The sequence below is a fragment of the Arvicanthis niloticus genome, chromosome 10, assembly GCF_011762505.2.
Source record: "Arvicanthis niloticus isolate mArvNil1 chromosome 10, mArvNil1.pat.X, whole genome shotgun sequence".
Lineage (NCBI taxonomy): Eukaryota > Metazoa > Chordata > Mammalia > Rodentia > Muridae > Arvicanthis > Arvicanthis niloticus.
The window spans coordinates 54,371,007-54,443,095 of NC_047667.1; the positions used below are offsets into that span (position 1 = coordinate 54,371,007).

At 40.2% G+C, this 72,089-nt stretch overlaps 1 long non-coding RNA gene across 1 annotated transcript; it reads right to left on the bottom strand.

Annotated features, from left to right (window-relative positions):
• Nucleotides 1-32,661: 32,661 nt before the first annotated feature.
• Nucleotides 32,662-58,133, bottom strand: LOC143443723 (uncharacterized). The gene is made up of 3 exons (XR_013112940.1): nucleotides 57,978-58,133; nucleotides 42,033-42,233; nucleotides 32,662-38,189 (listed from the first exon to the last, which is right to left on the bottom strand). It is a non-coding gene; the product is annotated as an uncharacterized LOC143443723 (long non-coding RNA).
• Nucleotides 58,134-72,089: the final 13,956 nt, after the last annotated feature.

A 72,089-nucleotide genomic window follows, 5' to 3' on the forward strand; every position in this document is an offset into this window, starting at 1 on the left:
AGCAAGGAAGAACAGAATGTAAAGGGCATAGGGTGGTTAAGAGGTATTTAAGGTGCAAGCAATTGATGCAATTCCTCAAGAAATCCACTGGATGGCGCAAGAATCTCGTGCAAATATGTCGAGGATGGCTATTGGAGAATTCCATTTTTTCTCCCTCATTAAATCAAAAGTGATGCAAATTGCTGTAAAAGGTGTGCATCTCCTCTCCATCCTCACAAGGGATTGTATTTCTCTCTCTCTCTCTCTCTCTCTCTCTCTCTCTCTCTCTCTCTCTCTCTCTCTCTCTCTCTTTTTAACCTGTGTGTTGGCAAGGCACTAGTCTCCTGTATTCACATTCAGAGCCGGCCTCTGTGTCTGCCTTCCCTAAGGTTCAATTTCTAGCCTGCAGGCACGGCCAGTTGCATGGGGAAAACGACTGCTTTAGCTTTGGTAAAAATCTGAGAAGCAGGATTTGAAGAATCAGACCATGGACTCCACACCGTGTTGAAGTTTACCATATCAGCCTTGCCAGCTCTGGGACAAACAGCATTGTCTTTTACCCAACGTAAAAGGCCGCATTAATAGTAACGTGGAGAAAAAGCCAAGCAAGAGAGACTGCTTTGATACTTTTATCCATTTGTCTATCAGAGCAAAACTGTTTTATGTATGTGTATATGTGTTTGGTCGTGTGTGTGTGTGTGTGTGTGTGTGTTGTGTTGTGTGCATGTGGAGGCCGGGGGTTAATTTCCAGTATCTTCCTCAGTTACTCTCTTTGGTATCTTTTTTTTTTTTTTTTTTTTTTTTTTTTTTTTATGATGAATAATGGCGTCCTGGGTTTAATTCCTGGCACCTCTAACTACAAATCTATCTTTGAGGCTGGAAAGAAAGTGGCTAAGATTGTATCCTGCTCTTTCAGAGGACCCAAGTTCAGTTCCCAGCAGCTCACTGGGTGGCTAGCTAATGACCATCTGTAACCCCAGCTCCAGGAATCTAGTGCCCTCATCTGGCCTCTGTGAGCACCTGCGCTCATAGGAACATACTGACACACATAATTAAAATACACCTTTGTTTTTAAATAAAGAATTATCAGCAGGATTTAAATGGGTTCCAGGGAAGCTGGATTTCATTTAAGTGCTCCCAGATTTGCTGGCAATATCCAAAAGATCAGAATCAGGAGTCAGATGGATATGTGCAGTCTTCTCTCCCCCAGCCTGATTGATTTGGTCATTCCGACAAAGAATTTCTTCCCAGCCTGTTTGCCCTGGGGCTTATTGGCCTTGGCACCCATGATGAACAAAGTGTGTCATTGTTCTTGTCCTCTTCATGGCTGACTTGGTGGTCAGGAGAAACTGGATGATGGCATAGTGGTTGCGTTTGTTTTTCCTGGATGCACACTCTTACCAAGGGCGTTTGGGCCACATCCAGTATGGCCGTGCCTTGGACTGCCAGAAAGTGGGTGACCTCTCTCTCTCTCTCTCTCTCTCTCTCTCTCTCTCTCTCTCTCTCTCTCTCTCTCCTGGGAAAGGCTTTGGCTTAGGAACCTTTTGTCTTCACTTTCGTTGCTATATTAGCCTCCACCTTATTTTTTGAGGCAGGGTCTCCCGCTAAGCCTGCCAATTCAGCTACACTGGCAAGATAGCAAGCCCCAGGGACTCCTCATGCCTGATGCCTCTGCTTTGCCATCCCTAACTTTGTGTGGTTCTGAGGATTGAACTCTGGTCTTGATGCCTTTATGGCAAGCACTTTAGCAACTGGGCCATCTCCCAGCCTGGAAAAGTTATTTTACTTTATTTTGTTTTATTTTATTTTATTTTATTTTATTTTATTTTATTTTATTTTATTTTATTTTATTATTCAAGGCATCTTCCAGATCTTAACATGCTGTAAACACCTCAGCCTGCAGAGGCCCGGCAAGGAGCCCTCTTCAACAGTGATTGAAATCTCTTTGTGTGTGTGTGTGTCACACAGCTCCTTGCCTAGGTTTCTATCCACGTTTATAAGTGTGAAGTGAGTGCCCAGCAAAGTTTCTGAGGTTGATTGGAAGAAATGAAGGTTGTGTAAAAAGCACAGAGTCAGAGCATAATGGGAAGCAATGTGGGAAGAAGCTATAGGTCAAGGTCCTGGATTCCTCGGGGTTGGGGAGGTAGAGAGGCACAGGGCAGAGTCAAAACACTTGGGAACTTTGGGTCTCCATTCATAACCATGAGGACCACTCATTTTAGTGAAGGCTGAAATGTTAACAATACAAACAAATACCCAAATTTGTTTTTATCTTATTTTTTAATTTTGTCTGTTGTGGTGCTTTACACTGCACACACTGCTTAAAGTTAGTTGAGTGCACGATTACAAGTATGTGCAGGAGCTGTGTATTTATTATGCATGGTTCAAGCCTCCTTTGCTCAAGGAAGGTAAATTCATAGTCTAAAACCATCAGCCCCTGCTGTTCCCCAAGAACTGTACCAGCCTCATTCCAAAGGTTTACCTGTTTTAGATAAAGGAAGTAGCCAAAGAACCCTCACCCACAGAAGCAGGAGACCAGAGGGTATCAGCAGCTTACACAGACATAGAACACCACTAACTGTCTTCCTCATCCTTTCCTTTCTACCAGGCTAGGATCTGCCCAGTGAGCTCATGGTTGAAACCAGCTTGAAATTGACTGGCTTTTGTAATGTTTCTGCACTTTGTTGTAGCTTTGATGTCTTTATCTCCAAGGAGCATTTGACAACGTCTGGGGACACTCTGACACACATTTGTCAATAATGAAATGAGTGGGACACTGTTGGCATTGAGTGGGTCAAGTCCATGGGTGCTGCTTCAGAGGCCATAAGCGAAACAGCCCTGAAACAAGAAAATACTAAGAGGTTGGAGAGATGGTTCAGCTGTCAAGAGCACTGACTGTTCTTCCAGAGGTCCTGAGTTCAGTTCCCAGCACCCACATGGTGGCTCACAACCTTCTAAAATGTGATCCAATGCTCTCTTCTGGCACATAGGTATGCATGCAGATAGAGCACTCATGCATAAAATGAATAAATAAATAAATCTTTAAAAAGGGTGTGGGGACTAAAGAAATGGCTCGGTGGTTAAAAGCACACTGTCTGCTCTTTCTGAGTTCAATTTCCAGCAACCACATGGTGGTTCACAACCATTGGTAATGGAATCCAATGCGCTCTTCCAGTGTGTCTGAAGACAGCTTCAGGGTACTGATATACATAAAATAAATAGATAAATCCTTTGGAAAACAAAGAAAAGAAAATACTAGGCTCAGATGTCAAGCCAGGAACATTAGAAGCCCCCGCTTGACTGGAACAAGATCAGGTTTGTTTCTGTACTGTCTCTGGCTTCTACAATATGCCATGACAATGATAATAAGCAGCGAAGACCAAAATACTCTGGTCCCCAAATCCTGACATACTTCCTGCCTGCCCCTATCTGACAGAAGTGCTAGAGTCCCTGAGTCCTAAAACGTTTCTGTCTGTCCCAAGAAAATGTTTCTGATTTGAATCTAGAGCATCCTTTAAGAACTTCACACACACACACACACAAAAAGAACTTCACAAAACAAGAAAAAGATTATTCTGAAAATGTGTCTCGCTATATCAAATATCCTTCAACTACTCTTTGTTTCCACCACGTCTGGTGGGATTTTAATTCCATGTCTTCCCATTACCTCTCCATTGTATCTTTTTTTATTATAAAGCCTCTTCCAGGCACTGAGCTAAGCCTGCTGCCATTAAAAGGCTGTGTGTTTCCTGCTCCTTGGGGGGCCTGTAGCCCAGAGGGGGAGGCGGATATTAATTAAACCATCACCCTAATGAATGTATGATGACAAACCGTGATCAGAACTTAGAGGCGGGAGACAGCTCTGATGACAGTTGACTGGGGCTCGGGGCATATGGAAGTTAAGTAGACTAAGACTGTGTGAATGTGTGTGTGTGTGTGGGGGGGGTGAGTTTAAGGAAGGGGTGGCTCTGTGAGTCCGACAACCTGGAGGAGAGTGGAACACTGGCGGTTGGAAGACCCAGCAATGTGCTAGTGGGAAGTTGGTGAGGACCCAACAGAACCATTCAAGCCAGATGGTGTGCTGAGTCCTACCCTAAGAACGTCAGAGCAGAGAGAAGCCACTGAAGGATCTGGGAGGAGACTTGATCGGATTTGCATATGAAGCTCCTAGATTGTCAGACAAGGGAGAAAAAGTTGAGCTCATTAAAAACTGAGCTACGTAACTGATTGATTAACTTTTAAAAACCCAATTAAGCTTCTGTGTCATCGTTCCCCACCTTTATACCTGACAGAGACTGCGAAGGGGCTGCCTTCAAATATGATCTTCTTTCTTTTCAAAGAAGCAGGTTTCCAAGTGTAGGTGCAGCTGGAATTTACCCTACTGTGATTTCTAAGGTCATATTTCTTTTGAAGATCAATTGAATATTTATGTGTGTGTGTAGAGCGGATGGTTTTTGATGTTGATAACATTTCCAATTCTCACGGTGAATTCAAACTTCTCTAGGACTTCTAAACTGTGCTCACCAAAGAATCAGAATCAATAGCTCACCAAATAAATTCTCTGTGATGTCGACCGTTTTTCCTGTGCAAATTGTGCTTTTTAAAAAAAAAAAAAAAAAATTTAATTTTCCTTTTCTCTCCTCTACATAGCTGATCATAGCTATTGCATTATGTTTTATTACTGTCTGGAACTTGTCTATTATTTATCAGTAAGGCCTTTGGAGATTCCAGCTCCAAACCTTCTTTGTGAATAAACTCAGCCACATACTCCACCGTGTGGGTTGTTAATTGGTGTTTGTTGCTTTGAACTTGTGGTCTTCCTTTCTCAAACAAGTATTTCGATCCTCTCGATGTTCTCAAAGCCCAGTGCAACTGACAACCTGGGTTGTACATAATGTTGCAGTGGTCCTCAACCTTCCGAATGCTGTGACCCACTTAATACAGTTAGTCATGTTGTAGTGACTCCTCAACCCTAAAAATTATTTTTATTGCTACTTCATAACTGTAATTCTGCTATTGTTATGAATCGGAATGTAAATATCTGATATGCAAATGTTCTTAGGCCACCCCTGTGAAAGGGTCATTTGATCTCCAGAGGGCTCCTGACCCACAAGTTGAGAACTATTGTTTCAAGGGACTGTAGTAATACTTACTTGTATATACAGTGTCATGCTAGAGTGAGGAAAGTGACTAGTTGCCACAGTGACCAGATAGGTACAAGCTTAAAATATTCACCATACAGCTCTTTATAGGAAAAACTTGTAAGCCCCATTCTAAAGAAAGTTTGTGAAGTTATTCCCCTGTTCCTCTTATGTATCTAGTAGTAGATTTAGTGGACGCCATGTACAGAGTGAGCGCCCTTGTCTTGCTCCTGAAGACTCTGTATTTTCCTGCAGGTTAGATAAGACTGTGGCGAAAGGACCCACTCTCCGCAGCAAGACTTCACTAAGCATTTCATCTGCATTGTCTCTCATAATCCTTATCACAGCCCTGTAAATTAGATATTATTATCGACACTTCGTAAATGAATACATTTACAAGCTAAATAACTCAAAGAACTCTAGACAGCAGAAACGAGAACTTGATTCAACTTCTATCTTTGTCTCTGGGCTCTGAGTGGCACAATTGTGGTGAATTGGTTAACAAAGGGGGAGCAGGAAGGAGGCTTCGGAAAGAGATCCTTGTTTTCTGTAACGGATGTAAAGCTATTAGCCCTGTAGATGGAGGCATGAAGTGGGTGCTAAGCTGTTCAGAAGCCACTGGTGGCTTACATGGTACCAGACATCCATCCTGGGATCCTTTTCTGGAGAGGTTTTAGTTACATCCCGAAGGACACGTAAGACAGAACTGAGTCTAGAAAACCTTTTGTCCTGAATAGAGTTCTAACGTGTACCATATTCAAGTCCCTTCTTCGCTGGCTGCCAGAACATTCCATGGGAATGCAGAATATTAAAGAAACCACTCCTTCCCAGCCCCATCTGTCAACACTGGAATGTTTGCACTTCATAAGCAGCCTGTGCTGTCCATGAGGACATTGCTGCTGACATCACAGGGCTGCCAGCACAACCACCCAGCCCTGAGATGCTGGGGCCTTCTTCCTTGACATTCTGTGGCATTGCCTGCAGCAAAGCTAAACCCTTGATCAGCTAGTCAAGCCGACTTGACTGCTGTGGAATTCACTGGATGGACCTTTCTGAACCCAAGTTCCACTTGTTCCCAGGTGCACAAACTGATGTGTGCAAACAAATTCATGTCGACTCTCAGCGGCCCAACTCCAACAGGTGCTTTTCAAAAGAATTTGGTATTTGATGTAATTGATTTTTTTCTTTTCCCTTGAAGTGATTTGTTTGAAAAAATAATATATTTTTTAAGACTCTTCAGAAAATGGAATAAAATTACTTTTTTACTCTGGGGTTTTCTTTGCTCTGTGATAAATGAAGTATTAGCTGTGATAGCTATTAGCATCTCTGGTCTACAGACAGGTCACTGAAGTTGACTAAGTTAAAAAAAATAGAAAATTTAAAGTCCCCAACTATAAAATGAATTGCCCAACAGATGCAGCAGGCTCCGAAGGAATCATTGAGAGCTATTTAGCTAAATAATATCCGTGCTAACAAGTCCCACAAAACAGATTTCTGTGACAATGTTCATTCTACAATGGCCCTAAACACACATCACACCATAAGGATTCTATCAGCTAATTAATACAGGGTGAGAGCTTTAAACAGAGAAATTAACTCAACAGGAACCTCATAACTGATAGCACAGCACAGTACAAGGAGAAGCCTCAAGTCACCACTTGACTTCTCTCTGTCTCTTGTCCTTTGAGCTGCAAATGTGCTTAGAAAGGATGGATTGTTCCTGTCTGAAAGAACTGCAGGGATGGAAATGGAAAGAATCCTGAGGAAAAGAAGATCCATCGACATGCCCAAAGTGGGATCCAGCTCAAGGGGAGGCTCCAAGACCTGACACTATTACTGAGGCTATGGAGCACTCACAAAAAGGGGCCTATCATGACTGCCCTTCCAGAAGACCCAACAGGCAGCTCAAAGAGTCCGATGCAGATATTTGCACCCAACTAATGGACAGAAGCTGCTGACCCCTGTGGTTGAACTAGGGAAAAGCTAGAAGAATCTGAGAAGGATGGCAACCCTGTAGAAGGACCAGCAGTCTCGATTAACCTGGACCCCCAAGATCTCTCAGATACTGGAACACCAACCATGCAGCATACACCAGCTGATATGAGGTCCCCAACACATATACAGCAGAAGACTTATGGGTCTGGGTTTAGTCAAAAAAGATGCATCTAACCCTCAAGAGAGTGGAGGCCCGAGGGAGTTTAGAGGTCAGTGGAGTGGGGTTGGTGAGTGGGGACATCCTCGTGGAGACAGAGGGGCTGGGAGGAGTATGGGATGTGGAATAGTCAGAGGGTGGACAGGCAGGGGACTAAAATCTGGAGTTTTAAATAAATAAATATTTAAAAAAGAAAGTCAATTTTTGTTCATTACTGTACTACCCATTGCATCAAAGACATACTTGTTCTTCTTAGATGGACATTACTTACCCATTTATCTGTTGAGTACTGAAAAAACATTTTTCAACCATTTATTGACTTACTCTTTCTGTATAGTTAGGTGACTCATCAGTATGGTAAATGGAATCTGGACATACACTGTTCTTAGTGTATGAGAACAAGATGTCTTTGAGCAAAACGTTGCTTAAAATGAGTTGCCAACTATTGACTTGTAGGCTAACAGATAGAATGGGACAGAATTAAGATGCCAACAGGAGAACTGCATGCTGGGCATTGCAATAACCTTGTTTTCTAAGGAGCAGAAGACTAGAGAATGAGAGAGGGTGTAGTATATGCCCAACTCTTAGACCATGGCTGTCTGATGGAAATACCACACCAACAATATATGTAATATAATAAAGTAGCTACACTGAAAGCTAAAGTGATGGGGTTAATCATATCAACATTTCACTTAGCCCTTTAACAGTATTTTTTAAATCTGATGATTTTTAGAGTATGGTAGATTCAGGACCTGATAATTCCATTGTACGTTAAAAAGCATTTGATTACCAGCTATGGTAGACACCATAGCTCTTTGATGCAGTACATGATAGAATATCAGCACTTTTCCTTTATGATCACTTGGCTGAATGTGAAGACCTTTGTCAATGTGCAGTTCTGGGAGAGGCTGTGTGTAGCATATCACTGGTTTGGGATAGTCTCTATAAGATGTTCACTCAATTTATTGTGCATTTATTATATGTTATAAATTTATGGTGGATTATTGCATTTAATCCTCATAATGCAATTATGTCATACATGATGTTGGTAGTCCTTTTGCTTTTTATCCTCCTCCTTCTTGTTTTCCCCTTTCTCTTCTTCTTCCTCCTCCTCTTCCATGCTTATCATTTTTTTTCCTCCTTCCTTTTCCTGTTAAAGTAGCCAGATTTTCAAAAGTTATTGGCCCAATTTATGTGACTGTGAGTGGAAGCAGGGACATAATGCAAGTCCAGCCCACGACTGTTATGCATTCTACCAAAAAGGGTCTTTTGTCAGCGAACAACATCTTTATCATACATGACATTGGTTCTGCTTATTCAAATTTAATTCAGGAGACCTTCCCACAAACAAAATATAAGACAGATTCAAATGACAAATATTGAGTGTTCTAGTATTCTGTAATAATGACAGAAACAGGCATGATGAGTTGAAAACTATTTAATACATCCATGAAGAGTGGGACTGAAGGTCCACAAGAAAAGGAACATATGGTTATTTCAACCAGAGGAGACTGAGGAAGGCTTGGTACCTAAGGTACCTGGAGTTGCATCCAGAAGATGATTCCCTGCCTCCATTAGATGCCAGTGGATGTCTTCATTTAACCAAATGACACATCTACCCAACAGATATACATGAAGAAATGGAACCTATGAGGTCATCTGTCTTTCTTCCTATAAGTGTCTTCATCCTCTGGTATAGTACTTTGTTTAAGTGCAGAATTAATTAGATGAATCAAGGCAGGATTTTGGTTTTTTTTCCCCATTGTTCTGATAAAATGCTCTAACAAAAGTATCTTAAGGAAGAAGGGATTCAATCTGGCTCAGTTTGAAGCTACAGACCATCATGCCCAGGAAGTCACTGCAGCAGGAACTTGAGGCAGCTGGTCACATTACATCCGCAATCAAGAAGCATGGAGCAATTAATTATTGTGATTGTCTTATTTTCTTATATGGTTTATAATTTTGGCTGAGGGAATGGTGCCACCCATAGTGGATAGGTCTTCTCACTACTTAACCTAATCAAAATAATAACCTAATCCCACAGGCATGCTCCAAAGGCCCATCTCCTAGGTGACTCTAAATCTCATCAAGTTGGCAATTAAGATTAACTAGTACAGACAGCATTTACCTTAATAAAATAAATGGAAACAGTAAAGGACTGACTGTAGGTATCAGCTATGTCTGGTCTGAAAGTTCCTATATTCCTGATTGCCAGATGGGTTTTGCTTGTTTGTTTGTTTTTAAATAAAGTTAAGCAAGTTATTCAATATTGGTTCTATATATTTTGTACCAAATTAAAAATAAGTGTTATTTCATAATAAATTTACTTTAATGTGCATGTGTATGTATGATATAAAATGTCTTCAATTCTACAGGCCAGGTCTTGAAAGTCTGAAAGTCTGTGCTGCTGTAAGTGTGTGAGGGCTAGAGAGGGATCTCTGCATCCTACCTGATTCTGGATGGTTATGTCTCGTCTCTTATATCTTACTATATCTTAGCTTTGTTCCTGTTGCTGTGATTAAAAAATACCCTGACAAAAGCAACTTAATGGAGAAAAGGTCTGTTTGGGTCATGGTTCCAAAGTGACAGTTTGTGACTTCCATGAAGTCAAAGTGGCAGGGACTTGTGATAACCAACCCCATCACATTCAGTCAACAGCAGAGAGAAATGACGTCATGTATGTGGGCCAGAGCCCAGCTTGATCCTTATCGTTACCTTCAGCATCTAACTCCTGCATCGGTGTGGGGTATGGCTTAGACTCAGGGTGGATCTTCCATTTTATTTAACCTAATTAAAAATATTCCTTACAGACATGCCCACAGATCAACTTAATCTAAAGAACTCCTCATTGAGACCTCCTTCCTAGGCTTCTACATGTGTCAAATGGACACTAAAAAAACTGGCCATCATATGGGCTACAGGCTGCTTTTCATATGGTGTTAAAAAAAAACCACCACCCCCCAAAGTCAAACAACTTCTGGGTATCACCTAAGTGCTGTAGTGCTCGGCTTTAATCTCAGAATTTAGGAGGCAGAGGCAGATAGACTTCAGGGTCAGCCTGGTTTACATAGTGAATTCTAGGGCAGCCAGAGGTACATACATATTGGGACCTTGTCTCAAATCCAAACTCAAACCAAACCAAACTGATCCAATCCAAAAGTAAACAAACAAAACTTCCTGGGCATCATTTTATCAATACCAAACATGTGAAGCCTGTTAAGAGCCCGGGAGTGAGGGTGGGGTGGCTGCGGGCTGACCATATTTCCTTCATTGTCCCACCCAGTCTCCCAGCTCTTTCTCTTAAGACTAGAAAATTCACCTTCTCCTCCAACCCCCAATACTAAGAATTGATTTTTGCATGGTAGGCAAGTACTCCACCACTTAGTACATCTCTGGCCCTCTTTTGACTTTTTGAGATAGGATTTTCCTAATTTTTCTCAGACTGGCCTTAAACGCACTCAGTAGCCCAAGCAGGCCTTGAACGTGGCATCTTCCTGAGTCATCCTCCCAAGCAGGCAGGATTGCAGTCTGTTCCATGAGGGCCAGCTACATTTATAATTCTTGACTGAAGAGCTGAGTATCTTGAAGATACTAAAACTTTGACTCTCCCTAGTCCATAAGGAAAGCAGCCCGGATATTAAAACCTTCACCCTGGTCTCATTCACTAGCCACTGCATTTAATAGTTGTGACTTACTCTTCTCACACAGACACTTCCTTCTCTAACAAGCTCTACAGCAACTGCCATGCCATGTTTCAGGGGTCTCATGGGAACATACTTGTCTGGAATTCATAGACTTTCTGACAGCTGGATCTATTTTGCAAGCCCGAATATCCATCATGGAATCATACCCAAGATATTAGGCAGGGTAGGCCACCCAGGCAGTCTGTGTGTGTGTGTGTGTGTGTGTCTGTGTGTGTGTGTGTGTGTGTGTGTGTGGTGTTTTCTATCACACACCATTTGCTTCTGATTGTGACATTTCATTCCATGTGGAAAAGCTCAACAGAAATAGGCAGGACAAATCCTTTCCATTTTGAGTTGTGAGTTGACCATCTGCCTCTGCACTGTTTCACTGACAAGAAGTTACTATTGAAGTGCACAGTGTTATACACACAACACAGGAACACACACACACACACACACACACACACACACACACACACACACCACTTCCCAGAAAATAACATTAACCATCTACATATTATTTATACTAGTGTTTTTCAAATGATTCATGTATTAGAAGCATTTCTGGAGCTTGATAAAATTTAAATTCTTGGGCCTTAGTCCAGGGAATTTGGTTCTAGAAGCCTGAGCAAGACCTAGAAATATGAACTATAATAAACATTCGAGCAGTCTCAGAATCCTGTTGCAATTTTATGATCATCCTTTGCAAAACAGTGCTGTATTTACTTAAGGCATTTTGACAATGCCCACCATGATACCTGCAAGTCTCTCTCTCTCTCTCTCTCTCTCTCTCTCTCTCTCTCTCTCTCTCTCTCTCCCTGTCTCTGTCTCTCTGTCTCTCTCTCTATTTCTCTCTCTCCATGTCTCTGTCTCTCTGTCTCTCTCTCTGTTTCTCTCTCTCCGTTTCTCTTTCTTTGTCTCTCTCTGTCTCTCTCTGTCTCTCTCTGTCTCTCTCTCTCTCTCTCTCTCTCTCTCTCTCTCTCTCTCTCTCTCTCTCTCTCTCTCTCTCTCTGTCTCTCTCTGTAGTTCATAGTCCTCCTATCACCACAAAGCCCATCTAGAAAAATCAAACTGCCTCCCACCTCCAGGAACTATTGCTGAGACAGTAGGTGTCCAGAAAGTATTTTCCACGCGTTCTTGAAGTTGCCACCACTCTGGTTGGGGATGGCAATAAGACCTGTGGGGGAGGGTTTCTCATCTCTCACCCATTGTTGTATGTCTTCTTTAACTTACTGGAGTATTTCACTCTTACAGAGAGATCTCCCATCTTGTGAAGGCTCCCAGAATGAGTCCTTGAGTGAACCTTGGTGACCAGCACCAGACCTAGTCTGTGTCCAGAGAGGACAATGGATGCCAACAACCCTGACACATAGTAAGGAATAGGCAAGTGCTAGTCTAGCCCTCTGTTCTTTGGCGCATCATTAGCAGATGATCAGTTTTGGATAAATTAGACTTGAAAATGGTTAAGACTCTATCACATTCTGGAGAGCTGAATTTGTAGATAGATATTGTTTAAATTTGACTTTATTGTGGAATATCTTCTCTCCATTTACTGTGATTGAAAGTTTTACTGGGTATAGTAATCTGGGATGGTTTGCAATCTCTTGTGGTTTGCAGCTCATCTTTTCAAACACTTCTGGCTTTTGGTCAGGTGTAATTCTAATAGATCTGCCTTTGTATTTGGCCATTTTTCTTTGCAACTTTTAATATTTCTTCTTGGTTCTCTGTGTTTACTGTTTTGATTATTATGTGATTAGGGGATTTTTCTTTTCCAATCTGTTGGTGTTCTGTTGGCTTCTTGTACCTTTATGGGCATAACTTGTGTTAGGTTAAGGAAATTTTCTTCTATGATTTTGTTGAAAATAATTTCTGTGCCTTTGACCTGGTTTTTTTCTCCTTCCTCTATTCTTATTATTCATACATTTGGGCTTTTCAAGTGTCTCAGATTTCCTGAATGTTTTGTGTCAGAAGTTTTTAGATTTAACATTTTTTTAACCAATGTATCCATTTCTTCTATTGTATCTTCAGTGCCTGAGATTCTCTCTTTCATCTCTTGTATCCTGTTGGTGAAGCTTACCTTTGAAATTCCTGTTCAAATTCCTAAACTTTTTATTTCCAGAAGTCCTTTGGTTTGTGTTTTTCTTATTGCTTCTATTTCCATTTTCAGGTCTTGAATGATTTTATTCATTTTCTTCAACTGCTTGTTTTTCCCTGGTGTTCTTTAAAGGATTTATTCATTTTCTTCAATTGTTTATTTGTGTTTTTCTGAATTTCATTAAGGGGTTTATTTATTTTCTCTTTAAGGACTTCTATCATCTTCATATAAGTATTTTTAAAATCTTTTTCTTATGTTTCAGCTATGTTGGAATATTCAGGGCCTGCTATGGTAGGATAACTGGGATCTAGTGGAGACATACTATCCTGACTGTTATTGTATTTTTATGCTGGCATCTAGGAATCTGGGTTTGGTGCTGGTTTATGAGAGGTCAGTAGGGGATGGTTGGTGGGATCCACAGAAGACATAAAGATGAAGGAAGGGAGCCTGCAACTGATGTTCTGTTGCACCACTAGGGTCTAGCATGAGGGATTGGGTCAGCAAAAAAAATGGAGCAGAGAATTCTTTACAGACATAAGAAGGACAATTCTCAACTTTATATAGAAAAACAAAAAGATCCAGGATAGCTAAAGCAATCTTGAAGAGTAAAAGAACTGTCAGTGCCATCACCATTCCTGATTTCAAGTTGTACTACAGAGATATAGTAATAAAAACCTCATGGTATTGGTATAAAAACAGATACACTGATAAATAGGAAAAAACTGAAGACCAAGACATAAATCCACAAACCTATGGACATCTGATTTTTCATGAAGAAGCTAAAAATACACACTGGACAAAAGACAGCATCTTCAACAAATGGTGCTGGTCAAACTGAATATCTCATGTACAAGAATGCAAATGGATCCATACTTATCATCCTACACAAAACTCAAGTCCAAGTGGATTAAACACCTCAACACAAAACCAGATACACTGAACCTGATAAAAGAGAAAATGGGGACCAGCCTTGAACACATTGGCACAGGAGACGACTTTCTCAACAGAACAACTTTTTAATAGGACATTCTGGGTTTTCAAGTTGCATGGTTGCTCTTTTTTGAGGTTGTGCTTGATTCCAGACTGGATTCCTAAACATCATTTTTATGTAAATGCTAACAGGAACTAAACCAGTCAGCAAGGTTCTATCACACGGGTTTTCCTCTTGTTCCTTAAACATCCTTTGGATACTCTTTCTTCAAGACTTTTGCATGGGATGGACCTGGGTGATCCTTTTCTCTAACAGGTGACTTAGGATCATTCTCTTAGGATGTCCATCTTCTACCCCCAAATACTTCCTTTACAAGCATCATTTAAAAGCCTCAATCCCAACTGTGTATCTCTCCCTCTAAGGCACTCTCACTCAATCTTTATCCTCATTACTTTTCAAGATTCCATTTATTGGTCTCTTCCTTGGATAGAATGTAAGTTCTTGGGGGACAGGGAGTTTGTTCTGCTTTGAATACTAAAGTGTTTCTGGTGAACACATCCCGGCACTTAAAAATAGTTTGGGAATTAATAAAAATGTCCTTGAGGATAAAAATCTCTGTTTACCCAATCTCTGTATCTACTCCAGCATTAAGAGAACACACACGAGGACTTAATAAATTTTCATTAAGCTCTAATTGTATTTTATTACTAGTTTCATAATGACCTACGGTTGTGAAGCAGTATAAATTCATGTTCGTTTTCACACCAAGAGACAGCATTGCAGGAGGCAGCACCATAAACCCATGTGCACGTGCTGACCATGGCTTGTCCTCCCCTCAGTTCTGGCTGTGTCGTCTGCCAGCCTTTGCATCTTATCATGTGTCCGCATGCTAGTTATTCCGCAGGTGCTTTATGTTGAGGTAATGAAATACATTGGTAGGGTTGCTCTCCTTGCTCTCAAAGCTGAAAAGGTTTTGCTGTTGCTGTACTATGCAAGAACTGCCTTGAATGAGTTGATCTATACAGAGTGATCCTTATGTTTCTAGCCTAGGACCTCACTAATCTGACACAGTTGTGAGAAGAACGCAAATGGGCAGCATCAGTGTATCAATCTAGGATCTTTCTCTCCCCTTGAGCCAGAGCTCAGTCAGAGCATATGGTGTGAACTTGGAGACGCACAGTCTCCTCAGTGTCGGAAAACACTCTTCATTCAGCTGCTGGACGCTGGAACTCCCTGTAGACCAGGGTGGGTATCTTAGCAGCCTCTTAGGCCTCCACTAATACTGACCATATGACTTACCTTAACACTGAGTATTATAACTCACATCAAGAGCCTATAAGAAATGGCTCTTTTTAGCTGTGCCCAGGACCCATGGAAACTGTTGAACTCTCCCCATCTGTATCCTGTGCATCAATGCAAGAACACAATTCAGACAATCTCTGGAATAAAAGATACACAAGGATGTGACCACTCTTGAATAAGGCACTATGAGACAGTGTCTGGGCTTCATAAAATATTAACACAAGGCAGAACATACATGTTATGTTCTTGTCACAAATACATGACATCTATAGGAGCTTCATGAACGGAACATGGCTTGAAGATCCATTTTGAGGTATACTGGAAGACAATCAGTGGTCAATGTCTGACTGGAAGACCATGTCTGCTCCTCATATTCTTTTATTCAAAAAAGATTTGATGGGAGGGAGCACAGAGTCGTGATTTAGAGTAAATGCTTTCAAAGAAGACTGGATGGATCCCATCTCTGCTGTTTTGTTGGCTAAAGCACAGCAGGGAAGTGACTAAACATCTTTATGCCTCAGTTTTCTTCCCTGTTAGCTGGATACATGTGCCCACCTCATAGGTGAGGTATGAAGACTCACTCAGTGAACAACAGTATTTCTGAAGTGATTCACGTAGAGATTTACAGATGTTAGCATTCCCTAATTGGTGCGCTGGCTGAAAGGGTGGCTGTAATGGCTGCAATATGTTTACATCTGCAGATCTCTCCAAGTGCCTGGAACAACACGATCTAGGGAAATGGCAGAGGCTCCCCGAGTGACATTCTGAATGAAAAAATGATGCGGCTACATCATCATAACTGCACAGAGAGACTAAATTTACCTGTGTCTGTGTCTACAATTCTCCATGAAAAGAGATCGTTTGGGGGGGGGGCTGGGGAGCAGGCATTTACACTGGATATTTGATGCTGTGCAGATATGTCCCCCAAAGTGTTACTTAGACTTAATAGTGAATGCAATTTAATTAATTGTGACAGCAGGGACATATTCCAAGTCACCCTCATGCAAACAATTACAATAGTTAATTCCCAGCTCTCTAGAAAGGAAGAGGAAAGCCTAGCAGAGTAAGTAGTCTGGTTCAAAATATAGTCCTACCTGTATACCTGTTACCCAAATAGACCCCATTCTACAGAGCAGTGGGGAATATTCCCAAATTAATGCTGCCCTTGGCAATAGAAATGTAGTGATTTTTGCATAGAGGGTTTCTTCTGTTCTTATTTAAGCACTGGTTGGGAAATAGCATCTTGATCTCAGCAAGCTCTGAAGATGTAGGAATTTACAGCTATAAGCAGGGAAGGATCCATTTTCTTCGACAAATTTGGTAGAGGCAGAAAAACACGCAGTAAATTAAACCTGATTTGCATGACACTGAGCATGCATGCAGTCCTTCCTGTGAGACAGGGAATGTTCTTTGATTGAATTTTTCTATTTCTCTATGCTCATGTGGTATTCTGGGAACAATTGAGGAGTCCTCTGTTGGCTAATTAACACCTGTAAATTCACATAGCCTAGTGTCTTCTTTATATTGCAGAGGTAATGAGTCCAAGTCCTGGTAGGGTTGTATTTTTATTAAAATTTCTTCGTATCTTTTTCTTTTCATGTCAAACAGATTGCTACATATTTAACCCTTTTGTGCTTTTTTATGATCTGTCTTTATCCTGGGAAATAAAGCAGAAGCAAGAGAACTATCATTGAGCTGCTAAAAGGGAGAAATCACATACCCAGGAAGGAAGTGAATGGTGAAATACAGGTTCTAACTCTATATGTTGTGACATACTAATTGGGGATTGAAATTCCAACTAACTTGTCTGTTGTTCAGTCTATATGGCGTAAAGGGTGGTTATGATGATGATTTCATTAACAACCATTTCTTGCATGACCGATGATGGTGAGGACTGAGTGGTTTGCAAGAGAAAGGACACAACCACCATCCTCTAGGCATGACCTAGTGACAAAGGTAACAAAAAATGAAGGCAAAACTGACTAATGCATAGAAATATGGCCATGGAAGCATGGAAAACAAGAGAGAAGCTAGCCCATTGTGAAGGATCATAGACTTCTCATAATAGATAAAACTTGACCTGAATATTAGAAGATGCAAAGAATCAGTATTCTGGGGAAGGATATGAATATGCACAAGTGCTTTGCTAACGGATAATGCAGGCACTCACATGTGCATGGATCTAGGATGACTTTTAAATTCTTGTATAAGTTAACCAGCTAGTTTGGTTAATGGAGCTGAAAAGTCCCACTGACATAGTCATCCCTACCCCACAGGGGAGTGGGTTCCATCCATGATGAGTTATTAAACTTCTATAGCATCAGGGCGGGTGACCAACTTTGTTCTACATTATCTTACTTCCAAACCCCTGGAATCAGCTTTACTATCTGAATAAACCTCAGCTCATGAGTCATAGAGAAATCAACCTACTCCCTTCAGATGGCACATGCTTGGGGCACTTTGGGGTGAGGGTAGTAGGCTCCTTCTGCTGGCCCATTTCAAAGATACACCTTTCTGAACAGATATGGTCAATAGACTCCTTATACTTGAGAAATTAATGGTGGCAAATATTCTGCTTTAAAAAGTTCAAGGAAATAGTCATAGAGTGAGGTTAATCTCATTGATTGCTGTATTATTTATGGTGAGACACTATACAAAGAAAGTTTTCCCAAATGTATAAAGGATCTGGAACAGGACAAATATGTATTCTTTGTGTGTAGCTGTGTCAAGTAGGGTAACAGAGTTGCTGGAATGATCTTTATCCATTCAATTATTTTTGGATCTAGGCTTATAAAAATGTACTATTTTCAAATTGTGGCTATTAAAATAACACCAGGGATGTCTGTGTGCATGTTATCAATAGGGAAAATGACATGGCAGGCAAGATAAGGAAGAATTTTATAGGACTGGCCTGGAGTGGACATATAACTTCTATCCACATTCCTTCAGCTAGAACTTATCATGCAGCCATACTTAAATTGCAAGGGTGGTATTGACTCAGGAAGAAAAGTGTGGATTTTGCGTGCAGCTAGTTGTCCATTATACCTTTATACCATGCCACCTCCTGACATTACATTGTACTTGAATGTTTTTATGAATATGACTCAGTAGTTGCCATGAACATTGGGACCTAAGCTCATCACTGCAGTTGCGTGCTAGCCATGTGACCATGTGTTCCACACTAACCACTGCTAGCCATCGAGAAGCGTTGACCCATGGATGAAGGCCAAGACCATAAAAGTAGGAGTTGGAAAAACTTTCTCTGTGATCTCATGCCTGGAGGCCCATGTTGTTTTAAGATGATAGAATCTGAAGTTCTTGTCTGTTTTATTTGTTCATAGTTCTGAGGAACATTATAATCAAACAGAGAGTTCTGAATAAACACAGAGCTTTGAAAACAACTGAGATAGATTTCTAAATTAATGACCTCAGAATTTATTAGGAATTGTTAGCCAGTCATGAAAGATATTTGGAATTCCACCTCAAAGGATATGAAGTAGATGAATAGAAGTTGTGGTTCTGACCAACTTGAAGGTCTTCAGACTTACTGGGAATTTTATTTGTGTTTTTAAAATTTTTATTTAATTTCTGGCAATTTCACACAGTGTATTGGTCAGCTTTGTGTCAATTTGGCACAAGTTTGATGGAGATATTTGGGAAGACGAAACCTCAATTGATAAAATTGGTAATCCTTACCAGATTAGTCTATGGGCAAGTTTGTAGTACATTTTCTTAATTGATGATGAGTGTGTGTGTGTGGGGGGGGGGGGCAGCTCACTGTAGGTGGTGCCACCCCTAGGTTGGTGATCTTGGGTGTTATAAGAAAGCAGGCTGAGCAAGCCATGTGGAGAAATTCAATAAGCAGCACTTCTCCATGATTCCTGCCCTAGTTCCTGCCTCTAGGTTCCTGCTCTGACTCTTCTGGAAGAAGAACATATAAGCTATATACGGAAATACATACTTTCCTTCCCAAGTTGCTTTTGGTCATTGTGTTTTATTATAACAATAGACAACCTAAGGTATATAGATAAAATTTATTTTGCATATATACTCCCCAGTCCCCACTCCAAATCTTTTTAGACCCAGTATGTATCTCCTCCCAAATTCATGGTACCCTTCCTCTTCCCACTGTGTCGAGAACTGAGCTGGCCCAAGTTCGGGGGGCCAAAAATGTTGGGGCCTAGGCTGGCCCACTTTGGGCGGCCTAAAATGTTGAGGCCCTCTCCACTCTGTGCTTGGCGGCCACTGTATCCCGGCCCAAGCTGCCGCTCTGGTCCGAGGGTCGGGGTTCAGCAAGAGAGAGAGAGTGAGGACGGACTCGAAGAATGGAGACCAGACAGAGTGTGATTCAATCCCATTTATTCTTCAGTCTCTCTTCCTAGTCCAAGTCCCAAGTCTAGCTGTACTCTCTAAAGAGTCTCCCTAAAGAGTATATATCTCTGCTGTCTGCCTCTGCCTTTTATATGTCTCACTTCTAAGCCATGCCTCTAAGTTACATGCCCTTAGGTCTTGTCTCTAAATCTGATCTCTAGGTCACACTCTTAAGTCACACACCTTTAATCTCACACACCTTTAATCTCACACACCTTTAATCTCACACACCCAAGGAAAGTCCTGGGTATCCAAAGCAAGATGTTATCAGAGTGTGCTCAGCTGTTGTAGGCTATTGTAATACAAGTCGCATGTCAGGGTATATGACTCAAGATGGCTGCAAAGCTGATAGCCTCTTTCTGCTAAAAGTCAGCCCCCAACACCACTGCCCCCCCCCCCCCTTTTGTAACTCACCAGTGAGCGATCCTCATATGCATCCACTGGAGGTGAGTGGCCTGGGACTTTGCGTAGCCCACTGTTATATCATTTGGCTTCCATTTGGTGTGAATGCATCATCTGCTATTACCTTCATTTCTGTTCTTTTCTCATTAGTGGGCACCATTAAAGCAGTACTGTTTGGTGACCACAAAATTGCTAACAAAACAGGAGCACTGACTTCTTGTGGCAGTGCTTAGATATAAGGGAACCATTTTGATGACCCAGACTATTCCTGTAATAAGGCTTTCAGATTGTCAAGAGGTGAAATTGAATTTAAAACTGTGAAAGGTCATTGACTTTCATAGGCTTCTTCTTTGAAATGTGTGTAATATGGTGGAAAAAACTTGAGCTTCAAAGGACTGTCAGGTTCAAATGCTAGCTTTCCCTACCATGTTCTCCGGTTTCTTTTTCTTCATTTTCAAAGCAAGGATAACAGTACCAATCATATAGAATTTAAGTGAGATCAGAGATGGCATGAACAGATTTTTGAGTGAATGGATAACAATGGCTGTGTGAGAAATGAGCTCTCTCTCTCTCTCTCTCTCTCTCTCTCTCTCTCCCCTCCCCCCTGTATGTGTGTGTGTATGTGAGACAGACTGAGCTATCTGTATTTGTATGTGTGTGAGAGAGAGTTATTTGTGTGTGTATGTATGTGTATGTGTGTGTGTGTGTGTGTGTGTGTGTGAGAGAGAGAGAGAGAGAGAGAGAGAGAGAGAGAGAGAGAACTCCATCAGACATAAAGGAGAAATTACAAGGAACAATGAGCTTTCCAAATGTTCTTTGTGGTGTGCCAGCTAAGGTGAGGGCATGGGCTAGCATTTGGTGGAGCTTGGATCTCTATTCTTCGTCAACTAAAGCAAATTTGTTTCATATACATGCTTTGTGTGCAGAATTTCCACTTAATATAGTATTTTCTAAAGTGAGTTTTGCTACAATGTAAACAATGGTAACCCCCAATAGTCAAACCTTATATGCTAGACATCATTAACATCCATATTATAATTAGTAAGAACTTAAAAAGATACATTTTATATATAGATACAAGATTCTGTGTTTGAGTATGTATGCATATGAGTTCATGCATCCACATAAAACACATATATACATTTTGCCTACTATAATGCTTTTGAATGAAAAACGTTCTTGTCACTGCTATAACACCTTAGACTATTTCTCAGTTTTGGAGACCTTCATGAACACACCTTCCAGGTCTGAATTTCAAATGTAATTTTTTAAAACACTAAGTGAAATAATTTTCTCACCTTTTGGAAATACTAACCTATAGCTATGCATAGCCAACAGCTATAGATTCACGCCTCTCACTACAGCCCCTTAATGAGTCAGCATCCTTCATTGCTTTCCTATTAAAATGAAGAAGCATGAAACCAGTTTCAGGCAAGTCGAGAAAAAAATAAGACTGCTTCTGAATTTTTCACTGTAATTTCATCCCAGGGGCCTTGGAAATGCAGACACATGCATGCTCACCAGCCAACACACACACACACACACACACACACACACACACACACACTCACAGAGAAAGGGCTTATAATTGTTATGTAAATGTATCTGTTAACTAAAGATTAGGATAGCAATTGTCTAAGGAATTTATATAATTGTAAGTCTGGGGAAAACTGAGTGATGGCAAGAGAGAGAAAAGGCACTAGAAAAATCTCTTAGAAAATGATCTGGGCTAGCTCTGTCCGACTTTGGAATTTCAGATTTCTCGTTGTCATCTTACGTAGATTTCCTTTTAGCCAGTGGTGCAAAACTCATTTCACCCTAGAAAATTGTCGCTTTTTTTTAAAAAAGCAAAGAGTACTTTTCTTTTACACTGTAACAGCCTGGTGTTGATGGGAATATGCAATGTTGTGGCTCAAACTCTCAGGCACACAGGAGCATTTGATGCTTTTCCTTCCCTCTGGCTCTTGGCACAAGGGGCGTACAGTCATAGGACGTTGTGCTTGAAGACTTTCCTAAACGACCGCACACGACCTCTGAATGGACTTTTTTTCCCCTTCAAGGGAGTCATTATTTCCTCAATCTTAAACAGTTTAGTTGATTGAATCAACCATATCATTATTTTAATAGGTCATTAAAATAAATGAAAAAATTCAAATGATTATAAAACCTGTGTTTTCTGCAATACCATCACAGTCAGAAGCCCTACATCTATAAGTGAAGGCTGTGTGGCACAACTGCCATGCAGTGCCATTCAAACGCTCTCAGAAGCCAAGACGCACGTAAATAAATTAGACCAAAGAGAAATGTCTAGCTGGCATAGTCAAGGGTTGAGACCACGCTGTGAAAGAAAGTCATTAAACTAAGATTTTTATTAGTCTTTGCTCCTCATTAGCTCAATGGGTAGCAGTAGAAGAGAAGCTCAGACGGAATCATAGTCTCTTCCTGCGCAGAGAGAAAGAGCATGGCATTACTTCCGGTAAGTATGTAATGTGCTAGTAGGCATGGCACAGGTTAGTAATTATTAGTAACAATTCAAAATATGTTTCTGGTTCTCTCTTTTTTTGGTACGTGACAGAGCTACATTCTGCTTGCTTGATCAATAAGACACTGTCATAGCAAGTGCTGTGGCCAGTGAATTATGAGTAGAAGCATCATATGTTGCTTTCAAGTCGAAGCTGGAATAAACCTGGATTGGTTTGCACTCATTCTTCTCATTGTAGTAGTGGTTGTGGACACTCAAGCTGAGCTAGATCTTGGGTTTTGTGACTTGAGTCCCTAAGTCACCACAATGCATTAAGAGGGTCCCCTGCTAACCTATGACGGTCATAAAGTATATGCAATACTTTTCATTACTTCGAACTTTGAGACTTTTGGAGCTGGTTATCACTACAGCATAACCTAGCATATCCTGACTGATGCAGTGTATGTGAGCACTTTGAAATGTATTGAGCTTTATTTATATTAAGAATGAAGAAAAGGCTAGTTTTGAAAGGTTAAAAAACATTTCTGTTCTATTTAGATTATTAAAGCTGTCCTTTGAAAAAAAAAATCATGCCATATTATCTCTTTAGGGAAAAATCTCAGGGACCTCATCCCTTGATAAAAAGTGACATGCAATTAACAACCGTGGAGAGAGGAGGAATTAGTCTTTCCCAGGAATAGCTTCCTGATTGGTTATCCAAAACCAAGTGGTCAGCCCTAAAATCATATACAAACAAGCAACACTAAGTGGACTTAGCAAGTTGTATTAATATATAACGTACATGTAATACAATATTTATATTACTATATAATTAATGTTATATACTAATTATATATTAATCATATAATAAATATATACTATAGATCACAATAATACATAAAAAAGGCCATGGATTTGGGATAGGGTCATGAGAGAAGGGGTTGGAGGGATATCTTTTAGCTAGTGAAAAACAGGATTGAAGGTGGATAGTAGGGACCTCATATAAAGAAGTGCAGATAAAGTATTCATGGGAAGGCTAGCAGCAATGTGCAACAATGCCCTTGATGAACAAAAAATAAATGATGATTCCTCCTTCTCCCTGTCCCCCTTCCTGTTCCTTCCCCTATTCCCCATCCTCCCTTCCTCTTCTCTCTTCCTCCCCTCATCCCCCTCCTCCTGTTCTTGTCTTTGCTCATTCCGTCTTCTTTTGGTTGGCTGGACATTTTTTTTTTAAAGTATTGGTTTTTAACTGCCGAGGAGAAATGTAGACCTGACGTGTAAGAGAAACTACTGTCTAATCCAATTGCCAGAGAATGTATGGTAGAGTCTTCCACATAGGTATTGCTTGGTCAGCACAACATACGTTCTTCCTCTTTAATTGTAAAACTCTCTGCAGAGGTGAGCATTGCTGTCCTGTAGAGCAACACACACTCCCCGTGTGCCCTGCACTCCCACACACACAGCTGTTATCTGTCTAGACCAGGTTGTTGTTTAGATTTTGCAATCCCTTCACTGTAACATACAGACTTGAGGGAGAGATGACAGTTGACGGCGGTAACTAAAAACCAATGCATCTGTGTAAAAGTTATTAAAAGCACACATGTAGCCAATGAGAATGCTGATAAGAGCATAGCACTCTAACGGTGCAGGCAATGTGGGAAGAACCTAGAACCTGGGCTCCCTCGAAGCTGTTAACATTTTTTCCCAATAATTCTGAAGGAAAATTTAAGAGCCTAGCAATGGCAAAAGCTTAAGTCTGTATTGGGTTTGTAGAGAAAACAAATGACTTAAATATTTAAAAAAAAAAACACTTCCCTTAATTCTTGGCATTGTCTCATATTTTATAAAATTAGAGATTGATATAAATCAGCAGGATCTACCGTGTGGTTGCTGAGAATTGAACTCAGGACCTCTGGAAGAGCACTCAGTGCTCTTAACCCCTGAGCCATGTCTCCAGCCCGACTCTTTGTTTTTGATGGTAACCAGTAGTCTATACTTTGAAAAGCATGCATCATAGATATTGTTTTGTAAGTCTGCTTCAGTAAGAGTACTGAAGGGGGCTGAATCAGTGGCTCACCTGTTAAGAGCATGGACTTGTCTTCCATAGGACCTAGGTTAGATTTCCAGTGTCCACATGGTGGCTCACAACACTGTGTTCATCAGTCCCAGAAGATCTCTGAGAATCACAGGTGGTACACAGACACATGAAGGCAGAATTTCCATACACATAAAATACAAATAAAGGGAAAAGTTACCTTTAAAGGAGTACTTGCATATATGTACGTGTGTATGTATAAATATGCATATACATATATATTTCTAGATATAATCAGATCAGGCTGTATAATATTACATGTAAGTTTACGTTTTCAGGGCTGACCATTTGGTATTGGATAACTAGTTGATTTGCTCTTCCTTGGAGTGGGGGAGAACTCAGCATTCCTTAGTTGCCTGTAGTCGTTTGTGTAAGGTTGAGGCTTCGTGGTCTTTCCTATGTCCACTTTAGCATGTATATTGATGTCATGCTTGATCAGCTCGTGTTTAGGCAGTCACGTTAGTGAGACTTTATGAATATAGCTTCTGATGTTACTAGGAGATGCAATCTCACAGCAAACTCCCCCACCCTCTGGCTTGTACAACCCCCCTTTGCGACCCCCTGTTCTCCAATGTTTCCTGAGCCTTAGCTATGGGAGTTATTAGATGTAGCCATCGGTGCTGGACTCCAACTCTATTTTGATTGGTTTCAGTTTTCTGTAATGGTCTCCATCTGTTACAAAGTTACACAGAGAATTGTTGTAACTTTAAGTGTTTCAAAACATTTTTAATGATGGTTCTTAATTAAATGCTTTAACCTCTCTTTTAGCCCACCACGTGGAAAGAAAGGATATGGGAGAAATGGAACTGTTTAGAAAGGTTCTTTGGGGCACCTGTCTGCGTTGTCTGGAAACCGGCAATTCAGTTCACAAGTCAGCAGGAAGCAGCAGCTTGTTACACTTGCAAACACTTCATGGATACACCAGCATTCCAGTTCAGTAGAGTCAGGCTAGCAAACATGAGTCAGCAGCAGTGGCACTGCCTAGCAGAGACAGCCAGGCCTCAGCCTCAGTACAAGTAGGCAGGAGGGACCAACAGGAACACCAGGAGAAGTTTTCCGCTTTGCCTCTCTCAAGAAAGCAAAGATCAATGAAGAACTCGAGACCCTCAAGTGTTGCACGACTAGCTCTGTAAGTAAGCCAAGCTCAGCTTCCTTCACTGTCCCTCAAGTCCTATTGATAATCCCTCCAATCATCATGTGTCTTCCATGTGTCTGGCCTCAGCACGTGCGTCTGTCTCAGCTGACATCACTCTGCTAATCAGCCCACATCCACAGAAGCAGCAAGAAACTGCAGCATACCACCAGAAGTTTTTTTGGTGCACTTCTCTCATGGAGTTCCGACAAATGCAGCTCAACTACTCGGTGTAAGGTGGACCAATACACGTGTGTTGTTAGCAAAGAACCCTTCAGTGTGTGTCCTTTCATGTGCTTGCTTTAGCAGAGCATCCTGTGTCTGCTTCAGAGCAACGTTCCTTCATGAGTCTACTTTAGTCTCCTACCTGTGTCCACTTCAGCTAACCATCTCTTCATGTGTTTGCCCCAGAAAAACACCATCCAACCTATTTGCCAAAGAACCCTTAAGTTTCCACTTCAAAGTTTCCTAGATATGCGTGTAACAATTTTTTTTTTTTAAAGAGAGGCCATGAATTGAAAGAGAGCAAAGCCGGATACATGGGAGGGCTTGGATGGAGACAAAGGGAAGGGGAAATTATGCAATTCTATTATAATCTCAAAATATAAAAAGAAGTAATTTTTTAAAAAAGAGTACTGGAAAGGCATTTGGCCAAGTTCTCTGGTTGAGTACCTTCTAGAATCCATACCAGAATAAGCCCCGATGAAGAGCTCTGTGCTCAGGAGATAGTTCCTCCATGAACAGACTGGGTCCCGGGTGGAGCCACAGGTAAGTTCAAAGTCATTATTTTAAAGATCCAACTTACAGAACAGACACAGTCCATCAACACATCTTGCAGTCTGAGTTTTCATAGCACATCTCAAATGTGGCCTTCTGGGTCCTGCTGGTGCTTGCCTGGATCAGCTAATGGGGGCTCCTCTGTTGTTCAACAACTATCTACTTTCCACACTAATAGCATATGACCCTTTAATACCTCAGTCATGTGGACTTTCTCTGTTCCAAACCTGCTAGGGTTTTCTTACCTGTTAAAGTCATAGCCATGTTTTTCTTCATGCTCAGAGGCCCTACATACTCTGACTCTGGCTGCCATCTTGCCTTCTGCCCACCCTACACACCATGTTCCTTCTGCATTAGCTGATCTGTCCCCCTGAAGCACTCCAGGGCCACACTGTTGCTGTCTTCTGGAATACTTTCCCCTCAGACATTGCTTAGGGCAGTCCCCCCACCCCCGCAGCTGTCCACATCTTTGCTCCAATACTTCAATATTACCTCTTTAAAGGATTATTGCTATCATACTTCTTCCCCATGATGATTAATTTTGTCAATTTGATTAGATCAAGTTGTGCCTGGGACACCAATAAAGCACACTATTGGGTGTGTCTGTGAGAGTGTTTCCAGAAAGGGTTAATTGAAGGGGCATCCCCAAGCCATGGGGAAGCCTGTCCTTTTGGAGTCTGTGGGAACATGTACTGGTCAAGCTAGATGTGAATCCCTTATCTGGGAAGTCAAGGTAATTCCAAAAGAGAGTAGAACAGAATAAGGACATGATTATGAAGTGACTAGTTCCAGATGAGAAGCCAGAAGAGGATGCCAGATTCCATGGAACTAGAATTATAGACAGTTATGAGCTTTCATGTGGAAGGTGGGAATCAAATACGGGACCTCTCCAAGAATAGCAAGTTGTCTTAACCGCTGAGCCATCTCTCCAGCCCTACATGACACATGACACATTTTTTCTGTATGTATCCCCTCCTCAGGCAGAGAATGTAGAAAGTCTCACAGGTGCAGTGGATGTGGGGTGAACCCCCTCTTTCACAGAAGGCTGTCTTCTATCATTCTTGAGCTTCAGGGAAAAGGAAGGAGGGAGAAGCCCCCAGACAGTTAAGATGAAAGACTTTAATTTTTAGTAGATTTTATTTTTATAGAATGTACAGAGGAGGCAGACTCCTCCTCCAGCTAAAAATGCAGATAATCTATGTTTAAGAACTTTGGGAATGCCACTTTGGGAGGTGGTGGCAGTAGATGGGGAGATAGGACAGTTGAAGAGATGGTTAGAGGTAAGAAGATGAATCCTTATAAATGGAGAGTGTCTCATCACAGAGGGGAGACCTTTCTTTGGAAGCCTCTGGCTCTCAGGGTAGAAGCTACTCAGAAGGGACTTTTCCCCTGTGGACAAGAATCTGAGTTTCTACTTCCATGACAGTCTGGATCAGGCATGTAGAAGCTGTCACTTCTGCAGAATCTTTTGAGAGAGAGAGAGAGAGAGAGAGAGAGAGAGAGAGAGAGAGAGAGAGAGATCTAGATCTAGTAGTTAGTGTGATTATATGTGTCAGTACTCTAACAAGAGTGGGACCATAGTTAATTTACTTACAAATATTGTTCTGATCTGTCTTCCATTGAGGGGCATGGTAACAGACATATTCACCACTAAAGGGAGTGGAACAACAGGTCTAATCCTGGAGCTTCTAAGAAGAGCTGAGGACACATCTAGCTAACTGTTCTGCTTGTCACTTGAGCAGTGGGCAGGCACCTTGAGTCCCACTTTGCTGGCAATAAAATCAAATCACGAAACAGCTTACTGATATGGAGGGAGCCTGATGTTAGAAGTTGACAGGGCCAGGCAGCTGACCAGAGCTGGAGTCCAGACTGGCCAGCTGTCTCCAGACCACCCTTGCATCTCTCCTCCATGCGTGGAGGCTCTGGAAAAATGTAAAGTTGAACATACAAAAGCTCTCTCTGGAGATTGAATTGATGCCTGCCAGTGGGTAGAAGGGAATAAAAGGGGAATTTACAAATCCATCAGGGAAAAGGGGAACATTACTGAGAAAAGAGAGCAAGTTATAAATGAAAAGGGGCGGGAAATTAATGGGGACAAAAATAGATTAGAATTTGATGTGCTCCACGGGGTTTACAACGCTTCCCATGCAATTAGGAGTAAAATGATGGACTCCTCAAGCCCCTGTTCCCTGGGGGTGGGGGGGAGAAGGAAAGTTTTCATTTGGGAGGGAGGTGAGGATCCAAAGACAGCCTTTGTTACTAAGACATAGGCCAGGAGGTAGAGGCCAGCTGACGAGGTTTTCTGTCTTACACATGTCCCAATTTTGCAATGAGAATGGGGGTCAGGTGGGAGCAAGGGCAGGGTGAAGGTGAGTTCCTAGGAGCCAGCCTTGTTTTTTTTCCTCATGCAGGTCTCTGGAAAGCCCAGTAGGAAACCCTGAGCCTTTTCAGAGTAGACAGGATTTCCCATGTGAACACTGCAAACTCAATGACAATTAGCCATATTCCTGAAGGTTCTTCACATGGTCTAAGGCAAGACCTGAGGCTTTGGGGTTGAGCTCAGCTACATCCTACTCTTTTTACTTTTGCATTCTTCTTCATTGCCTCCAAACCCACTGACACCCCCCCCCCGCCCCCCAATTCCTCAGGCCTCTGTCTTACCTCCCGACTTCACTGTGGAAATCTCAAACAAGGCAGTGCTCCAGAAAACAGTGTGGAAAAGCTGTATCTGCAACAGTCGGCAAGACAGAGCTCTAGGTTCTTGGAATACCCAGTGTACTGTCTTTTAAGGGAATGGGTCCACCTTGCAGAACGAATCATGACAGCATAATCTAAAGACAAGGCATGTGTTTAATCACCATGACTCCCTACACTGCCTCCACAAAGTGGGTGAACAGGGCTAATCCTGGGGAGTCTGAGAGGGGCTGAGGCCACCTTTAGCTAGCTTCTCTATAGCACATGCTTGCCATTGCTTGAGCAAGTAGGCAGCCTCACTGTTTAATCACCACGACTCCCTCACCTCAAATTCCCAGAACTCAGGTCTAGAAATAACTGAACCAGAGTCGAAGGTCAGGTTAGAGAAAGTGAGATAATTTAATAGAATATTGCTGAACTGGGTCCGTAGCTCAGTGGTACGGCACTTGCCTGAGGAACAGCATACTGGAAATCCTAGCTTCAATTGCCAGCGTAGACAAAGATAAAAATTAAAAAGAGGTGTAGAGCTGGGGCAATGGTTCAAATGAGGAAAAACCCTTTCTGTGCAGCCATGAGGAACGGAGTTCAATGCCCAAGAGCCCAAATAAAAAGGCCAGGCATGAGAATGCAATCCTGTAATCCCATGGTTGAGGAGATGGAGTCAGGAGGAACAGGGAAGCTAGCTAGCTTGCCACATTAGCTGAATCGGTGGGCTTCAGATGCAGAGTGACCTTTTTCTCAACAAGTAAGCTGGTGAATCACTGAAGAAGACAGGCGTCATTGATCTCTGGCCTCTGCACACACAACCATGCACAAATGTAAATGTACACATGGTCAAGTACACACATACCCCAAAAACTTAAAAAAAGATGAAAATAAAGTTACTGGGAGCACTTATATTTAATGAGCCCTTAGAAAACGTTCATCGGCAAGTGACTGTTATTCAACACACACTAATAAAAATGACTCTAACGTGAGTCTACCACCCTAAATGTAATAATCAAATTTTCTGTCTTTGCTGTTATTCCTTTTCGAGTATGAGTCCCAATGCTCCCCTTGTGGTAATTAAAATACAACCTGCACCTGCCAGAAAGATGGACCTTCCCGCTGTCTCCACTGAGACATCTGCAAGCAAATAACAAGCAATGTAGCCACGTCATCGGACTCTATGAAAGTATTTTTCCATGAGAGCTATACATATAAAAGAATTGTTATATCAAAAGATTTAAGTGTTTTTGAACCTAGATGTGTATTGTAGAGAAATAGAGGTGTTATGTCATAATACAGCACAAGGCAGCAGAGGTTTAGTGGATATTGCTTTAGTAATTTAAAAATGAAATAATACTTCGATTTCTGTGTGTTCAAGAAATAAATGGCAAGAATGATACTTTTCATGTTAGTTTATGAGAACTATCTTGTGTTTTTATGAACTGGTAGTTTTTATATTATCTTAAAGGTCCGGTTTTCTCTCATCAGTTAGCATGCATTTTAAATAGAGCCACTAGGCCTTCATCACGTGCCATTTTTCTGCAAATAAGGAATGTGCCCAGTGTCATGGAACTAGTGTCTCAGATCAAATTCAAACTGGTCTGTCTGATGCACAAGCATCTTTTGCCCCAGTCACACTGTATTTCTTTCCCATGTGTCAGGGAGTGGAGAAGTAGATGTCTGTGCTAGGACTGAGGCAACCAGGAGCCAAGACCTACATAAATATGCAACTTAATTACTGCAATGCAGGTCTTAGAGATGTCTCCTAAATAATTTTCTATTTAACCTCAAAATACTCCTATTAAACAAGAATCAAGTGTAATTATGATATTGGCATTTTACAGATGAGGCTTCTGGGGTAAAGTAATATCAATATGCATTAGGTCAAGTGGAGGTCCCATGGCGTCTTAGACTCCAAACTATTATTTTATGATAATACAGTAACACTCCATTTATCTGTCACCATCAGAAGAAAGAGGCAGGTCACAGAAGTTAATTTTCAGTTAAATAAAATTACCCTGTTAAATACCAATTTAAAAAACCTTCTATAAAACTTTCACAAAATTGTGACTGAGCACGTATTTATCATTTTCGTACTCACCAGAAGCCCTTAAAATGACAAATTGGAGGGGAGAAAGGGGCTAGGTCTGCATTTATATGCATGAATAAAATATTCAGACAATAAAAAATGTAGTCATAAAGTTCATATATAAAACACAACAAATAAGAGAGTTTTTAATTTAAAATAACTGAGGGGGGTTGATAGGTAAGGAATTAGTAACTGTTTGAGCAAGACATTTGAGGTTACGTAGTGGTAGTGGTCTGTGGTCTGTGGTCTGTGGTCTGTGGACTGTGGACTGGTGGCAGCGCAGCATAGCTCCTTAGATTTACTGGAAAAGTAAATTCATGGGTATATTGCCAGACCTCCTGAAGAAGTTTAGGGGAGAGGCCTTCACAGACTCTGGAAGGAGGAGGACTTGGAGCTGATTCATCAGGGATGGCTGGAGTAGGCCAATGGAGAGAACAACCAAAAATAATACCATCAAGCCGGGTGCTTGCAACATCCAGTATGTATCACAGAGGAAGCCATGTTAAGGCATCTAACTAGGATTCCTGATAGAGTCCTCATGACAGAGAAGTTGGAATCTAGCTGTTCTCAGAGGCACAATGGTTTTATTAATATACATAAACATATACATACATATACACATAGGTATCATATGCATATACACATACACACATGTATATACACATATATGCATATATGTATACGTGCATGTATATGTGTACATGTGTATATGTGTATATATGTATATGTGTATAACACATATGTGTATATGTGCATGTGTATATGTGTATTTGTGTATATGTATATATGTATACATGTATATGTATATACAAATATGTAAATATGTATGTGTGTGTGTGTGTGTGTGCCTTTAGTTGTTAGTTTGTCCATATCACATAGGCAGGGGACTAACCTGACATAGGAGGGGCCTTGGAAGACAGTTGAGGTAAAAACTTGAGTCTAAGAAAAGGGAGCTCTCAAAAGTACAAACATTAAATCACAATTTACCAGTACACTCTGTGTTGTATAAATAAAAAATGAAGAAAAATCATGTTTTCGATTTTGTTTTTCATGTGATAATTTTTAATATAATATTTTAGAGAAAAATTGCTTTTAATGAAGAATTGACATTTGGCCAACTGATGTCACACAAAAGTGGAAGAAATACTGTTTGAAAATGGAACAAATGAAGTATGTGGATTATACCATTGTCCTGCAAATATTTACTGCTGTGGAGAAGCAAAAGCTTCCTGATGTCCGGGCTATCACGTGACTTACTTCATTCAAGCCACTGAGTGCATATGATGTACAATGCTGAGAAGAGACGTGTGTGTGTGTGTGTGTGTGTGTGTGTGTGTGTGTGTGCACGTTTGCCTTTTTTTAAAAAAAATTTTCTGCTTGGCTATTCTGATATAAAAGGAAATCTAAAAATGGTGGAGAGCTGGAAAATAAAATAGTAGAAACAGGAGTAAAAATAAATAAAATTAACAAGGATGTAAACTTGTTACACAAATGTAACCACAAAACCATGCTTGCCCTCACTATTCTCGGTCCATGCTTGTCCTTGGTGTCTAGAAAATTTTAAAGATTTAATTAAAACAGTGACAGCAGAAACCAAGGTTCATCTCCCCATACCATTCCACTGTAACTGTTATTTTGGCATAATTTACTGTGGTTTTTCCTTTCCTTGATGAATTGCTCTGGTATCTTTGTTGAAAATGAATTTACATAGAGGCCTCCAGCTTGCTCTGATCTCTCAAAGTTAATATCACATTTGTTAGATTACTGTAATAGATATTCATTACCAAGTTGAAACTTCCTCCCATTCCTAGTTTTCCTGATATTTTCAATATGAACATTAATTTTTTAAATAATTTTTTGTTGAATTTTGACAAGTTTTCCTAACTCCACTTTGATGATCAGATATTTTCTGTTTTTCCTCTGTTATTATAATAAATTTCTTAACTAGTTTTCAATTATTAATTTGACATTACATTTGCAGGATAAGTCCCATTTGAGCTTCATGAGAACTACTATCTTTTTATTGTGGATTTTGTGTGTTTTTTGTTTTTCTTTTTTGTGATCTTACTTTTTCACTTGGGGCTCATATTATATTGCACAAACTATCTGCAAATTCATTACTATCCTATTTGAACTCCAAAAATGGCTAGGATTTCATGTGAAAACCACTGTCTTGTTCTTTTTTATGATATTTTGTCAGATTTTAATATGAAATATGTGAGCCTTTTAACAAAATTAAGGATTTTGTTATATCCTGGAAAATCTCATAATCATGTCTTCCTTTGTGTTGTTAATAGAATTCACCATTTAAGCATATGGGTATTGATTTTATGTGTGTGTAGGGAGAGTATTTTTCTTAAACTATTAGCATATTTTAAAGTAATGTTTTAATTTATTCTTTGAGAATTTTAAACAGTATATTTTGATCATATTCAATCAATTTAATTTTAATAGATATTGGGGGTATAGTGTCCCCTTGAGAGGAAGAGACAGGAGGGTCTCTGTGCCTTCAAAGCCAGCCTGGTCTACAGAATGAGTTCCAGAAGAGACATAGTGAGACCCTGTCTGCAGCAACAACATTTTGACAGGCATGACTACTTATACTTTCTATATTTTCTTATATCAACTTTAATATGTTGCAATTTTGTAAGGAATGTGTCTATTTCACCCAAGTTAAATTTCTTGGTATAAAATTTAAAATTAATACTTCAATATATGACATATCACATTATTACATTAATAAAATATAAAAGATATGTTATATATCATAACATTTCATTTTAACAAGAGAACATCTAAATTGAAAACTCTATAAGACTGTGAAAATATTAAGTTATTCATAACATTGCCAGCTACCTTTAGAATACGTGTGCAGCCTTAAAAATGGAATATACATTCTTTGAAAACTATAGATTTTTAAAAAAAATAATCATAATGTTTTAATAAATTTTAAAAGACTGGTTTTAAGACTTGCTAGAAATCTGCAGCTATGATGCTGAATTTAGAACTTTTGCTACTACTGTCACTAGTAAATTTTTCCAACTATAATTTTATATCCTTTTCATCCTTGTGCAAATCCTGAAGATTCTTTCCCATGCATATCTCCCACCTCCCGTATCTGATCATATACCTGTAAGAGTCAAACCTTTAATTTATTGTAAGAGTCAAACCTTTAATTTATTGTCTGTCTGTCTGTCTATCACTTTGTGTGTGTGTGTGTGTGTGTGTGTGTGTGTGGTTTCATGGGCTATTATACATTCCATAGGGCATGCTGGGACTTGATATACTAAATGTAATGAGAAAGTATAGGGGAAGGTTTTTGAGGACAATCAGAACCTCCCAATAATACAGACCACCTTTATAAGTTCTTGAGGGAAGAGATGACTCCTTTTTTCACCTTGGGTGGGAGGTGTGCATTTGGTAACTGACTGCTCTTGGCACAGCTCAGTGTCTCTAGCTTTGAGTTTACTCTCTTATCCTCCCTTTAAATACTGACAATCTATGCCTCACCAAATGCACAGATCTTAATGATGAGTTTTTAAATGCTGAGCAATATTTCTGGATGACTTTCAGGTGAATATTGAAGTGATACATGCATGAATCAAGTTGTTTATAGAGGAGAATCTTGAACTCAATTGCTTTAAAAAGGTAGTATCACCTACATATATATGTCAATATATATGTATATATTGAGACAAAGCTGAAATACTAACTGGATACAGTGGTTATCCTGAGCCAGTAGACTGCGTATATTTTTTTCAGTTGCTTAGCATGAAAATGTACTAAATTATACCAGAATTTCAAGAATTAAAACATTATTGTATTTTGTCTTTAGTTGCAACTAAATGCTCAATGGTATCTATACAGAGTCAACATTAAATTTATTGCATCATGTTTCTGATCTAGGACTTCAAGCTTCTTAGGCATTAACTCCTTAGTTCTCAGTTTTGGAAGTTACCAAAAGATCAATGATCTGCCCCTCCCCACCACCACCACCTTTGGTGGTATTATGGATTGGAAAAGGGGCTTATTTATTCAATTCAACTGAAACAATTTCTTATTTTGTTTTACATAATGAAAACACAAACTGTATCATTTAAAGAAAATCATGGCCACAGGCTTTGATGTGGCACAGACTGCCTTAGGAGAGAGGATGCTAGAATTAGCAACTCCTGGCTGGACCTGTATAGTCTAAATCTCCATACACCAGAGCCAACTGCCTGGCCTTTTGACATGGTATTTGAATTTGGCTACTGGGAAGGAAGGATAAAAATCGAACAACTATGTGTTGGTTTCATCTTGGGGTTAGAGGCTAGGGATATGGCTCTCTCTGCCCCTCTGGGAACACAAGAGCTGGGCTAGCATTTAATTTCATCATGGGAATCATCCACTATGACCATCAGGGGCTGTGCCCGCCAGTCCCATTCTTCTTACTATATTTAGTTCATTATGAATATGGAATAACACTGAAAATGATTCACATCGACATCCCTCTGTCTAGCCTAATAACATCAAGGTCGTTAGCAACAAACGTAAGTTCACTCTGACAGTATGATTTGGAAATCTCAGTACCCCCACCCCATTGTCCTTCCCTGCCTGTGCTAAGAATCTGGACCTAGCAGCTCAGCATGCCTGCTCTTTTACCTCCCCCTAACCTCTTTCTCCTAAGGGTAGAAAAAGATAGAGAATCCAGGGAGAGAAAGGGGTACTGTTGGCCAAATGAATTGTTGCTAGAACAAGAGACGTCAGAGAGGGTGAGCATAAGGGTAAAATGAAAATTGAGGCTTTCTTCCTCCCCATAGCTTTTCTTCATCTTGTTCTTACACTGGCTCATGACCTCCACGCATCCATTTGAACAGTGGACCTTCTGCAGTGGCAGCTATTCCTCTCTTATCTACCAACGTTGATGTCATCATCATTGTTATTCCTACACAGGCCTTTCCCACAGAGGAGTATCCCACATATTATTTCACATGTCACTCTCGAAGGAGTTGAATAATCTATTCTTTGGAGTATTTAGCAGGTTTTCTTTTTTAAATAAAAATCTGTTCTCCTGAGAGAAGGCTGGAGGAGGTGACAGAGAAAAATTACAGCTGGTCACTTCCTCTTTTTTTCCTACACATTAGAAGAGCCTGTAAGTTTTAGCTACACTCAAACATGGAATCTCTTGAAGTGTTCCAGACACATTTATTTATATTCTAACTATGGAAGATATACATAAAGCTTAGCATTCCAACTATTTTTAAGGTTGTTTGGCATTGTAAAGTATATTCATGTTATTATGCAACTGGCCTCGAGAACTTCTTTAGAGGAATGATTCAGAATAGAAAGCATTTAAATCAACATACCACTTTGAGTAGGAATGTCCTACATGCTCTCAACAATCTAGGTCATATGGCAGATGATTTGTACAGTGAGTAAGAGCATGTGCTCAGGAGTCAGGTCACTGAGTTCAAATCCCTCCACCACAAATATACAATATCATTTCTAAAGCACTGAGTCCTAAGAATAATCATTGCCATGTTAAACACTAAGATGGAAAACAGGGCTAACAGCTCTGCTTGGATGCAGCTCCTTAATGATGGCTGTTCAAAATGCAGACATAGTCATTCTAAATTCTTCTTGATTAGAATCATTTCCTGTCTTTTGTTTGTTTGTTTTTTGAGACAGGGTTTTTCTGTGTAGTCTGGCTGTCCTGGAACTCACTCTGTAGACCAGGCTGGCCTCGAACTCAGAAATCTGCCTGCCTCTGCCTCCCAAGTGCTGGGATTAAAGGTGTGCGCCATCACTGCCCACCCTGTCTTTTTTTTTAGGGTGGGGGTGGACATTACAGCATTTTTTATGGCATGTGATAGTCAATCTTTTTACTCAATGGCTGTAGCTACTTGTGAGATTTATTTTTTCTTGTATATTGTAAAGAACTTATCTATTGTTTTATGAAGAAATGTGGAATTGCTACTATTCTTCCAGTGATAGATATTTGCTTTGTGCTTGTAAAACTTGTGATCTATTTTTTCTCTTTTTGCATACACACCAACTCTTAATATTAACGCCAAGTCATAGTAGAGTCTTTTGAAAATATTTTAAGCAATGATTAAACTCAATGCTTCTAACACGGTTGAAGCAATGACAATGGGATCAGGCATAACCAAGGCTACACATGTGCACACAATTGCAATTATGTCAAATTGCTGCGTGACTGCCAGCCATTGTGAGACATCTTTGATTATAAGAGGTATTATGATTCAGTAATATTAACTATGAGAAAAATGTGCATCTTATCATCCTTGTAATACAGTGCAGGCTATGTGTCGCTTGGCAGGATATTTAACTTTTTTGTGCCCTGGGATCTTATTCTATCATGCAAGGCTAATAATAGTACTTGTTTTATAGGGTGCAAGCAAAGATTAAATAAAACATTTATCACAGAAATTGGTGTATAATAAGTGTAGTTATTACTAATGATTATCTTTCACTGTATCCAGGTATATATGATGCTATCTATTGCTACATAACAAATAACTCTAAGCTTATTGGCTTAAACCAATCCATATTCATTATTGCAAAATTTCTGTAATGCAGGAATTTGGAGTGGCTTGGTAGGGTACTTCTAGCTTGGCTGGGTTCTTCATAGGAGCAGCAATCATCTTTACTGTCCACTGAAGCTGGAGAATCCTCTTCCTAGATGACTAATTCACATGGCTGGTGGCTGGTGGCTGGTGGCTGGTGGCTGGTGGCTGGTGGCTGGTGGCTGGTGGCTGGTGGCTGGTGGCTGGTGGCTGGTGGCTGGTGGCTGGTGGCTGGTGGCTGGTGGCTAGGCTGCTTCTTACATATCTTATTCATGCCTTCTCCAGGGTCTTCACAACACATCACTTGGCTTCTCCAGGAGCCAGTGACCTACAACATAAAGGAGACACTCACAGGGCCATTTCAGACTGTCTCAGAAGACACATCCTTTCACCTCTTCTTTATTCTACACCCTAGAAGAGTCTCTAAATTTTGTCTACACTCAAGATGGAATTGAGCTGCACCTCTTGGAGGGAAGACTATCAGGATTTGTACATAGTTTCAAAGCACAGCAACATGATAACTTTCAATCTAAATATTTACCCTCATCTCTTCAATTGAGAGATCTCCCATCTCAGTTGTGGGCCGTGAATATCTTATCTCTCATCTTCCTTACCAACTATATTAGATGGAGTCTCAATGCGAATAGTGAAGGGATGCCACCAGCTTGAGGCAACTTCACAGGGAAGTCTAAGGCATAAGCATCCTGACTCTCCTTTCCTATCAGTTATTTTCTCTTGCATTCTCTGTTCTAGCATACTTCCTCTCTCTAGTTCATGTCTGGTACCAAAAGTTTAAGGGTTTTCTCAAACAGGTACCTCTGCATTTCCTGGTACACATCACCTGGGTGCCCCACAATTTTACTTAGTTCTGACACTATTTACCCATATAATACATAAGGTCCCAGTCTCATGAAGATCACTCTTCAGCTGCCAAACACAAGTCCAGGTTGTTCTTCATTCTTCTGATGGACAGCTTTGTACTGGAGATTCCCACAACCTTCTGGGATACAATCATTTGCTAACATAGCAATCAGAACTTGTAAGCAATATATTACTAAGTTACTTATTTATTATAAAGGGCTACAACTCATTCATAGCCAAATAGAAGAGATGCACAGGGCCATGGGTGGGTAAGAGATGTGAAGCTCCCATGCTGCCTCTGGGCAAATCATCCTCATAGCTTTTCCATATGAACCCCAACCTGGTGAAGCCATCATTTTTCATTTTTTAGAGATTTCATTAAATAGACATGATTGCTAAAGTTATTAGTTATTGGCAATCTAGCTGTTTTCTAGATATTATAAATTCAAGGGTGGTGAGAGATGTTTGTTATAAGTATTTCAAGATGTCCCATTTGCCTTCTCTTTCGACACTCAGGCAATCCCCCAGCATCTCCTATGCCAGGGAGATAAATGTTACCAATGAACAGTATCATAGCCCACTCTGTATCCCCATTGTATAGAAGTTAGAGGGATAAAAACCCTACTGGATATGTCCATAAACATTAGACTGCTGTGGGAGATGACATGGAGAAGAGAAGTGGATGCCAGATCCGGATCTATAACCAGAGGACAATCAGGAGGTCATTCCCTCTGTCCCTCAGCATCCCAAAGAGAGCACTCAGAAAGTCCCATTGGCAATTCGATGATCACTGGGCGATACCAAATTAGTCACACTCCCTTTTAAACTTAAAATCATTAGCTACCACTGGGTTCTTCATTTCCATTTGTAAGAGAAATGAGAAAACTGTTTTAAATAACATGAAAAGATGGAGAGATGGCTCAGTTGGTAAAGTGCTTGCCTTGAGAGCTCTCTCTCTCTCTCTCTCTCTCTCTCGCTCGCTCGCTCGCTCGCTCTCGCTCTCGCTCTCTCTGTGTGTTTTAAACCAGGAACATATGTTTGTATGTTTGTAATCCCAGAACTCGGGTGGTAGAGACAAGAAGAGCCCTGGAATTCATTGGCTAGCCTGCAACCTTTAGGGTCAGTGAGGGACTCTAACTCAATAAACAAGGTAGAGAGTGACTGAGGAAGACACTCGATTCAGTCTCTGGTATTCATACCCATTTAATCTCAAGTGCATGCTCACACCTATATATGCATGCACACCTAGGTGCATGCACATACACATACTAAAAAACAAAACCAAACCAAAACAAAACAGAATAACAGCAACTGTTATGGTCTCTATCTTTGAGCACCACAAGGCTTGACTGTTGTTCATAGCAGTCTGCTTCAGCGCCATGCATTTCAACTCCATTTACCTTTCACCAATATCTCCACTTAATGGAATTCTTTACTTTGCAAGAACAATTAGACCTGAATTCAGCAGAATTCAAGTTCTATGGCCAAGTCATTGCCATAGATATCCATTGGGCTATACAGAAAGGGGTATTTCCCTTTGATGCTGAGAAACAGTCTAGTGGACTTTCTGTGTTTTAAATATTGTTTTTCATACTATTTGCTTTTATGGCAGTAGCCAAATCGCTCTGACACTTGGGAGCCATCATCCACTAGTAAAGTGATTCTCTATCTTTATTTGTTGGCTTAGAAGTATGAGGAATCAGGCATGAGCAGAGATTGGCCTAGCTTACAATTCATATGGAGGATGATCTTGTTCTATAGAAGCCTCCTTCCTTCACTGGTCCCTACAGCCCCTGAACACATGTGGCTGAAGTTCACAGGAAGAGGTAGAGTAGCACTCCTAGTAGATTATTAGTTGTCAGAGCAAGAACAGCCTCACTCATTTCCTATTCTTGAGCACCGAATCGAATCCCTGCTTCCTGGTCATAGGGGGAATGCTATTTGTTTGAGGTACATATTGCATCCTGAAGAACAATGAAGGCTACTGGGCCCCAATTTGGGTACAGTTGAACTTTCAGAAGTCAGCACACATTAGCCATTTTATTATCAAGCCAGCTGTCTTTGAAAGTGGTAGCATGTCATAAAACCACTGAATGTTTTTTTTAAATGTATGTTTTTTTAAGGTTTGTTTTTGCATGTGATTAATTAATTAATTAATTTATGGGTATTTTGTCTGCATGTGTGTCCACATCAATTGTATTACTCGTGCCCAGCAAGGCCAGAAGAGGACATTGGATTCCCTGGAACTAGAGTTAGGGATGGCTGTGATTCTCTGTCCTGGTGCTGGGAACTGAACTTGTGTCTTCTGGAAGAGTAGCAAATACTCTTAACCTGTGAGCCATTTCTCCATCCTCCTGAACTGTTTTTTATAAGGTACATGAGCTATTGAGGCATTGTCCAGGAGGGCAAGGCATGTTTAAGATTACAAAAATGATATTGACTGAAACATCTCAGAAATAAAAAGCAAATATATGAGAAGGTTATGTGGATGGGGTAATTCAGCTTCCTCTGGGGAATGATACTATGTAGAGGCTCTGCCTGAGTCTCTGCTGTTGGCAGGTTGGTCAGTACTAGCCAGACTTTAATGGGAAAAGACCATGCTTCCACAGTTACTTTGTGTTGGGAGCCGACTTTTAGCAGAAAGCGGCTATCAGCTTTGCAGCCATCTTGAGCCATAAACCCTGACGTGAGACTTGTTTTTCAACAGCCTACAACAGCTGAAGCACACTCTGATATCCCTCATATTTTGTTTTGCTGTTTACTGCCCCCAGCTGCAAGGCGCATGTGGTATCCAAGCCTGGAAGGCATTTCGGTGCACATGCTGTCCACGCTATAGACGCCTGTAAGGCTTACATCATATCAACACCTGCAAGGCACGTGGTATCCATGCGCCTACAAGGCACCTGGCAAAAGCCTATAAATACCCCAGATTTCCCTTCAATAAACGAGACTTTGGGTGGTGGTGGCGCACGCCTTTAATCCCAGCACTTGTGAGGCAGAAGCAGGCAGGTTTCTGAGTTCGAGGCCAGCCTGGTCTACAGAGCGAGTTCCAGGACAGCCAAGGACTATACAGAGAAACTCTGTCTTGAAAAACCAAAAAAAAAAAAAAAAAAAAAAAAAGATTCTAATAAACGAGACTTGATCAGAACCTCTGTCTTGTCTCCATTCTTCGCGTCTCTCCTCTCTCTCTCTCTCTCTCTCTCTCTCTCTCTCTCTCTCTCTCTCTCTCTCCCTTGACCAGAGCAGCAGCTTGGGCCTGGAAACAGTGGCTGCCAAGCGTGGAGTGGAGAGGGCCGCAACAACTTTGTACCTGGGACCACTGAGCAACTGGGATGGTTGGTTGGCATCTTCAAAATGCAGCATCTCATCCATTTGTTTATCTGGGAGTCTCCTCAGCTGTATATGTAGGTACTTGTTGGAATAGATTCTTCATTCTTTCTTCTCAGCGATAAACTCGTACACCATTTGACATCAATTTTGTCCTTTTCAAATTCCTGATCAGCTTATCAACCTGTGAATTAGCACAAATGTATAACTCAGAGCATCTTTCCCCCATACATATTGCATAATAAAACACAGTGCATACAATGCATACACTAGACTGGTACTTTTGGCATTTTAATAGTTGATCAAACCATATAAGGCTACAGGCATGTTTCTAAGAGTGAGGTAATAGAACAGAATGGGCAGGTTCCATATAACATGGGATCTTGGTATAATTTTTGTGTGCTATTTTCAGCAGTTTGAATTCATTATATATTGACTCCCTATTTTGTGATTCTGAGGCTAACTACCAGTTCATTATCGGAGCATCTGATTACATCATCACTTGGTGAGCCATCCTAAGGACTCTAGTTACTAGTGCACATTCACGGTTCAAAGTGATGGGTTCTTTGGGATAATTTTGATCATGCACATCGTGTCCTTTGACTGCATTCATGCCTATTACATTGTCCTCACTTTCCCTAGTTTGCTTAATCTTCCCAAATCACACATGATAGATGTGCAATAGCTGTATGCATCTGACTCATGTTATTTATTGCTTTTATGGCAGTAGTCAAATCTCTCCAGCTCCCTCTATTTTCCTGCAGATGACATAATGTTGTTCTTCTTTTGGCAAACTAAAATCCTATCTATCTATCTGTCATTCTGTCTGTCTGTCTGTCTGTCTGTCTATCTATCTGTCATGATTTTGTGTATAATTATTTTCTTCATGTATTCATTGATTAATGAACATCTAGACTGATTTAATAACTAGGCAGTTGTCATTATTATTAGAATAAACATGGAAAGGCTGTAAGTATCTCTGTAGTAGATGACTTGGGTTGCTTCTAGCATATTCCCAGGAAATATATAGCTGAGTACTAAGCTGGCTCTATTTTTAGCTGTTGAGGAGCCTCCGTGCTGATTTCCATGGAGAACATACTACTTTAAATTCCCATCAGCACTATATAGGGCTCCTTTCCCTTTATATCCTCACAAGCATTTGTTGTTTGTTTCCTTTGGGTTTGTTGTTTCTGTTGTTTGTTTGTTTTCTTACTGGCCTTATTTTTTCCTTTTATTGAAAAACAGATTTTCCTTTTCACATAATATATCCTATTATGGTTTCTCCCCACCTCCATCTCATCCAGAGTCACCTCCTTTCTGTCTCTAATTAAAAAACAAACAGGCTTCTAAGAGATAATAGTAAAACAAAATATTATAAGAGAAAATAAAAACTAAATGCACTGAAATAGGACAAAACAAACAAACAAGAGAAAGGAAGAAGCCCAAGAGAAGCACTTAAAATAAATATAGATGCACACTCAGGAATCCTAGAAAAATCACTAAATTGGAAGCCATAATATATGCACAAAAGACTTGTGGGGTAAAAAGAGAGAAGTACAATATATACCCCAATAAAGTAAAATCAAAATGTAAAATAAGATAGATAAAAAATTAGAAGCCCTGCGATACCATCATGAGAAAAGGAACCTCTAACGACGCCATTGGATTCGTTTTCTGTGGCCACCTAGTGCAAAGCATGCAGCTCACCCGAAAGAGTAGTTTGTTTCCCCAGTGAGACTCCTTGGAGAAAAATAAGTTTTCATTTGCAGGTGGCTACCGCTTGGAGATAACTTCTGGATTAGGGATGGGGGCATTTGTCTACTTCTTTCAGCTCTGGAATCCCATCATCCAGTGTAGACTTGTGTAGACCCTGTTCATGAGGCCTCAGTTTCTATAAGTTCATATGTGGATCGAGGTGCTAATTTAGAAAATTGTGTTGTCTCACTGTCCTTCTCCCCCTCTGGCTTTTATACTCTTTCTATCTCCTCTTCTTCTGGGTTCCCTGGTGGAAGAGGTTTGATGGAGAAATTTCATCTAGGAATGAGTGTTCTACAAATATCTCATTCTCTGCATAATTCCTGGCTGTTGGTCTCTGTATTTGTTCCCATATCCTGCAAGAAGAAGCTTCTCTGATGTCTGAGAAAGCACTAATCTATACAGTAGAATGTCATTAGGAGTCATTTTATTACTCTTACTTAAAAAAAAAGTAGTATTTGGTTTTACCCTAAGTTCCTAGACTATTAAACCACAGGTTCTTGGTTACCCAAGCAATGTTGGGCATGGGTTCCAACATATGGAGTGGGCCTTAAGTCAAATCAGATACTGGTCGGTTACTACCACAGTCTGTGTGCCACCATTGCACTTTCACTTGCGTATGTTGCATGCAAGGAAATGATTGTAGATCAAATGGTTTGTGGCTTGGTTAAGGCTTAGGTTTCTCCTTTGATAACATGCAAAGTACCTTCCTGTACAAAGACACTACCATGAAAGGCTCCATATAAGTAGCAACTCAATGTCTCCATGTTCAATGGGTCATGTAGTAGATGTTGTCTTCAGGAATTGGGTCTTGACATCAGTTCGTGGAAGTAAACCTTAGTCTTGGCAACAGCCTGGGTCATTTGGTGTTGCCCATGGGACCCTTTTGACCAACAACTCAGTTAGATATAACCCATTCCTGATACTGGAAACTGAATTTGGTGAGAAGAAATGTCCAATTGGGGCTCTGACTTCTCCATTATTTGGTGACTTTATTTAGAACACACACACATCCTATCTATCTATCTATCTATCTATCTATCTATCTATCTATCTATCTATCATGCTTCTACTGTTAAGTTTTCATATTTCTTAGTGAACTGTGTTTCTTGCAGGCAACAAATTGTTGGATCTGGTCCATAGATTTTAAGCACTTGAGATCATTATTGCTTAGAGTTGTTATTAAGATATTTGCTAGTTCTCATAGGCTTGATGGCTACTCTCTTGGTTAGTTCAAATACTGTTTGTTCTTTGCTTTCTTCCTCATTTATTTTAGGTGTTTGCTGGTTCACTGAATTGTACATGTCTAAATCTTTCCTAATTCATCCATTCCTATCACAAGAGTAATTAGCCTGGGCTCTCCTGTTGTATCTTTCTTCTACTCTCTAGTAGGATCCCTTTTCAGATTATTTTATAATTTTGTCTGAGTGATGATTAATTTTTTTAAATTTGTTAATACACTACTTTCAAATGCAGAGTAGATGTTGGCAGAGGGGGCTCCCTTACTCAAGTATATGAAATCTAATAACTATAGAAAAGTTATCTTATGCTTTCCTATTTGGACTTCTATGTACTCCACACTTTGGTCATTTATAGTGTGCAAATATCTCATGCAGGCAGGGCTTCTATGTTATAAAAAATAAGCAGAACAGATTTCAATTAACTTCCATATACCATAGAGAATTTTTTTGTTTTGAGATTTACCTAAAACTGGCAAACTTATGTTACTTGGTAACTGAGTCAGAACAGCATACAAAGATATTTTGGTCTTTATTGCCCTTTGACTTCATTAAGGGTGCTATAAATATAAAAATTTATTTGTCCCTTTGTAATGGATATCCCATCATTTTATGGGCTGAAATACTTCTTTAATGTAACAAGACCTTAAAATGTCCCAGTCTTTACTCCTATACTCTGACATGCAAATGCCTTATTATGACATCGATGAGGTCTTGTATTCTTTAATGATCAGTTCCAAATTGCTCGTTATTAATTATCAGTGTGATGTTACAATAGTAGTTACTGTTCTGGGGAAATACTGTACATGTGGACTGTTGATACTACCATGTGAATAAAAATTGCTAATGACTTTTTTCCTACTGAGTGAAAAGGAAAAATAAAGCTTTTAATACATTGATAGTTTTGTATCTGATATAAAGGATAGTCTTGATCTGTTCTGGCAACTACACATCATCTAGAGTGACAGCAATAATTATAATGACAAATAAAATTTCAGTTTCCATTTTGGTAATTTCTCTGGTCCGCAGGCAACTTTATTAAGGATTTAGAAAAAATTTCTACCTCTGACTCAGTTCTTTGTTGGAGGTCATATTTTTCTTTGTTTCCTGTGTTGACTTCACTTTGGTATCTTTGCTAATGTGATGCTAGGTTAGCTTAACGACATTTACTTGTCCCTTTCTAACACAATAGACTTCTTCACTGGGGAGGATGTAGTATAAAGAATCTCTGTCTTTTGCTAAATACTTCTGTGCTAAGGATTAGTGAAATGGTCCAAAAATGAGTTTTAATGTGTCCATTGTAAAATGATCTTGGGCCAAAACTTACTTATTGTCTAATCTTCACTATCCTGTGGGAATCTTGAACCCAGACTATCTATCATCTCATCCCCATGGACCGTTACTTGACAAGCAGACTCATGACATTTTGCATCTCTAGAGATCATCTCAAGACTGGTATCTATATATGAGATACATAAATGATTATGATTTATGATTATTTCTCCATTTTCACAACCACACTAGTCAATTGCTTCAGATCTCAGTGTTAACAATGTGGTAAAAGCTTTATGGTCCGCCATCAGTGTAGACTTGTAGCTATACTGAAAGGTCCAAGTCCTGAAAAGATCTAGCCTTCTCCTCTATCAAGAGATTCTGAGTCCCCAAATAGTCTTAGTTGTGGGAGCTTGAATAATGCCTAGGTAGTTTGCACATCTGACTTAAAATATTTTCTCTTATATAAGCCAAGACTTTTAGTAGATGTCAATCTATATTAATGCCTTCATATCCTGTGACTAATTAGTCTTCATCAGATATGAAAATAGTCTGATTATCATTCCATCAGTGTGCCCTGTGATAGGAATTGTCTCTGTCATCTCTGTGTTGCCACCTGGTTTTACCAGCGAAGGATCCAATTAGAGCCGTAGAAATCAGAGAACTCAAATATACTAAACCATCTCCTACTTGTGCCTGCAGCTTACATAGGACAGGAAACAACAGGATCCTCCAGGAATGCTGTGCTTCCTTGTCAATACATTTCTGAATTTCTTGAAGGAAACAAATATACTTCAGACACTTTCTGAAGGTGATACATGTTACTTGCCTTCTTGGTTGGTGATAAAATACCATAACAAGAACTACTTAAGGAAAGTAGGATTTATTTTGGCTCACTGTTCAAAGGAACTGTTCACCATGGCAAGGAAGGCTTGGCCTCAGGAGCTTGAGGGAATTGCCCATATCGTATGCAAAGTCAGGAAGCAGAAAGAGGGTTATTCTAATGTTCAGATCATTTTTAAATTTATGTTCAGTTGTAGATCCCAGCCTGTAGAAAGTCACTGACCACACTTAATGTGGGTCCTTCACATAATCTAGATAATCCCTCACAGAGATATACTCAGAAACTAATTTAACTTAGTCTTTCATAGGTGTGCCTGGGGGCTTGTATCCTAGGTGATTCTAGACTTTGTCAAATTGACAGTTAGCATTAACAATCACAGAGTAATATAATTAGGAAGTATGGGAGTATCATGCACAAAGGATCCATTCTCATATTCTACTTTATTGAGGCTTCAGGCCTATTCTAGGGTAAAATGTTAAATTCTGACATTTTGCTCTTATAAATTCAAGGCCATCATTGACTGTAGGTTTTGATTAGGAAAAATATTAAACAGTTAGCTTCGCATTAATTTGCTTATGTAAATGAAATCAGCTTAGGGGAGTCTATATTTATCCTAGACCAACCTCAGTGTCAGTGATAAAATAATGTTCTCTTCCAAAATCCTTGCCAACAGTATCCACTAGATTTTCCCTACAATTGCTGGTGCATTGATTTTCCAGTCTGAGTGATCCTTAGGAAAGGAATGTGACCCTCTGCTGTTGACATGAAGTCTGATGCCTGTCTATCATAATTTAATCTTGGTGAGCAGATGCACAGGCTTGCCTGCCTCTCACCTCAGCCCTTGAACAACTCATGACAGCACAGCCACATGGGTGTTGTCAGCTCTTGAACACAGCAGCTTCTGCCCTTCTTGGATGTTTGCTCCATCTATTTCCTACACCTGGGATGTTTTTCCCTTTGGTCTTTGAAGAACTGGCTTCTTATAATCCAGACTTCAGAAGAAATGTCTCTTTAGAGAACTCAGCACTGTCCTTTTCATGAAATACTTTTAGTTTTTCCTTCTATATGTCTCTACACATTGCTTATTTACTTTGACCTTTAGAATATTAGCACAAATTTTATAATTCCATGAGATAGTGCTTTATTTTTAGTAAATGTCTGTCAAATGAGTCAATAAATGCATGAATGGGAGGAAATGCTTTTGGCTAATATGATTTCACCGATGGAAGGCAATGATATAAATGATCCATTAACTAAATTATTGGGAGAAACAGAAATTAAAACTAAAAGGACATGAAGTCCGATGAAATAGATTTTTTTTGAAACGCTCAGCTTATTTGTGATAAAGCAGATATATAACTATCAGGGACTGAGTATTCAAATGGAAGATGATCTAGTTATGTGTAAGGATGGGATTCTTGAGTTTGAGAGATAGCTCAATCAGTAGAGTGTTTGCAATGCAAGCATGAAGACCTGAGTTTAATCTCCCTAATTCATGTTAAAAAAAAAAAAAAAAAAAAAAAAAAAAAAAAAAAAAAAAAAAAAAAAAAAAAAAGCTGGACTTGGTGGCCTGTTATTCTATCTCAGTGCTGGGACAGTAGAGAAAGACAGCTTCCTGGGGATCACTGGTAAGCCAGTTTACTCAGTGAGTAATTCCCAGGTCTCAGTAAGAGGAGCTATTTCAGAAAATAATGGGATAGAGAGAGATGGATCATTTGATAAAGTACCTGGCTTTACAAGCTCAAAGATGTGAATTTAGATCCCTAGAAAGGATGTAAATAGCCAAATATGGAAGTATGGTTGTGTTGTGTAACTCTGGCATTGAAGCGATGGAGACAGGTGGATCTATTGATGCTAACTGGCCATGCACCTTGGCTGAATTGGTGATCTTCAGATTCTGTGAGAGACTCTGCCTCAAACGAATGAAGCTAGTCACTTTGGACCTCCGTATAGATCCACACATTCTCATTTGTGTTAATTTGCATGTACACAGACACTTAAACTCACACAAACACCAGGTGTAGCACCTAAGGATGAAATTATCCAAGGTGTTCCTCTGGCATAACACACACACACACACACACACACACACACAGAGCCACATGAACATGTGTATAACTTTACAATTTTTTAAAAAAGTGAACAGTAGAACTTTGACCTCAAAAATGGCTTCAAACTTTCCAATCCATTATGTGCAGTAAGCAATCTAGGAAGTCAACAGTAGATGCACAGCTAACCACTCTAGGAGCTTCACAACTGACCCCAAAGGTCCAGGTTTTACTTAATATAGAGATTCCCCACTTTCAGCTTATGTTTGCAAGCTAAGATCAATTAGATCATTCCAAATGTGTATCTGTATCTACTCCTAGAAGATGCCCTGCTTCTTGGTAGCCTGCCTGCCTGATGTTTTCCTACACAATCAGCCTCTAATAAGCTTCAGGGTCCACTGAGAACCTTGCCTTTCTCCTAATGTAAAGTTCTCCCATTCCTCGGCTTACATTTGAGTCTCTGCCAAATTCTTGTGATGATGTCCAACTCCTTTGCTATCAAGTTCAAAATAGCCTTGATTATTCTTAGTTGGGTGGTCTTCACCAATTTCCACAAAAACACCAACATGTGCAGTACCTCGAAAATTTAGGATACTGAATATGTTCAGAGAGAATTCGCCACATAATTGTGCTGTGTGGACCAGACCTGTTGGATGTAAGATGGAGTTGTGCATAGGAGTGTCTGGAGCACCATGTAATGCCAGAGTAGTCTAATGGGGTTGCATTGTAGCGTGTGATCCACACTCCCCAGAGAACTGACTAAGCATTCTTACATAGTCTTTGCATTTTCTCTTTTCACCAAAAGAACAGAGGTGAAAGGTGGATGAGTTTGAAAATGACATAAAGTTTCTTTAAGAAATGTCTACAAATTAAATATATGTAATTATGTATGGCTATTTATCTTTAATGGATGTCTCAGAAACAGAATTCTAAGGGACACTGCCGTGCTGTTGTGGTTGCCTGTTTGGATATTATGAGCAAGAAAGCAATTGCTTTATTCAAACCATTAATAAAATATCATTGCCAATCTCCCTCCGACTGTGCCATGTGCTTTTTATTCTTTGTGTTAAAAATAAAGAAATATAGAAGGGACTGTTTCCAGATATCATCTTGTGCCTATAAAAATGAGATGTTTTCCAATGGCAAGCTTTATCCTGATTTCTTATTTCTAAATTTCACTATAAAAACAATCAGACATCTAAATCTGTACACAATAAATCTGGATGATATTTTTTTTCCTTGAAAACTCAATAGGTCCAATAATACCTGCTAATTTTCATGATAAATAAATGATTTTCTCCTCCTTTTCCCCTTTCTTTGTTTTACATTTGTTTCTGTAGGTGGAGATATTCTTTGTAATTAACCTTTTTCTCCCTGTGGCCTTATGCTTTCTTCTCTGGATCCTGATAAATGTTTGATGAGCCCAGGCTTTGAAAGCAAATACTCTTAAGAAATAGTAGGTTAATATTGGCTCACATTTCCTGGAATGATCTTAAAATACAGTATCTGGCATAATTTGTAGTTTGCTTTATAAACAGTGCCTTGCATCTCCTGTACCGACACATGCCTGGCCAAGCTGAGACATGGTGGAGATATATTAACCTACCTCTTTAAAACTAATGATGTGGTATTTCCCCTGGATAGCCCATTGCCAGAGAACCCACACTTCACCCTGATCCTAATCTCTTCAAAATCCTTAGCTCATTTGGAAACTGGCTAAACTAAGTCAGTTAGTTTTTAGGTGGGGCAATTTGTTGTTGGGGCTAAGAGAATGCCTGCCATGTATGAGAATGTTGGTTCAACTGTTTGATTTTGTTTGGTGTTGGCTCTGATCTACCTGTGAGGGGAGGGAGGATGGTGAGTCACTAAGATAATGTTAACTGTGGCATCGTTCTTGGGAAACTTTCATTTATACAACCACTTCAGATGGGGAAAGGGATCTGAGGGACAAGCCTTGACCTTTACATTGAGGAGGAGAAAGGGTCATGTTCTTATTGGAGTTGGCAGTGTCTTGTCTCCCTTCTAGGCTATCAAATGACTGACAAGGCATATGAAAGGGCTACTGTCCTTGGTGAGAGTTCTGGGTGTCATATGTCTCTCACAGAATTTATTTTTGCTGGCAGGACCCTCAGCTGCCTTTGGCAGTTGTAGAAGCACCAATAACGTCACACAGAGAGCTGTGGAAATGAGTGACTTTGGGGCTTAGTCATTGTCCTTTTTGTAAGCTGGCTTACCTTCACCAATGGCAATAGTATTAACTAACTTGTGCTACGTACCTGCATCATATAGGCACAGCGAGGTGACATATAAGTTACCCACATTCTTTCAGTCTTCAGTATGACTTAATGGCATGGGAACCCCTAACATCCCCTCTTTCCACGCTGAGTTAAACTGAGATTGGCCCACAGCAGTGGGTCTAGTGTGGAGCAGGGATATAGAATTCCTCCCTTTTAAAACCATCACAGTATTTCTCTTCTATTTGAAAACAACAACAACAATGATGACAACAACAACATCCAGTAACTCATCCCTGGATCCTTCTTTTGTTTTTGTTTATTCAGAGTAATCTTGCCTTGCTTGAAAAAGAAATGAGAGAATTAGGGATACAGTCTGAGTGCAACTAAAACAAAATCTGGTCCACATTGGACTTCATTTGGGGCTTAAGGTTGATAACTATTTCATCATATGGCTGCAATTCTTTCCCTATTTGTTTATTTATTTATTTATTCATTCATTCATTCATTCATTCATTCACTTTACATCCTGATCTCACTCCCATCCTTCCATCTCTCCCCTCATCCAGCTCTTCCCCCATCCCCTTCTCCTCTGAGAAGAGCTTATGACAACTACAGGAGATCTAGGGAATACAAATTAGACATCAATGGGAGGGGAGGCACTTGGTCCTGTGGAGGTTTGATGTCCCAGCATAGGGGGATGCTGGAGCAGTGGGTGGGTGGATGAGCACCCTCATAGAGGCAAAGGGGAAGGGAGAGAGAATGGATGGGATGGAGGGGTGTAGAGGGGTAACTGGGAAGGGGGATATCATTTGAGATGTAAGTGAATGGAATGATTAATGAAAAACATTAATAATAAAAACAAATTTTAAAAGAAGTCAAAGCATTGCTATTTGTAGATGATATGATAGTATATATAAGTGACCCCCACAACTCTACCAAAAAGCTCCTACAGCTGATAAACACCTTCAGCAAAGTGGCTGGATACAAAATTAACTAAAAAAAGAATTAGTAGCCTTTCTTTATACAAATGATAAGCAGACTGGGAAAGAAATCAGGGAAATAACACCCTTCACAATAGCCACAAATAATATATAATATCTTGGTGTAACTCTAACCAAGCAAGTGAAAGATCTATATGACAAGAACCTTAAGTCTCTGAAGAGAGAAATTGGCGAAGATCTCAGAAGATGCTCCAATTTTTGGATTTGGGTTTTCATTATGTTTTTTTCTTTTTTTCAAGATTTCACTTTTAAAATGCCTGTCATGTTCCCTTCATTACACCCCTTACCCTTTCCCAATCCCAACCCCCTAATTCTGATTTCTCTAATGATTTTCAAGTCTGAATTTATGTGACCATTCATTTGTTTCTCCTCCCCTGCTTTTTCCCATATGTCATATGCTGCCTGCTTCCCATTCTCTCTGACCAACCCTCATCTTCAGAGCTCTTTATTCTCCAGTCCAATTTTGGAACAATCATCTATAGCCATTAACTGACTTAACAAATCTTTCTGTCTGTGGGATACTTTATGGAAATTGAAAACTAATTAACGTTTATCTCAGCAGCTAATCACATAAAATCTACTGCCTTCTTATTGCAGGTTCTAAGATAATGATGGGCCATGCACTGAGCAAAGAAGATCTTGATAGGTCCTGACAGGGTCTGAGCTGAGATGAGAGGGAGCAGGAAGACATCAGCCTCCTTTGCTAATGAGGATCATGAGGCCTGCAGCATCTGGGAGTTGCTAGGGGAAGGTGGCCTCAGTACTCCAACAATAAGATATGCAAACTGCACACACACATACATACACACACACACACACACAAACACATATATACCCATTCATATATATGCACACATGCACACACATGCACATACACATACAATACATACACACATACATATACACACATACACATATAAGCACACATATGCACATACACACGCTCACACACACTCACATATACATACATACACACATACACACATATATACATACACACATATATACACATACACACATACACACAATATACACACACTCACATACACACATATATACAATACACACATACATACACATACCCACACACATGCACACACACACATACACACACAACACACACACATATACAAACACACACATGCACTCACACATACACACACAATACACACACATACACACATGCACACGCACACACACGCACGCGTGTACATGTGCATTCACTCTTATTCATGCACATACTCATACAAATATCTAACACTGAAAGATATTAAGTTCAATGACAAACAGTAGAACTCTTTATAAAAATACTTGTGCATATCCTTCATCTGTTGATGCATTTTGTAAACATTAGTCATTAACCATTCTGTGCCGTTTTTGAGTTGAGTTCCAAGACAAAGATTGTAATATTTAAGCTACAAGCATTAGAAAGGCAGTAGATGGGGGGAAAGGATTTCCAGGGATACATCTTAAGCACAAAAATATTAATTGCCTGCTTCATATAAATAACAAAAAAGGAAGAAAATGGTTTATTTTTGACTTGGGGAAAATGTTGGATCAGTCTTTCTGAATTTGCTGGGTTTCTTTGCTGCAGAGCCTCCAAGGGACTTTAAGATAGTGATGTGTGTTGTTAATTTCAGAGAAGGAAATAGAATTTGTCACTTTTTCTTGGGTTTCATATATGTGTGTGGGTGAGCATGTGTGATGTTCATCACATATGGTAAAGTTTCCTGAATGTATTTTGGGAAATCCTAGCTGACAGAAAAACTTGCAAAAATAAAAGATTATAAAATGGTGCCAAAAAGAAAAATTTATATGCTGTGGTTGAGTCTCAGAAAGGGCACCATAAGGCACAGAGATGGACATACAGATGTACAGCTGGGCTGGTCACTGTGTGGGGCAGTGGCTGTATCTAGGGATAGGCTATCTCTGATCATCAATGCCACAGAGAAAAATGGAAACAGAGTTCTTTTCTATGGTCATACTCAGTCTGTGCATGCGTGTCAGCAGGCGTCAGCCGGCATGCCTAGCTGGTGAGTTCTGGACTGGCTTTCTTGGTACATAATGGAGTTTCTATACATATATGTGAAAGTAATAAATATTTTATGTTGACTATTAAAAATCATGTCCTCACCGGGCAGTGGTAGCATACACCTTTAATCCCAGCACTTGGGAGACAGAAGCAGGTGGATTTCTGAGTTTGAGGCCAGCCTGGTCTACAGAGTGTGTTCCAGGACAGCCAGGGCTACACAGAGAAACCCTGTCTCGAAAAAAAAAAAAACAAAAAACCAAAAAAACAAAAAACAAACAAACAAACAAAAAAGTCCTCTTATAAATTGGTTGATTTAAAATATCAGTTAAAAACACTACAATTTTTGAGGGGGCTTTATCTAAGTGAGCATCTATATATAGTTTTTTGAAGAAGGCTGAAGTGGTTTGAACAGGAAGCATGGTCTGAACTGAGGAAATGGAACATTCCCAGGATTTCTCCCCACCCCTTTCCTTTTTTTCTCCTCCTTTTCTTTCTCCTCTCTTCCTCCTCCTCTCTTCACACAGCTTGTTTCCTTACTCTACGACAACTGTGTGCCAACAGCTTGGATATCACATAACCCTCAGTTAATTTGGGAATATCACGATAAGCTAAAACTAACCTGCCAATCCCAATAGTAAATTCTCAGGGAGGAAAGTCAATGGACCATTCTCAAATCAAACAGCCCACGACTATATGTAGAGTCAGAAAGTCATGTAGAAAACACATAAACACCAACTAGGCTCACTGCTGTTGGATGTGTGATGTTCTTAAAAATCTTAGATAGGCCCCACAAATCCATATGCCACAAGACATTCCTCTAACAGTTCTTCAGGTCTGTATCCTTGGCCACCTCATTTTATCTTCAATGAATCTTCATGTTGCACCTATATGGGAGACTTTGTCATGAACAAGTTGAATCAGTTACACTTCAATAAATAAAGCATGAGCTTTGGATACTGCAGGAAGACTGTGCTCTGTGTGTGTGTGTGTGTATTGACTATTTTACATAAAAATCATATATATGCTCTATAGGTGGAAAATTTTAAAATTTTATCAAGCAAACAATCCAGGATACTACCCTACCATTCCATTTTCTTTATCTCCTCCCTATGTAGCCAGACTGAGTGAAAATAAGACGTGTATTGTTTGAGGATTCTACTCAACCAGAGGAAAAACATTACAGACTTAAATTCAAGTGGAACTTGATAGATTAGAGAATTCCAGACCTTCCCTTTTTCAGATGAGAAGTCGGAAGCTCTGGGTTTGAGAGTTGGCTCACTGGTTTGTGCTTGTTGCGCAAGGATAAGGCCTTCAGTTAGAATCCCCAGAACACAGGTTAATATTGGGCAAGGTATGGGCGCAGCTGCAATCCTAGTATGCCCACAGTAAGATAGAGAGTAGAGACAGGAGAACCCCCAGAAGTTCTCATGCTAGATAGCCTGGCATGTGGTATGAACATCAAAGAAGAGAGGCTTTCCCAAACAAAGTATGAAGAAAGGACCATTACCCAGGCTGCCCTCTGACTTCCACATGTATGCTGTGGCACATAAACACACACTTACACAACTGAATGCTTACACACACATACATACATACATTGTATGCACACACGTAGAAATGCACTCACAGAGAGAGACAGTGATGGGGAAGGGAAAGAAAAAGAAAAGAGAAAAGAGACAGAAGTTCAGTACACAGAAACTTTTTGTCCCAGTTCACACAGGTAGGCAGTAGGTCTTATGTGCATAACATAGATTTTTTTTTTAAATTGTGTTGATTTTTTCTGTTTTTTTCTCTGACATTGTTTATGTCACAAAAATGTTAACTCCAAATTGCATGGAGCTTTTCCACCCCCCCCCCCCACCTCTTTTCTTTCCCTTCTTATTTTAATTACAGGATTGGAGGCTGCATTGCCTTGAGTTTCTCTAAGAAACAATGCCTGTTGACAGTAATTCTTCCAGCAAAGAGGCAGGGAGAGGCAGCATCTGGTTTTAAATACTGTTAGCACAATGGAATGAAGGCCCTGGTGAATTTACACAGCCCTTCAGCATTCACACAGTCCAAGGGGGCCTTTGGGATGGATGTCTTTCCCCTCGTCCTCTTTTGGTGGCTGATCAAGAGGCAGACATTTTCTGAAGAAAATGATTTGGTTTTGGACAATGGTTCTTAAATTTGCAATGGTCTGAAGGGCTATTTGGCACGTTGAAGCTTACCACTGGATTGTCTGTGAAATTACTGATTGTCTCTGTTGTGTTCCATGTTTTTGTGTGAATGTTATTTGAGTCCAGCATCTTTCTCTTCCTTTTTTGGTCGCCTCATGTTCTAGCAATGCATTTGTTCCCAGATATTGTCAAGGAAAATGGCCAGAAAGCAAATATAACAAGCACAACAGCTCGGAGGTGGAAATTTTATTACATTTTCCTTAACATGGCCCAGATGAAAAAAAAAACAACAGTACGATGCCTTAAAGTTTCTTTGGCTCAAACTTCTTGGCCTCCTGGAACAAAGCTCAAGAAGAAAGATTATGTGCTCAGTTTACAACCAGAGGGACAGGTGGTACCTAGACTGCCCTCAGCTGTGCTCATCCACACACACACACACACACACACACACACACACACACACACACACACACGGGAGCTGTATCCCACTCCTCTTCAGACAAAAGCCACTTGCTCATAGAGGCCCCCAGTTCTGGAGTGTGTAGGCATGTGTGGGCCCATGTGCATGCAGATGGAGAAGTGTGTGTGTGTGTGTGTGTGTGTGTGTGTGTGTGTGTGTGTGTGTGAATTTTGTGACAGGGACAACTTTGGGGTGTTGTTACTTCTTAGGTGTCATTCACTGTGTCATTTGAGATAGGTCCTCTCGCAGAATGCACATTACCAACTGAGCTGTCTCTCTGGTCCCTTTGTCCTCAGGTCTTAGAGCCACCTAGACCCTTCTTGGTACTGTTGTTACCACAAAGTCACAAATTCTCTTCTGCTCATTTTCTTACAGCTGTCATTATCATGACAAAGTCCAATCTAGGCAAAAAATTAAAATAATAATCTCCTCAGTAAAACAAATCCTCAAGTTCAAGATCAGTCCATGCATAGGGTTCTTCTTTCCCACACTAAATATATATATATATATATATATATATATATGAATAAATATGTGTATATATATGAATGTATATATGTATATATATTACATATATATGTACACACACACACTCATTATATACTACTTTACAGGGTGCATACATACTTGCCTTCTGTCATACCTAAATGTTCTTTAGCGACCTAGAAGTGACAACCTGAGACGGTTCACCTGTCTGCTTGTATACTAGTCCACCCAGGCTTGTGCCTCAGTTTCTATTTTCACTTCCTTATCTTTCTCAGTAGAGGAAATATTGTTTTCTCTTTGTTTGTTTGAAAATCCTGAAATCCAAGATTTAAAAAAAAAAAAAAACCGTTTTAGGTGGATTGACAAAGCACAGAAAAATAAGAATTGTTTACTTACGATACTTTTGAATTCCTAGGTAGGGTAGGCAGGTTTTGATTCTGCACAGTTCTGGAGTTCTCAGTTCTGTGGGCTTGGAAACCTTAGTGTAGGGGAAAGAGAGAAACTTGGATTTTGGAAAATAATAAATAATTTACCACTGTGAACCCATTTTCCCCTTTGAGTTGAATATAAACTAATTCGTCTGTGGGCAGTGTCTGCTTGAGGGACCTCTTGCTTCATTTCTTTGTATCCTTTGCCCATCTCCTGCTGTCCAATGTTTGGTTTAAAATGATGCCAAACATTTGGGCGGTTGGCTGGGATCGCCGGTTTTCCTCCTCCCAGATGTTTGCAATCCTGTGGACAGTGTCAGAGATTTGTTTATTATCATCCAACATGTAATCATGCTGGGTCTGCATAATCTTCTTCTTCCAGATGAAAACTGGAAAAGTCACTCAGTCATCCAGATGTCTCCAAATGTCTGGATGTTTGTCATTGCCAAAGAACATCTGGATGCCTGCTCATTTTTTTTTCTTTTTTGTTTCATTTCTTATTCATGTCTTTGGCACAGACACAGTCTTGGGTTTAGTCGCTTGAAATACAACAGAATTAAATAGCCCAACGGGGATGGGTAGATATTTAACAGAGATAAAGTCACAGGTTTCCTGGAGTGAAAATTTAAGGTCTAAACAATTGGAAAATTATCTCTGAGGAAGTCGCCAAGAGAAACTTCATGGTGATCCCTTTGAGTTCTCTCTAAGGCCTGTTATCATCAGGAGAGTTGTGTGTCATCAGCATTTATATGGAGGAGGAATTCAGGGACTGGAGTCACACTTTAGAGAGAAGGAGGGAAAACTGGCACCCCTTACAGTCCCAATCATAAACCAAAATTATCCATCATAAACATAAACAGATATCTGGATAAAACTGAGGAAAGCTGTCTGCTCTTTGGCAACTGTAGTGAGAGCAGCGGCATTCTTCCACTCCTGGCAGCTTATTACCCTAGATCAACATGTCCGCTGTACAAAGGAAGCAAGGATATGAGAAGTAAATGGTTGATGGTTAGGGTCATGACCTTCAGAATCAGATACTCCTGTCACATGTCTTCTGGCTGATTCCCACCAGTATCATGAACACCACAAGCCCCCTGCCTCTTTGAAATTCATCTTCTTTGTCTTTAATAGCATCCATTTGGAATATTGCAAGGATTAAATGAGACAACACATTTAAAGAGCTTGCACAATGCCTAGCCTGTCATGAATCACCATAAAAATAAATTCAGGGTAGAGATAATAGCCATTCTTTGATGGCTACAGCAAGTGTTGGATTCAGAAGAGAGTCCATGCTGGCTCTAAACTTGAGGGTTGCACAGAAGAGTTTAGAAAAGAGGGAGGAGAGTGAGGACCAGAGAAGGAGATCCAAGTTTGAGATGCTCCACTGTGAATAGGGGTGGAGTGGGATCAACTAGCAAGGCAGGCATCACCAGGCCTGTCTTGAGAGCCAGGAGAGCAGCATTCCCAGAGAGGAGTGATTATCCTTTCTGGTTGTGGCTGGTGTCCTTGGTGGCTGGCAATGTGACATGGGGAACTAGGTTAAGAGCCTTATAATGGATATTATATTAGTTAAGATTCCTTCAGAGGAAAATCTGGAAATGACAAAGCAAATAAAAGCGGCTTATTTAAGAGATGAAGGACAGAGCACAATGGTACGTGTCTGTAATCTCAACACTTTAGAGGCAAAGGCAGGATGATTACAAGTTTGAGGCCAACTAGGACCAGATATAGAGTGACGTATAGGCCAGCCCGAGACACATATTAAGACTCTGTCTTGAATACTCACACATACACACATGCAGGTACATGCACAATACACACACACATGTACACACATGTATGCACATGCATACATGTACACGCATATACATACACACATACGTGTACATATGTATGTACACACAGAGACACATGTATACACACATACAGTAGAAGAGTCAGGAGAGAAAAACAATGTTACCATGACAGCTAAAAGGCCTGGTAGATGATATTTGAAACCGTTGTAGAAACTTTGTAAACCATATAAAACAGCTCTCAGAAGATCACCCAACCCAAGGAACATCATTTATTTATCAGACCCTGTCAAATGTTGGCTAAGTCTTTTCCAGGGTCAAAGAGGGGATATTGAGTTGCTGGAACTTTTGGTATACGCTGTAGAGAAAATGTGAACTCCCGTGGCCAGAGCAGCCCTTGGCACTGTAGAAGGAAGGGAAGACCCCGCAGTTGGAAGTCGAGCTCACAGGCATGGAGTAAAGGCAGGTCTGGAGAGTGGTGCAAGCTCGGACTAGGCTGCAGTGGCTGAAGAATGAGTTAAAAGTGAGGGAGTGCCAATAGCATGTGCTAAGCATGTGTTTGAGACTGTCAAGCATGCAGGGGATGAAGTGATTAGATCATTGTCCAGTTGTTAGTCAAGGAGAGGTGTTGAAAATGAGATGTTCTTCCTTAGAGTCTGCTTTTCTGGTAATTGTAGTGGTTCCACAGAAAGGGAGGCTACTGACTAGAGACAGCAAGGTCGAAGATCTGGCTGAGAGCTGGGAGGAGGGGGGCTTGTGCACATAAAGTGGGTTGGCTTTGCAGGGTGGAGGTCAGTGCTGCATTTTTTTGTGAAGATAGAGGGGATATGGACATAAGAAGGAGCACATTTCTCTCTCTCTCTCTCTCTCTCTCTCTCTCTCTCTCTCTCTCTTTCTCTGTGTGTGTGTGTGTGTTTCTGTGTGTCTGTGTGTGTGTGTGTGTGTGTGTGTGTGTGTGTGTGTGTGAATGAATTTCCAGGTAAGGTTGCCAGTATAAGACAGCAAGTAGGGGATGTGAGGTGGGTTGATGTGTGAAAAGGTGGTTAGCTCAGAAAGGGAAACAAAGCCCAGAATCCTTACCCTGTTTTCTGACCTCTCTGCCAAAACCAGGCCAATCTCCAGGAGTTTTTCTTGCCTCCTTGAGAGTGATAATTGCTGTTGTCCCACCTCCCACTCTTCAGAATCACATTGAAGTAGAACCACATCCCACTACTTCCTGTTGGTAGCTATTCCACTGTACTGAAACATTTCCCTAGTGGGAGAAGGGAGCCGCCTATGACTCAGGAAGTAAAGAAAGCTGAAAAGATTCAGGAAGCTTCTGAAACTCACACAATCCACAAATTCCTTCCTCAAGGTTACCAAAACAGGTATCTGCTGGAGAGAGGATAGTCTTCCAACAGAGGAACTGCCTGCCTGGCTGCTGCAGGAGTCATCACCCAGAGTGCATTGTGCTTCTTGATGATGGAGGTTTTCCATCATCATCTACTCTTGCAGACACCCTAGTAGACCCTCTGATCTAGACTTGGGAGGAGTCTCCTCTTTGGTTGGTCACTGGTGCATCATCTTGACTGAACAGCTATTTGTTCCTGTCTCTTCAGGAAGTTACACAGTGTTCTTCATTGCTGCAAACAGACTGTTGATCTTTTGTTTTTTTCTACATCTAAAAATGTTTTTCACATTCTGAAAAGGCTGTATCAGAATCATTTACTGCAGCCTGCATGTGTTTTTTCTCATGACTGATTCTGTGTTATTGCTTCCCCGCTACGGGCTGCAGTTTTGCAAAGGCTTTATGGGTAAGTCAGTATTTAGTGTCTGCTTTGGCCTCATGTTGCTTTCTCCCTGATCCTGTCACCTCAACTTCTCAGCTTGACTCTTGCTATTTTTCCTATTTCAGAGAGGTCATTTTTCCACACTTTAATTAAAGATGACACTCAGTGTCCAGGCATTTCTGTCTCTATGCAGATAAAAAGAAGAAAGCGTCACCATATTCTAGGTCTTCTGGGTACTTTCTTACTTGAAGCATTTTCTTCATAGTCTCATTTTTAATTATTCTCCATAGTCTTTATAGAAGGCAGCACCTTATTTTAAAACTAATTAATTCGTTTACTTTATATCCTTGTTGTAGCTTCCCCCTCTCCTCCCAGAGTCTCCCTCTCACCTCACTTGAGCCCCCCCATCCACCCCTCCTCCCTCTCTTCTCAGAAAATGAGAGGCCTCCCATGGATATAGGCCTGGCCTTAGCATATCAAGTTGCAGTAAGACTAGGAGCATCTTCTTCTATTGAGGCTAGACAAGGCAGCCTAGTTCCTAAAAAGGAATTCAACGGCAGGCAACAAAGCCAGAGATAGGAAGTCAGCATCTTTAACCATGTGTGTTACCCACCAACCAATAGTTGAGCACTATTTGGTTTCCATCTGGATTGTGATGGTTTAATCTTCTTTCAAACCTACCACTGAAGTTTCAGTTAAATGGACATTGCTCCTAACTAGCTTCTCAGCTTCAATACAAGCTCAGTCCAGGCACCACAGTTCTCCTACAGCCTCATACCCATATAGTATTTTTTATTTTCTAGTATTATTTAAAATACATTGTCTAGGGCATATACAGCTGCCACTGGGGCCTTTATGGTTATGCCACCAACAAACCTTCATCACAACCATTTCCCAGGATTTCAGACCCTTTCTGAATGAGAATAGCTGTGTATCTTGGTTGGATTAGGTGCGGTCCCTAGGAGAAGGGATGATGTCAGGGGACAAATACCTTCTCCTTCTTCAGAGTAACCCCACAGAAGGGAAAAGATGGCTAGCTGTCTGGCTTCACTAACAATCAAAGGACAGGTGGGGAAAGGCCTGGTTGCATTTTTATATCTTCTGTTAGCTGGTCTCTGGTCCTGATGGAGTCATATTAGCTGGGAAGGCTGACAACTCTTCCTTTAGCTGGTCTTTGACCCCTAATGGAGTCATATTGGCTGAGAAAGATGATGACTCACTCTAGGTCAGAAGTTCCCTCTCTGGAATTAAGAACAGTGGAGCTCAGGATCCCACTGAAGCAGCATGGTGAGTTGGCAGGCTAGTTCAACCAAGTGACCATCTAGGCCCCTGTTTTATAGTCGTGTAGTCTCTTATCTGTTAAATGGGGCTAATCAGACCAATTGTGGGAGGTTTATGAAGTAGTAGGATTAAATAGTGCTAAGATTTGGCACAATGTGAGACACCTAACCCAGTACTGGAGTGCACAGTAGGTATTCCTTATTGGTTCATCGTTACGAGTCACACGTCAGACTGCCAACACCCTGCTAACAAACCCCTTTCCAAGTCCATCTTCATGAAGTCTCTCGCTAAGGTTTGAATATCGAATTCTCATCAGATCTTTGTGAAGCATTGCTTCACATCAGCTCATCTTGCAAAGTGAATGTTGGAGATGACAAGCCCATTCCTAATAAGTAACTAACTTAGAGCTGAGATGTGAGCCCAAGTCTTCTGATCTCAAAGCCTATGGCTTTCGACGCTGCACCTTTAGTCTTTGATACCTATTTGTAGGTGCTTGCATCTTGATGTTTTGATGGTGCTCTAGGAGACTACCCAAGCCTCAGAGGACTCTCTGTGCCACTGCCTGCTAGAAAAGCAAGTGAGGTTTGCCAGGGTTGGTCTCAGGAAACCCTGAGAGGGACTTCTTCTGCTTCTCCTAATCACACACAGTGTAGCTAAACCTGCTGAAATGATGCTATGTGAGGTGGTTCATCAGGCATTGTTTGCACTCTGTACAAGAAAAAAACATTTCAGAGAACACGCTAAGCTGAGGCTGTTTGTTCTATTATTAATGGAAACTGAGAAGCAACCTTGCCCTGAGGCAACGTTGTCACTCAGATCATTTATGTCTTGTTTTAAGACTAAAAGTAAATTCACAGGCAATTGGGAAAAATGAACAGCTGCCTTTAAAAATCAGTCTAGGAAGAGAGTTAGTATTCAAAGCATCTGAGTAGGGAAGGAATAGAATTCCAGGTCTTTTGGGCTTTATTTCAATTTGTTTAGATAGAGGATAAATCCAAACAATAGCTTTCATTTTACTTCAGTGAGACTAGAAGAGAAACAGGCAAAAAAAAAAAAAAAAAAAGAAAGAAAGAAAGAAAGAAAGAAAGAAAGAAAGAAACTTTCTCCCACCAGTATCTATACTCATTGGAACAAATGCATAGGACCCGTGAATAAACTCACCCTTAGCCATTTCCTCTTCCCATGGTGCCATGGCAACAAGGGCATTGTGGACACTTTAGAAAAACAAAAGCCAACAACAACAACCACAAAAAAATTAAAAGTTGCATTGCACCAACATTTTCTGTTTTTTAAAGTGCCTATATTGTCAAATGATTTAAACAATGCATTCAGGTTGGGTATGGTCTTGTCTTCATTTACATGTCTGAGCCCCATGAAAACCACAAGCTCCTATGTGCAGTCCTGTAGTATCACACAGGATGCCTTAGGACCATGCTCACCAGTGCCCAAAGAAAAGGATGTGGCAAGTACCAGAGAAGTGGGACAGTTTCCCGAAGGAAATGTAATACAAGGAAATGGCACAGTGAATGGAATTCCAAATCTTATTGTCCCTAGATGGACTGGCTATGGGAATCCTAGTCTTTTTCATAGATGAAGGAAAGAGCTGCCTGGCTGTGTAACTCACCTGATCAACAACACTGAATCACTGTGTGTCAGGCTGTATTGTAGAAATTGGAGATATTGTGGTAATAAACAATGCTGGTTTTTGAGAATTTGTTTTCTGCCAGATGGAGACTAGCAGCCAGCTATTAAGAGGAGTGTGTGTAAAAGTAATTCTGGGGAGTTACCTTTGCCCTCTTTGCTCCCAAATAATGATAGGGGCGTTATACCCGCTCTAGCTCGTTTTAGCTCCTGAATAAATAGCATGGAGACCTAATGGATTTATTGATAAGCTGAGAGCCCTATACACTGGGCAGATACTCATCTATTCTGGTCTTACTATACTAGCTTGGCTACTTCCTAGCTATATGTGGTCCTTCACCTGTAATCTGAGTCTTGTTCAACCTTGCTCTACTCCTTAACTGTCCACATGGCTACCCTTCCTGGTCTACTGGTCTCTCCACCTGATCTCTCTCTCTCTCTCTCTCTCTCTCTCTCTCTCTCTCTCTCTCTCTCTCTCGTCCCCTGACTGGGATCAGAAATCAGCTCTGTTCTCTCCTGCCCAGTTACTAACCAAAGAGAGGAGATGGAAAACAATTTTTCTGTAACATTGAGACTGGAAATGCTTGACCATGCCAATGTCCAGAATGCAATCAGATGTCTGGGCATAGAAATTAGCATCTGATTACACGGTGCATAAAACCATCTCCCAGCAAGTGTGTTTGCTGATGAAGAGGGAAGAAGAGGAGGAGAAGGTGAAAGGGGGCGGTTTAATTTTAATGGGGAGACAATGAGAAAGTTGTAATGAGCAACTCTTTTGGCCAAAATCTAAAGCAACCATTATCTCATTTTCATGATAGATGGGGCAGGAAATACTAGGCAGAGCCCGTGAGGAGTTGAGTAATTCTTGGTCAGAGACTTTTGGGGGGACCACATGGCTGGAGCAAAGGAAGATGACAGAGATAATGTGAAAGGGTTGGGGGGACCCAGGTCATGTGAAAGGGTTTCTGGGAGGATACTGACTTTAAGGGTAAGTTCAATGAGAAGCCTTTGGGGAGTTATAGAAGAGCAAGAGGGACTGCAGCTCTTTGTGAAGGAGAAGGTAACCAAAAGGTAGCCAAAGAGCAAGAGTGTCTAACGGTCAGAGAGAGCATTCAGGAGGCTAGCACAGTAACAGTAAGATGGGGTGTTAGCTAGGCCCAGTCAGTGAGGCTAGATGTGTGTGTGTGGGGGGGGTAGATGTGATAGAACAGTCAAATTTGAATACAGACTTATATTCAAAACTTGCACATATATTTGTGTGCAAATAGATTTAGCACCCTGAATTTTAATGTAATATAATTTTAATTAAACATCAATATTGCCTTTTAAAAGCACATACCTTGGTTATTACTAATATATTCATAGAATAGTACAACTAATGCTGATACCTAATCTTAAAATATTTTTCATCACCCCAAATAAAATCTGTACCCATAAGTAATATTCTCGATTCTTTCTTCCCACCACCGGTCCCTGGACATCACTAAGCTGTTTTTGTTCTTTCTGGATTTGCCCAAGTTAGACATTTCATTTTAATGTGATCATAAAATATAATGCTTACCAAATTTATCCATGTTATAGCCTGTGTTTCTTCATTTTAGCTACCAAGTAGTATTCCATTATATAAATATATCATAATGCATTTATTTATTCATAAGTTGATGGAACGTTGAAATGTCTGTTGCAATTATGAATGATGCTGCTACAAACACATATGTGCTCAGAAGAGGAGCTGCAAATCCCTGGAACTGAAGTTAAAGACGGTGTGAGATACCACTCTGGTTAGGGTGCTGCTCACCACTCAGCCATCTCTCCTCCTGTGCTTACTGCCACTTCTATATGTATTCTAAGCCTTTGTTCATTTTTAAAAGTTGAGTTATTCATATTTTCATTGCTGAGTTGAAAGAGTTGCAGATCTTAAGTATATTAAACCTCTAAAAAGTATATGATTCATAAATATTTTCTTTAATTAGATGGGGTTTTCATTTTCTTAATAAAGGACTTAGAAGTATAATGCCTTTTAATTTTTGTTTGTGTATTTTTAAATCAGAGCTTTTTTCACTCCCCATTTTCCTCTCCAACCTATTTTATGGACTCCTCCCTTACTCCCTCTCAAAATCATGACCTTTTTTTCTTTAGTTGTAATTGTGTGTGTGTGTGTGCCTAAATATATAAATATGTAAGTTTATATTTAGTGCCTAAATATATAGGTATAACCTATTCAGTCCATTTAATTCCTCCATATATATATATACACACACACACACACACACACACACACACACACACACATATGTGTGTAACTTCAGGACTGGTCACTACTAGATAACTAAATAGGGACCTCATCCCTGTGGAAGATTTCTCCCACTTTCAACATTTTTTAGTTGACTATAATTCTTTTCTTGTCTTGCAGTCTTGTGAAATTTCTCCTTACCATGTCTACTGATGTCATCCTTGTTCAGGCAGCCATATTGTGGCAGCATCATGGGTGAAGCTTCCTCACCATTTCTAGGAGACACAATATCACGTGAGTCTTCCTGATCCTCTGCCTCTCAGACTTTCTGTCTTCTCTTCTGTGATGTGCCCTGCCCGATGAAAGCTGAGAGATACACTTATCTGTGGAAGATATAAAGATGAGTAGTTAGAATGCAGTTAGAAATTGTGCTGATTTAGTAAAGTGGTAGTAGTGTATTCTTTAAAATCCATGGAATCTCTAGCATCAGGTTAGGTTTTCAGTATCAGTTATGATTTTCCTCCTGTTGAGTGGGTCCTAAGTCCAATTAGACAGCTGTTGGTTACCACCAAACTAAGAGTGCCACTATTACACCATTATGGTTATAGTGACATGTTAATTGTGTTCATAGTAAAATTTTGATTAATTTCCCACTTGTTGGAAATTTTAATTTTGATTAAACTCTGACTTGTCTTATATTTCTTTGGTTTTTGAGGAACCATCACCAAATCTAAGGTCTGGTGTATTTATTCCAATATTAAAGTCTAAGATTTTTATCATTTTTTTTATACTTCAGCCTCTGATCAACTTGGGGGTTTTACTTTAAGAACATGGTGTGAGGTAAGCTTTTGTGGTTGGTGTTATGCCAGTGAGGCCTAGAGAGCTTCCTGTCACCAAGTATATCTATGATGGTATTTATGGAGAACATTAATGTTTGAACAGATAGACGGAATCAATGTCTATGCAGAACAAAAAAGTGAAAAGGTAGCTCTACTCTCTGCTGGATTGCTTGAACTGGGAGACTGATTTGCTCTCACTACATCTGGTTTTTGGGTCTTCAGATTGGACTGAACTCTGTGGCACTCTCCAGAACTTATACTTGTAGCTACTCCACCACTTGGTTTTCCTGGGTCCCTAACTTTCAGGTGACATCCACGACACTTCTCAACCTTTATAATTCTATGAATTTATAGGAAAAACATTTTCATCTCAAGTTGGCATATAAAATTAACTATCCACAACCCCTACCTCACACCACATATGTATTCAATTAAGTATAGATACATGGTTTATGTGAAGGCAAAAGCTTGGAAGCCTGTTTCGTGGTTCCTGTGGCCATCTTGATTTCCTTCATAAATACTGGTTTCATTTTGGGCTGGTGTGATGCTCTGGAAATATAATCACAGATAGTGTTGTAAAAAGGAATTTCTACAGTTAAGTGATCCCCTTCATACCATCATTTCAATCTATTATGTTTTCTGTTTACTGTGGTTGTTGATGTAGTCTTCACCCTCAAGCATTATAGTAGTCATGGGAACTCAATTTTTGCTCAGTTTCTCCCACTTCTTTAATGTAAAGTTACTAAGTAAGATAATTTTAATAGGCAATATTGTAATAATTACAAGGAGCAATATGGGATGTTTCTTCAAGATGTTACTTCTGATGGAGATGAGGCAAAACACACCACTCTGCTGGCTTCCTTTTAACTTTCTGTTCTCTCAGTTGGATAAATGTTTATAGGTTAATTTAATTATAAGTTTATGAAGTTAGCATACACCTTATGAGCAAGTAATGGAGTTGCTTGTAGCCAGCATTATAGTCACCAGTCAACATAAATTGATGGGGAGCCTGCAAATATGTCAAATATTCCATTTAAGGACTGGAGACCCAAGTCCAGTAAATTGACACACTAGAAGGTTGTAATAGATAAGTAAACTGAAAATATTTTAATTTGGGATGCCATAATATAGAGTGGATAATGATTTTAATTTAGGATGACATAATATAGAGTGGATAATGATGAAGTGGGTACATCACTTAGTAACATCCTCTTTGAGATTGTTCACACATCTATGGACAAAATTTACTATCACAAGGGAGTGCAAAGATCTTGAGAAGAGGCAAGTTTGGCGAATCTGATAGTCCACAAAATAGATGAGGAAGCATGCAGAAACATCAGGCTAGGTACTGTTGGCATGGAATGTATCATGGATACTGCAATTCTTTTCCTACTCTTTCTAACTCCCTGCCTGCTCAGAGGTGGGGCCACAACATTTTATGGGAAGTGACAGTTTATCTTCTTCTCTAAGAAGACTGGCTTCGACGTTTCTATATAACAATAATTAATTTGGGGTCATCTAGTCATGGCACTCAATTATAGGATCTCAGAAAACATTTGAGGAAGATTTCTAGTCTCCTAATAAAATGAAGCCTTTATTTTCTTTCTACTCTTAGCTATGGTTATATGAGGATGTGATACTTGAAATGCATCTGCAGTATTGCATACATGAAATAAAATATCACAGGTGCATTGAAAATGACAGATCAAAAATGACAGGGAAAGGTGAGGTTTGTAATGACATTACTGAGCGCTTGGACCAGACTTGGAGCAAGTAAACTTTGGGATTATTCAGCCATAGCATATAGAATGATCACTCGCTATTGGATATTCATGACTTTTAGCCAAAAAAGAATTCTAACCATATACTAGCTATATGTGAGAGTATTGGCTTTTGTAGTTGTTGAAATGGGGAGGCAGTGGAGGGTTGTAAGCAGGGGCGAAATATCCTCTGATTTACAGCTTAAACATTTCTCTGAATGTATCTGGAGAATGGATTCCAGTTAATCTGGGAGAAAAATTAGGAAGATCTTGTGGGAGACTATGGTTAGATGGGTTGTGAAATAGAGCTGGAAATCGGTGCTATAGGATTTGAGTTTTCCTTGGAGATGGTGCTAGCAGGGCTTGTGAATGGGTCCTTTTTATGTGGTGTATAAGGAGAGGAGTGGAAGCAAAGACCTTCTGCATCTGTAGCTTGAGCCAATGGAGGGAGGTAGTGTTTTCTCTGGTTTCTTTCCCATCCGTCATCAAGGGAAGACAGGGTAGGAACCTGTGAGATAGAAATCCTGGAGGGATGGTGCTTGTGGCTAGCTCTCTAGCCTTATGGTTAGCTATCTTTATCATAAGTCCAGGCTCATCTCTCCAGAGTACAGTCTACCTGTAGTGGGCTGGGACCTCCCACATCTGTTAACAATCAAGACAGTCCCTCACAGACTAGCCTACAAACCAGCCAGATAAGACAATTCATTGAGTTTCTTTTCAGGTGATTATAGACTACGTTGAGTTCACAGTCAATGCTAATTTGGACAATATTAGAGTAGAGAGGACTTGGCAACATGGGATATGAAGTCAAAGACTCTATTTTGGTTATATTGGAACTGTTAGATACTCAAGTGGATGTATCTATTGGGTATCAAGCAGAAAGGAAAGGGCTTAGTGTTTTGAAGGGTGAAGATAAAATCATCTTGGAGAAGATAGAGAGAGGTGAAGAAGACTCAAGACAAAGTCAATGAGAGTTTTAACATTTGAAAGCATTTCAGATGACACAGAGAGAGTCCAGCAGAGAGTAATCAAAGGGACTTGGGGAAAAATAGCCATTGGGTTAGGAAGTAACCCAAGAATGGTGATTTAATCAAACCCAGATAGAACTGTTTCAAGGACTCAGGAGTAGACACCTACATCAAGTGTGGCTACAGCAATGGCAGTGGGAAACTGGTCATTTGCCTTGAAAAGATCAAAGTCCAAAAAAAAAAAAAAAAAAATGGCTTAGGGATCCTACTTCAAATCGGATGCTAGCTTTAGTCCAGGGACTCTGCACTTCTGAGAAGCTGAAGGCTTTCTTGTGTTTTGTGACGCACTACCTCGCAGATAAGGAGAATGCCACACTCAGGATTCTTCTGACAGCATTTATTGAACAGCTCTTCAAGATGGAGAAAAGGGGAAGGACGCCGAGCTCAGAAAGCCCGCTGCTTAAATAGAGCTTTGGGAGACGTGCAGATCCCTCATTGGCTCAAATCTTTCATCCAATTGTCATACTCGGTTTTCGCGCCATGTGCAGGCGCATTCTCAAGTAAAGCTTCCGTGAAGAACCAGGAAGCAGAAGCCTGCGCCATCTTTTAATGGCGAATGTGGCTCCTCACAGTGTTTAAGCCACACTCTGCGCATGAACAGAGGTCAAGTTTCAGTGCAGTCGTAGAAGATGGAGATAAAGGGTTGAAAAAATTATAGGAATTTAAGAAGCCCAGACCAAGAAAGATGCTTGGTGAGGAATCAGCCCCACCCTTTCCTCTCATTCCTGTTCACTTCTTTAACATGTTAGCATCTGCATCTGCCTGGAGATCTAATGCTCCTGGTTGTGACCCCTGGGTGTGAACGCTGTAACTCTTGAGAAAGCATCAGATTTATGCTGTGAACCCCTATGCACCCAGCCCTAGGGCTTAACAATAAAGTGACCTTGGCACTGGAGAGGCAGAGCGCATGACCTTCAGGCTTCTGTGACCTTTGTATGTTTACCACACTGCTGAAGGCATTGAAATGCAGCTTTGGGTGGCTGCTGCTGACATTCCTTTCTCTGGCCCTTAGGGCAGTTATTTTTGTTAAGGGATAGTTTATGGAAATACTACATATAAATGAACATGTAAACGGTGTGTTCTTATTACAATCCCACCTTGCAGGCTCCTTATAGTGCATTCTTCTGCTCTCATCTCCCACTTTCCAAGACCCTGGTGTTAGAACAATTGCCTTTAAATATCAGCTCCACATACACAATAGCTATGAAACCTTGATCAGTCAGTTCCCTTGACTACCAGTTTCTTCAGACAGTAGGCAAAAAGACACCAATACTTGTGGAGAGAATTATAGCTAACACACACACTTTCACACACACAAGTACATATTCACAAACATATATACTCACATACATACACAGTCAACACACAAACACACATTCATGTACTCATGCACATATACTCACATAAACACATACAAATAGACACCCACATACACACACACACACTCACTCATCCACTGCTTACACATTTACAAACACTTGCACTCACACACACTCATATAAACAAATTCATAAACACATTCATACACACTTTCTCATCCTCACACACACAGGCTCACATATAAACTCACATTCACACAAGCACTCATTCACATATACTCATACATGTATTTACACTAATACAAACACACAAACACATACACTCACACTCATGCTCTCACATACTCATACCATTGACTCACATGTGCACACACATTGACACATACATTAACATTCACACACACTTATATAAGGTAC